A 72,089-nucleotide genomic window follows, 5' to 3' on the forward strand; every position below is an offset into this window, starting at 1 on the left:
TGTTGACAAAAGTCACATGGCTTAGTACACATTAAACTAGCCAAGCACTTCAACAGATACAAACAAAAGGGTACATAATAATCTGCCAGTTTGCAACGTTTTAATTAAAGAGCTATAAGTTTAAAATATCTTTTACACTTATTTAGCACCCACTATATATCCCACTGGACGAGGTGACAGATAACAGGTATTCATAAAGACATAGTCAGTTACCGCGAGGAATTGTACAATGCGATAGGGGAAATGAGACACACAGACAAATGGCAATGGTGTGCACTGGGCACAGTAGGGACTGCAGCAGAACTTAAGGGACTCTGAGTGGAGGGAATAGGTCATTCTCCAAACACTTATCAAAGGCCCACTATGTTCCCGAAACTAGGAATAGTGTTAAAATATAGTTCCTATTTTCCAGAAGCTGAGCGTCTACCAGCAGAGAGCAAGATAAACAGAGAAATACCAAGCGATGTGATACCGGGCACACTAGGGAGATATATGAGATTCAGTGGAACTCAGAGAAGGGGCTCTAGCTGTAGGCACTCCAGAAAGATAACTGACCAACCAGAAGTGACTCCACAAGTAAACCATTGGCTCCACAAAAGGCTATACCCTCTGATTATGAAAGAATCTTGTCCCTAGCCCAGGCTGGATGGCTAGAAAGCTTCCTGGAGGAAGCAATGCCTGATTAGACACTTAAAGAACAAGTAGAAATTGACCAGGCAAGGGCATTTCAGACAGAGATAACAGTATACGCAAATCCTTGGGAGACTGAGCATGGTGCATATCCGGGAGAATCGGGGTGCCCTCTCCAAACACACCCTGTGAGCACCCAGGCCATGTACATCCAGTGGGGCTTATCAGAGCGGGCCCAGAGAGGCAGCCTGCTTGTTGAAACCATCTAGAAGCCGTCAGGGGTGACATTTGACAATAGTCAAGATCGGAAACGACACTACGTGCACGCACACACTCTCACACACACGCACACACACGCGCGCGCACACACACACACATACACCACTGCTGTTAATAACCAGAAGCCCAAAATACACCCTGGATGACTAAGACCAACCTGTGAGCTGAGGATAAAAAGGGAGAAATAAAAGCCTGGTAAATAAACAAAAGCGGACTGCAGGCTACCTTAAGAAAGGCCTGAAAAGATTGCCCAAAGGGGGAAAAAAAAGAGGTAAACATCAAACCATAAAACTGTCCCAATAATAACCTAATGCAGGACTTAAGACTGAATGCAAAAAATGAAAAATAAATGGAAAATGAGTAAATCCAGTGTAACAAGTGGAGTGAGCATCCGTTGTTTCCCTGTCCAGAACCACCCCCATTCTTCTGTAATGAAGCCCCCCCTTCCTGTGAGGGCCTTAGATCACGTGGCTCAGGCGAAGCTGACCCTCCCAGCCCCTCTTCCACCCCAGGTATGGGAAAGTGACCCAGGCCTATCTGAGGTGGTCCATTCGCTCAGGCCCCGGTGATGGCTCACAAGTACACGTGTGATGGAAGCCTGACCAGGCGTCGTTGACAGGGCTTCTCTGGTGGAGTTTAATGAAGGACCTCTTCATCGCTGGGAGCCGGAAGCAGGGGGCATGTGAGCCTTAGGGTGCTGGAGACCATCTTCACCAGCGGTTAGAGACGGGGTCTTGATGATGTCATTTCATCCTCTAGAGCGGATATTCATCCCAATAACAAATTCTTTGGTATTTGAGCTAATTTCTCATTTTCACTTGAGACTAATTTGAGTTGGAGACTGTTACTCATAAACCAAAAGGTCCTGATTAATTCAAGGAGACTTTCAGTCACTAAAATAATGTTTTTAAGCGGCAAGCACTCTGGCCAGTGGCTAAGGACTTTCCTAAATGGCTAGATCGGGCACACACGAAGCTCTCACAAACGGATGCCATGGAAGAGAGAGCTAGATAGGGTTCACAGAAAGCACTTGGTCCTGATTTATTAAAGAATTTCTGATGCAAAAAGTTCATGCCAACAAAAAGCACTGAATAAGGTGTCTCTCAAAAATATTTCGCCTACGTCAGAAACAATGCCTAATTGATACCTTCACTCCATAAACACTTACTGAGCAGGTCCCGGGCCAGGCACTGTACTTGGGGCTAGGGAGAAATGCGAGACAGTGTCCCTGCATAGAGAAACTCACAGTCTGGGAAGATGGACATGGGAACAGGAGCAGAGTAAGACTATAATCCAGGAGAAACAAAGTGCCGAGGGAGCCCAAAGGGGGGAGCAAACAGCTTCCTTGCATCAGAAGGAAAAACAACCCTTCCATTTCAGGGGAGAACAGATCACCACAGCTTACCCATCGCATTCGCTTTAAACACATTCATTCAGGAGAAGAATCCCTGAAGCTTTGAAATGTTTCCACGGTCTGGTGGAAGAAAGGGCACCTAGAGTGGTTTGTTGAGTCCCTGCTCTATGCTGGCACAGGTACTTTGTCTATGTTAACTCAGAGTAGATGGCTCACTGTGACAGAGAAGTGCCTTGACATGTTCTGAGACCATCAAAAAAAACAATTCAACAGCTAACTAATCAGACAGTACTGCTCACTAAAATACTGTTGGCTCAGCCAAAATGTCAGGGGTCGCTGAAGAAGTCAGTAATCCAGATAATTAATATTTTAATGCAAAAAAAATCCAAAATAAACAAAATATCAAAATTTTAAATAAAGATGGGGTTAAACCTTCACTTATGTGACTTGTCCTCACTTTCCTTCACTCCAGTTCCAGTCTTGCTCTGGAGGTGGTGGCTCCATGCACCCTGTAAAGTTTGTCATCTCCTGTCTTCTGGTCCTAAATAGCAGAACAACCCTTAAATTTTTTTTTTAATGTTTTATTTATTCTTCAGAGAGAGAGAGAGAGAGAGAGCATGAGTGAGGGAGGGGCAGAGAGAGAGCAGGACACAGAATCCGAAGCAGGCTCCAGGCTCTGAGCTGTCAGCACAGAGCCCCATGCGGGGCTTGAACCCACAAACGGTGAGATCACGACCTGAGCCAAAGTCAGACGCTCAACTGACTGAGCCACCCAGGCTCCCCGCAAAACAATCCTTAAAATGGATGTGGTTGGTTGCCCATATCTAGGAAACATCAAAATAACGTGAAGCCAGACACCGTACCTAAGAACTGTGCCTCCCTAGAGACAGAAGGAGGCAGAGCGAAGCACTCTATACCCATCTAGGCTTGGTGGGAAGAGGAAAGCCAGGGTGGGTCATGGGGCCCCATCTTCACTACTTGAGATAAGGGCGAGGGGACTATCAGGCACCCTATCAGAAGGTGTTGCTCACCAGGGTTATGAAAACAACATCAGACCCTCTCTAGTTCCCTCACTAGCCAGATGGGCTCAGGAGTTTTGACCACAGTGAGAAATACAATGCAGGCCGTTCTCCCTGTTTCTGCTCTCAGTCCCTAATCCAGCCCCATCTTCCAGGTGACTTTGGGCCCACTATCCCAGCTGTAGAACTGTCCTCATCAAGCTCCATGCAAAGTACAGGGAATGAGGCAGAAGTAAAAGGAAGAACTAACGGGCTACCAACTCAGAATTCGTTCTCTGAAGAGAGATTGGGACCTACGATTGAGCCAAATTCTGCTAGACCATCAATTTCCTTCATCTATAAATGTAAGGGACTATTTCTTGCCTTGCTGTGTGAAGGCATTCCTAAAGAACGATGACTATAAAACAGAAAGGACTTCAGATTTAAGAAATTATTCTCTATGCTTAACTGGAGAAGTTTCCAAAGTCATTCTTTATTTACTTTTTTTTTTTTAATTTGCTTTTAATTTAACAAAAGGTTGGGGGAGTTTTTGGCATTCGCTGTGATTTGCACTGAACGAGGAAGCTCTCGTTGCGTTATCTACGTTAACAAAATCAAAGTAGCTAACATTTACATGTCACACACCATACTACGTTTACATATATTATCGCTTCTAAAGGTAGGGTTTTTCTTTTAATAGCGGAGTTCCAAGAAAATTAAAAGGACTGGGGCACCTGGGTGGCTGCATCAGTTAAGCATCCGACTTCGATGCAGGTCATGATCTCATGATCTCATGGTTCATGAGTTCAAGCCCCATGTTGGGATCTGTTCTGACAGCTTGGAGCCTGGAGCCTGCTTTGGATTCTGCTTCCCTCTCTCTCTGCCCCTCCCCCGCTCATGCTCTGTGTGTGTCTCTCTCAAAAATAAATAAATAAACGTTGAAAAAAATGTTTAAAAAGAAAATTAAAAGGACTTTTGTGTCTTCTGTTTATTAAAAGATTCATTTTCCATTCGTTTATTCCTGTGACACATACTTATGGATGGATAAATGAGCAAACAGGCTTTTTACTCCTTTTTTTAAAATGTGTATTATTTATTTTGAGAGAGATAGAGCACAAGCAGGAGAGGGGCAGAGAGGGAGGGAGAGAGAGGATCCCAAGCCGACTCCGCACTATCAGCACAGAACCCGACATTGGGTTCAAACCCACAAACCGTGAGATGATAACCTGAGCCAAAATCAAAAGCCGGATGCTCAACTGACTGAGCCAGTCAGGCGCCTCACAAACTTTTCACTTCTACATGTTTAAGGCCTCATAGGATTACTTCATGTCATCTTGGGAGACTTTGGATATTTTTTTAAAATTTTTTTAAAAGTAGGCTTCATGCCCAGCACAAAGCCTATCATGGGGCTTGAGCCCACGACCTGAGCTGAGATCAAGAATCAGATGCTTAACTGACTGAACCACCCAGGTACCCCTGGAGTCTTATTGGTAAGAAAGAAAACCAATTTAATCATAATTTTATTATACCAATGCCAAAGTTAACTCAGTGTATGAACTCGTAGTATTTCCTCTATTGATACCTTGACACCGTGAAGTTTTAAAACTATTTTGACTCTTGGTAGCCTCATTTTTCCTGGGAAATCACCAAAACGCCCTGATGCTGTTCCTTCAGTCAAGTAACATTTAGTTAACCCTTACTATGTGCTAAGAACTATATGCTGTTAGTTGCTGAATGTACAGGAATAAATAAGGCACGACTCTCACCCTTCAGGAGATCATTGTTAAATACAGGATGACACAAATAATATAATACATCATGGTTTGTGACACCAGACAGGAACGCACACAATGCTGTGGGCACATGAAGGGAAAAGGCGTAAAACCCATTTCATCATAATGAGCACTGAGGGGTGTTTTCAGCCTCAAGAGAAAGATCTACAACCAAGGAGGAAAAAAACCCAGGGAGAGTGGTGTTTGGAAACCTTATCAGGAAGCATGGATTATCACACTCTTGAGAGCCATCCGTTTTACCCTAGTGTGCTAGTCTTTTGGAGTCAGATGGTGAAATCAATCATTGAGGCATAGGATTTCAGAGCCAGCTGGGAAGAACTGGCGTGATTCCACTTCTACAGAGTGGCCTGAGAGAGGCAGCTCTCTGGATCAGCATCTCACGCTATTTGCTTAAATCCCTTTCAGACTAAGCTATAGGCAGCAGCTGAATGCACTAGGACCCCCATCCCCAGGCCTTTCCCAGGTGTTCTGGTCAAAACCCACCCCTGGAAGTCATTGAGTCTGGGGGATGGACGACAGAGAAACAGAGCACAACAGAAATTCTGAAATGAGTAGGAAAATGAATTCTCTCTCTTGCCAAGTCAAAGAGGATCCATTTAATCTACTGAGGCTGCAATAAGGGGGACAAATTTCTTCCAATTAGCCTTTTATTTTTGGCCGCATCTCCACAAAATAAAAAGAACTGACATCCACGTGGATTCAAGTCACTTGGAAATAGCCCCCTACCATTCTTGCCAGTGCTTGTAACTAGTTTCCTATACATGTTATTTGAAGGCTATTGACTGTTGACACCTTATATAAGGAGTAATTTACTGCACCACAGAAGTCGCTAGCACAGGTAAATATCCAGCGGTGAGAAATCTGAAGCCTGGACAAATGTACTGAATTGTCACATGGGAAGTTAGTGGTAGAATAAAGTGTACAAGACCACACCTGAGCTCTGGACTCTGATCTAAGGGTTTTGGTCAGAAGCTGTCTTGCGTATATTAAGGCCCTCGCCCATATAATAATACTGAAGAAGAATGATAGTGTTTACATTTGTGAAAGATCTTCTACATATTAACAAGCTCTTATGTACTTTCGCTTTTTCTTGGCAAGGCTGGTGTCTCTTCCTAGCTATCGGCTCCGTCCCTTATTGTGCTTCAGATCCTTCGGATCAGGGTGAACAGCCCTAGGGCTCAGCCTGAGAGATCTATTCACATTCCCCAGTCTCCTCACATCTGTTGTGGAAGATCCACCTGGAAGCCTCCCAGGGCAAGTCCCCCTGAGAGAAAGGGAGAGAATACCACCCAAAGAGCTCTGTGAGCTCCCACCACTTCCAATGCGCTTGTGTTCTGGGCTCTGGCAAAGACCATCGCTGGAATTTAGCAAGAAGCCTGCAGAATAATTACTATTGCTGTGCGGCGGACAGCTGTTAAGGACTCATTAGGGAGTGTCAGTTTTCCAAGGCAACTGTATTTCTGAGAAAAGGGCCCGACCTTGGGGCGGGGGAGCCCACAAAACCAGCAGCTATTTCTATTTCAAGAGGACAAGCTGTCGAACCTAAAGTGACAAGAGAGTTCATAAACCCCTTAATCGCCCACTTCTGGCACATTCCATCCACTCTTATGACTAAGATGTGGATCAGGACTATAAAATAAGCACTTGATGAACATTCCTCTTCCCTCCTCCAAACACATGCTAAGAACACAGTAAATTGCCTTAGGAATTCTTCATAATCATGGAAGAAGTTGGGGAGACTTGGTTTTGAAAGATGAGACCAACCAGTTATGGCACATACTTGGATATTCATTAATCACCTCATATTTGGAAATGCCAGTGAGTGGCTGGTACTTTGGAAGAAAAGAAAGAGGCATCAGATAACATCCCTGCCCTGAAGGAGCATACAATCTGGAATGAGAGCTAACCCGTTGGAAACAAAGACCAAAACAAGACTGAGCTCCACACATAATTCAGAGACGGTCTCTTGTGCCACATACAGAGTTTAGGGACCAGAGAGGTCACCGAGGGCTGGAGTGTAGTCCCCAGCCTCCCTTTCCTCAGGCCCTCTGTAGACACTTGCTTCTCAAGAGTCTGTCCCAGTCTTCTCGCTCAGTCTGTCTCTTCAAGTTCAGTGGTTCTCCAGAACCTATTTCAGGGCTCAGTTGCTTTTGGATACGTACACAATTTGAATGAGCATAACTCAGCGGGTCTCCATCTTGGAAGCACATTAGAATCACCTGGGAAGCTTTAAAAATTACCTGGGTGGCTCAGTCGGTTAAGCATCTGACTCTTGATCACGGCTCAGGTGGTGATCTCATGGTTCATGAGATGGAGCTCCACCGAATCAGGGTCTGTGCTAAGGAGCCTGCTTGGGATTCTCTCTCTCTCTCTCTCTCTCTCTCTCTCTCTCTCTCTCCCTCTCAAAATAAATATATAAATAAAACTTCCAAAAAAAAAAAAAAACAACCAACCTATCTGTGCCTAAGTCCTATCCCCTACTGACTGAAACAGAGTCCCCAGGTAAGGTGTTCAAGCATATGATTCTAATGGGCAGCCAGGTTAAGAACGACCAATTGAAGCAGAGGTGGCATTTGCAGACTCGCAGAGGAAAACCACAGGAAGGGCCAGGCGGAGCTGCCCTTAAGGACGGCCAGAACCAGGACGTTGAACACTGTGAAGATCCTCTCTGCCCCCTTCTCCCTTCTCCCACATATATCTGCTGCATCTTCTCAGACCAAGTCCTCTGTGAGATGGGAATCATTTCTACTAGCAGCTCTGACTCACACTTCAGCACCTAAAGAGGACAGAGTTTCCCTCTCTCAATTCCATATTGAGCCCCTCAACTCCCCAAGTTAAAAACACAGAAACTCTGATTGGCCCCACATGGGGCCATGTGCCACCCCTTGACTTGTGTTGAGATATTATCATTGCTCCAGCTTGGCTCATGTTCACATTCCTACCCCTGAGGAGGGGTGCTAGGAGACTAAATAAAGCCTCGCTATTCAAAGGAGGGGCCATGGACTGGCAGTGTAGGCATTACCTAGGTGCTTGTTAGAAATAGAAATCCTCAGACCCATCTCAGATCTGCCGCCTCAGAACCTGCCTTCCAACAAGATCCCCAGGCGATCCGTATGAACACCAAGGCTTAAGAGGGACTGCGCTATGCGCTGTATCATTCTTTCAGGTTGGCAAGAGTACAGGTGTTCCTTTCTCTTGGTTTCGCATCACAGTGTCAGGAATAGGATGCCACCACTCACTCCCCCTTTTCTGCTTCTGACAGCAGCAGCGCCAGCACCCGGTCTGGCCTGATTGGCAAGAAAGCTAATCAAGAGCCGTGCCCTATTTCATTTTCCCCTTCTTAAATCTGGCCCTGCAGGCTTGTGGGATGGGGTCTGTGGTTCGCTGCAGTAGCTGATATGGAAGAGGATGTGATGCTCCGGGCCAAGTAGGGTCCAGCAGCTGGTGCTTATCAGCCACACCCCAATGTACACACAGATGTGTTCATGCTGACCTTCCTGGCTGAGGATGTGTGGGAACTCGGAGCTTCCCATGGGAATGGATGACAGAGCAAGGAAATGAGAAGGTTGATGTAGGTGTGGTGGCACCCTGCCAGTTGCCCCTGAGAATGGAGCCCAACACCTCTGCTAGTTGGCGAGAGGGATTTGCCTCTGAAACCTGGAAGCATGTGGGAGGCACAAACACAGAATCTAAGTGTCTGGTCACTCTCTTTGCTTGGTGATGCTCTCGGTCCTCCCTGGAGGATACCTTTTTCACACTCAGTGTGCTCTCAAAGCCCCAAACCCACCTTCTCTGTCCAGGCAGTCAACAGTTTTTTCTCTTACCTTCTTCTTTCCCTGTCCATTTCCTTTCTGACTCCCAGAGGAAAGGGTGAAAATCAGTGGTCACCCAATAAATATTAGTTGAAGAAATAAATAGATGCATAAATTAATAAATGAACTTTTTCACATTTTTGGAAAAGTTGAGCTCGGCTTTCATCTGCTTTGATGGATAAACAGCTTCAATTCTGGGAAACTATATAGAATGACTACATGAAAATCATCATTTTTGTTTATAGCCATCCTCCACAAACAAGAAGTCCTCTATATATTTGTGCTTGAGAGCCTCAAGTTTTTATTCTTCCTAATATGAGCTATAGGAAAAGCCTAACTTTGGTCTCAGTGGTTTCTTACCAGCAGTGCCTCTAGGGGTGGAGACAATTTCCCTCCAATCATCTGAGTACTTTCATCCCAAGAGAGATATATTTCCATCCCCTTATCCCAGAGCAGAATTAGAACTGAGAGCTGGTTTATCTCCTTCATTTTGTAGACGATCAACAGACCTCTAGGAAGGGACTAGCTCTGTCTAAGGCAACACAACTAGTAAGAGTTTCCTGAGTTTGGTTCTGGTTCTTTCTCCTTTCGCACCACAACGTAGCCTACTGATGGCCGTGCTATCAGCCCTCAACTTAGGGGCAACCTGCTGTCACTATCCTGTGACTAGAAGGCAGCCTACGAAAGGACCCCTAAATATTCAACCTAGTGGCCCCACCTCTAGGGTGTGCTGTGGAAGACAGACCAAATAGGATTCCAGTGGCCAGTTTCACACCATCCCCACAGTTACAGACCTGATTTTCCAAAGGCCCATTTTTTTCTGTCTCCTTAGCCAACCCAAGCAGCAGTGGAGAGGATTTTGCTCAGACTTTCCAAAATAACTTCCCTTTGGGCTGAGACCAAACATATGTAGCTTCAGGCCAAAGGAATATGGAGAAGTTTATGAGCCACTAAAAATAGCCAGTTATGACAGAAACTCCCTCCTCCTTCTGCCATTTTCCCTGTTGGCTACACAAATACGGAGGGAGACTCCAATCAGGAAGGGTGGGAAAAACAGCACATCCTCCAAGCCACAGTGTAATCAGATGGGAAATAAGGAAGAGTCGTGCCATTTCAGGAAGGGGTCTGACCCAAATATCACACCTGGACAGTAGAGAACCCGTTGGCATATCCTCTGGCTCTGAATTCTTCCTCCCACAGCCAGAGAAGGACAGAACTAAACCACAGCCAGTGTGGCAAACCCACCATAGGCCTCTGCTCATTTGCAGACTCTCATGTCTTTGGGGAATGGAAGCCAGATTTAACCATACTGTAGATTCAAGAACATTCCAGAACAATTCCAACAACACATATGGTTTCTCGGAAGTATGTTTGGGCTGGCTGTGCAGACTATCCTTTGCCTTCTGCCTAGACTAGGTCTGTACCTGAGTGCTTTAAAGATTCTGTTTCACTTTATTCACTTTCTAGAACCTGGAAAATAAGCAAGTTAAGTCTCCAGGTCCCAGCACAACTGGTTTCCAGCCTGCCACGAAGCAGAAATCCCTGAAATACACTCCACTGAGGTTAAGGCTGAAACTTAGAGGCTTGAGTTAGTCCAGTGTCCACGAGGCCTGTAAGGCTCTCTATATGGCACGGGGATGAAATCATAGAACGCTATCAAGAATGAGCCTCAACACAAGTGCTTAAGAGGAAGCAGTGGCACATTTGGTGTACCTAAGCAAATGACTTATGACCCTCAGACTATACTAGTTCTGCCATAAAACACCTGAAGTTACACAAAGTCATAAATCAAGAACAACAGAGGTCTACAGAGGAGAAGGTATATCTTTTCCATCCACTTTGTCCAGAAGGTGAATGGGGCCCTGATATAATTCTCCCAATACTGGTTCTTCCCCAAGGGAATAATTTAAGGTTGTGCATGTTCCAAGCATCACCTGGGTATTTCTTGTACTTGAACTCTCTTTATAGAACCCCACATTGAACGGTGACCCACTATTGTAGGATGGCTCTGTTCTTTCTGTTTTTAAAGACTCCCAGAGGAGGAGGAGAACCAGATCCCTCCTGTACTGGCCCTTTTAGTGTTTTAACAGCGCTTTAGAGAAAATAAAATCATTCCTAACCTAAATCCTTCATGCTGCTGTGTAAATCCATTTCTTCTTGTTTGGGTCTTGGTAAAGATAGGAAACACCTGGCGCCCTTCCTGTGTTGCACGTCTCGTCTCGGCTTTCCCGTTTTAGTCTTTTCTTCTTAGCTGTCTCTTCTAAGTCCTCTCTAAATTCTCCATCTCCCCTCCCCGTTATGATCCAGAAGTATTCACAATACTTGAAATTGGACACTGGTGCCCATAATGTGAGATTTATGTAATATAATCTTATATAACTATACACATAATCTTTTTTTTCCTTTTTTTTTTTTGACCCACTTCATGCATGTCTTCCACCCCCCTACACCCTCTCTCTGGCAAACACCGATCTGTTTTCTGTATCTATGAGCTTGGTTGGTTTGTTTGTTGTTGTTTTGTTCGATTCCACATATAAGAGAGATCACACGGTATTTGTCTTTCTCTGTCTGACTTATTTCACTTAGCAAAATGCCCTTCAGGTCCATCCATGCTATTGCAAATGGCAAGATTTTATTCTTTTTTATGGCTGAATAATATTCCATCATATATATATATATATATATATATATATATATATATATATATCAATATATATATATATGATATATATACATATATCCCACATCTTCCTTATCCACGCATCCACAGACAGACACTTAGGTTGTTTTCACGTCTTGCCTATTGCAAATAATGCTGCAGTGAACATGTAGGTACATATATCTTTTCAAGTTAGTGTTTTTGTTTTCTTTGGATAAATACCCAGAAGTGGAATTGCTGGATCATAGGGTAGTTCCATTTTTAATTTTTTGAGGAACCTCCATACTGTTTTCCACAGTGGCTGCACCCAGTTTGCATTCCCACCACCAGGGCACAAGGGTTCCCTTTTCTCTACATTCTTGCCAACACTTTTTATTTCTTGTCTTTTTGATAATAGCCACTGTGACAGGTGTGAGGTGATATCTTACTGTGGTTTTGATTTACACTTCCCTGATTTTGACCATCTTTTCATGTATCTGCTGGCCATCTGCATGTCTTCTTTGGAAAAACGTCTACTCCGCTCTTTGGTCCACTTTTTAATCAGATTGGTTTTTTGCCGCTGAGCTGTATGAGTTCTTTACAAATTTTGGGTACTAGCCCCTCATCAAATATATGATTTGCAAATATTTTCTCCCATTCAATAAGTTGCCTTTCATTCTATTGATGGTTTCCTTTGCTGGGCAGAAGCTCTTTAGTATGATGTCATCCCACTTATTTATTTTTGTTTTTGTTACTTTTGCTTTTGGTGTCAGATTTGAAACATCATCACCAAGGCTGGTGTCAAGGAGCTCCTGCCTGCTTTTTTCTAGGAGTTTATGGTTTCAGGTATTATACTCAAATCTCTAACCTATTTTGAGTTAATTTTTGTGTGTGGTGTAAGAAAGTGATCAAATTTCTTTCTTTTGCATGTGGCTATCTAGTTTTCCCAACACCATTTGTTGAAGAGACCGTCCTTTCCCAATGGGTGTTCTTGCCTCCTTTGTCACAAATTAATTAACTATATATGTGTGCATTTATTTTAGGGCTCTCTATTCTGTTTCATTGATCTATGTATCTGTTTCTATGATACTGCCATAATGTTTTGATTACTATAGCTTTGTAACATAGTTTGAAATCAGGAAGCTTGATGCCTCCAGATTTGTTCTTTTTTCACAAGATTGTTTTGGCTATTCTGAGTCTTTTATGGTTTCATACAAATTTTAGGATTATTTTATTTCTGTGAAAAAAATCTCATTGGTATTTGATAGGGACTGCACTGAATCTGTAGATTGCTTTGGGAAGTATGGTATTTTAACAATATTGATTCTTCTAATCTATAAATATGGAATATCTTTCCCTTCTTGTGTGTCCTCCTCAATTTCTTTCATTACATCTTATAGTTTTCAGAGTACAGGTCTTTCACCTCCTTGGTTAAATTACTTCTAGGTATTTTATTCTTTTTGATACAATAGTAAATGGGATTGTCTTCTTAATTTCCCTCTCTGTTTGTTTTTTGTGTACACAAATGCAACAGATTTTTGTGATTAATTTTATATCCTGCAACTTTACTGAATTTGTTAGTTTCAACAGTGTGTGTGTGTGTGTGTAATATTTATTTATTTAATTTTTTTCTTTTTAAGTAGGCTCCATGTCCAACATGGAGCCCAACTCGGGGCCTGAACTCACGACCCTGAGATTAACACCTGAGCTAAGATCAAAAGTAGGACGCTTCACCGACTGAGCTACCCAGGTGCCCCTATACCATCTTTAAAAAGGGTTTTAATTTGCACTAGCTCAGCTGAGCCTTAAAACCAACATTCTGTGAGACGGGTGAGCAGCTATTATTATTTCTATTTTGTAGATGAGAAAATGTGGGGAGTTGAAGTAAATTTCCCAGGGTCACAAATCTAGTAAGAAGCTGAACAAGGAGCCAAACCCAAGCCTTCTAATCCCTAACACAGGGCCCTTTTCCTGACACCTTCTCATCTGTCATGAGTAAATCCTGCATTGTAGAAGGACTGTGTGGACCAGGCCTCTGTCTGTCTACACCAGGCCCGCTTCCTCCTTAGTTCCTCTGCATTCTTTTCACACTTGTGTCAGAGCACAGCAAACAATCCGTTCCACTTGCGTTTTACTCCTGGAGGGCAAAGACCAGGTTCTACTTATCTCGGAATCCTGAATCCTCTTACCTTAAACAGTGGATTGGCCCCTGTAGATGCTCAACAGGCAATAAGTAGAGTGAATGAATAATGAACACAGAGAGGCATAGAGAAGGGTATTTATGCAATTAATTCTACTACTATGAGACAAATAGACTTAACAGAATAAAAGGTAGAATTATACAACTCTTTTAGAGCATTAAATGAAGCTTCTACATTGATAATGCTTATGAAGTAAGCTTCACTAGTCACAGTGTATTATCCAGCATTAGAACATTCATATTATAAGCAGGTATTTTTGTGGTTATAAAATATTAGAAATGTTTATTAACACTAATGTTAAATATTAAACCAACTGGTTCATGTCACTTCAAGTCAGGAAATTCTTTTCTCATGCTAATGGATAGTCACATTCTCCATAGTAAAGTGGCTTTTTCTTTTTAAAAATTTTTTCCAGAACATTTTTCAAACAGTAAATGTCTAATTTATCACAGAGCACAGGGCAAATATTTATTGCTCACGTTGACGGGGTACATTCTTATTCCTCACTTCCTATAGGATGTTACATAGGATAAGCTTAACATTTAGGAAACATTGCCATCACTTTTTGTCCCATAAAAAATAACAGTATATTAGAAAACTCAACTTCTGTTTAGAGAATGACCTGGGTTTTAACTTCTTTATGGCGTGGGAGAACTTAAAGTTTTGATAGTTAAAACTAAATATTGGAGCTATGGTTCACATCTAAAAGCATAGTTTTAATCTAAGCACTTCATACAGCTGGAAAATTTACGTCCTCAATGACATACTGTAAAAATGGTCTTATTCTTTGCGTGGGGAAAAACAAAAACTTCCATTCAGTTTCATAGTCATGCATGGCTTGCAAATTAGGAGCCAGCAATGCATCAATAACACTGTTTTCTTACAACTAACGAAAGTCCTTAAAAACCAAGTACTTGAAATATTTAAATTTTCTTTTTATTTTTATTCACTGTGAAAACTTAAGGCAAATAATGGTGTCTGATGTTATTGGTGAAGTACCATTAAAGGATTAAGAGAAAAAAAGGCAAAGGCTGAGTAATTGTTTGTGTAATTATTTATGGCTTCTTATCTAAGATCATTTTTTTTTTTTGGTCCTCCAAAGGGAGAAGGGAAGTGGTTGTTTCCTGTACACAAAATTTGCTTTGTCACAATCAACAGCTTGGAGACCATAATAAGCAGTGCAGAACCTGATGGTTTCTCCACCAGCAAGCACAACTCCTTAAAGACCTTCAACTGAGCTCTTCGATTTTGATGAGCCCAAAGTTCTCTTGCTGGCAGCCATCATGGTGCTCAGCAGGAGGAAATTTCTGGCATTTTCAGTTCTCACAACTTGGAGATCCCTTTTCACTAAGAGAAGTCCAATGTGATAAAGAAAGGATGGATCATTTCCCACGAATGAAAATTTTGATCATAAACTAAAGTGTTGTAGCCTGGACTACAATTTAGTACAAAAAATATCTTAGCTGAAGGGAGAACACAATAATTCTTGAATGTTAGTCAGACTGAAACTGTAGGTAACCAAAGACTGGCTTCCAAAAGACACCACACTTGCTTGCTGTAGGGTGTTGAGTGTTTGGGAGGTCACTCTATCGTTTCATTGCAAGTTCTTTTTTCCAAAGATTTGACTAAGGAACCAAATAAGAACCAGAAAGTGAGATCATGGCCACTGGAAGGAAGTTTAGGACCTGGCATAGACAAATCAGACCTTAGGTTTGATGGGGCTTAGGAATCTGGAAAGTTGATGAGTTAGCACAGACTGCAAAAAAGCAAACATTAAAGGTGAGCTGACTGGATTCAATGACTAGTCTCTTAGGTGGGATCATGTGGTCTGAGAACATGGTTGGGGTCAAAGTTCAACAGTGTCAAAAAGATAGGGAGGAACAGATGGTACCCACACGAGGTTTGAAGTTCAAGAGTTTGAGGGCTGCCAGGGTGGTTCAGTCAGTTAAGCGTCCAACTTCGGCTCAGGTCATGATCTCACCATTCATGAGTTTGAGCCCCGCATCGGACTCTGTGCTGACAGCTCGGAGTCTGGAGGTTGTTCAGATTCTATGTCTCCCTCTCTCTCTGCCCCTCCCCTGTTTGCACTCTTTCTCTCAAAAATAAACAAACATTAAAAAAAATTGAAGTTCAAAACTTTGAGAGACATCATTGGTTGAAGGATGTGAAATCAACAAAGTGGAGTAGGCAGGAACATAGGTTTGACTTCTGCTCACCTAGCTCACCTCTCAGTCTCATCTGAAACCAAACACTCCAGCCGTATTGAACACCTTGTAACTGTCCTGAAGAAGCTAAACTTTGTTTGCCTTGCTTCTGGGACATTCCACATACTACTATCTCTGCCTGGGAGGTACATAATCTCCTCACCTCACCCTACACACACATTTAGAATTCACATTTTATGGAAAGCTTTTCCTGATCCATGCCTGAACCCCAAGACTGGAGGAGGTGCTCCTCCCCATGCACCTCCATGGCCCCCATAAAAACACTGCCAGAGTATTGGAATTATATATCTCATAGGGTTTCAACCTTATGCCTAATTAACAGAGTATTTTCTGGAAAAGAAATCTTACTCAGAACTCAATGCAAAAGAGCAGGTCCTCTGAGGATGTGGAAGCAAGAGAAAGGAAGACCCAAGGCCCTGCCTGCTTGGCCCCATTTCTTACCCAAGAAATTTCCAAGGAAAGGTTAAAGAGGCTCAGAAATGCTTTTAAAATCCAAGGCCTGATCTATGTGATTGATTATACATAAAATACAGGCATTCTTCATTTAAAATTGTACCATGAAGTATTTATTTACATTAATGCTATTAATCACTGAAATAGTTCCAACCTGTATGGCATAACACCAACTAATCAGAAAATACACCAGCTATTAACAACCAGTGTAGCTGTCCTGGTGCATACTGGATGAATGTAAGAGCTGAATATCCACTGCCTATCCAAAATTTATCCACCTTAGAAATCTTCTATTGGTGTGTATTTTATCTATGCCACCAGCCCTCAGCCACACACTCTCTTCAATAAATGACCATATTTTTAACCCAATGTGGCCTTTCTCCATGCCCAACATTTTACTTTATGGTGAACACCCATCATGACCAATAAAGTGTGAAATGATGGAGTTGGGCCTCCCCAGAAGCAATGGAAGTGATTTGGAATGCAAATCTTAGGAGACCTCTTGCCACCTCCAAAGAAGTAGCTAAGGAAACAGTTATATATCAAGATCAGCAGGCAATTAGGGACTGGTATGGGAGCCTGGGAGGATGAACCCATAGTTGTACAAATGAGAGCCAAAAAGAATAAAAGTGTGTATGCCAGCATACCAGGGCTGGGGACACTGTTAGGGTGACTCAGTACACTTACCCCTTGTCAGGGACCTCACGTCCAGAAGGCATCTACTGTGTGCCACCCCCCCCCCCAGATTCCTGCATGTGCTTTTGCGCATATCCCTGGAAGCATTTCAGTTAATTGGTTGAAGTCGGTGGGGAGGGGAACTGGGAATCTGCACAATAGGAGTGGGAATTAAATGGTTGACTATAAATCTTCCATACGATGTGAATTTTATATGATCATGTAAAAAATCACAGGCCTTTTTGCCTTGTCCATTAAACTGTCAAGTCCCTTGAGGGGAGAAACCATGGCCTCTTCATCTCAGTATCCCCTGCACCAAATGCAGCACCTCGAATGTAGTAGAAAGGTAACCAATGGATGCATGGATTGATAGGTAGATGAATGGCAGACCAACAGTTTTAGCATCAAAGGGGTATGATGGCAGGGACCAAGGGCCTGGGCAAAGAGCCCAGGGAAGGAAGATCTCCATAGAAACAAACAAGTGAGTCTCGGAATCTAACTGCAGAGTGAGGAAGCAGCAGGTGCAGAAGGGTGTGGCAGCAAGACTGACCCCTGCCCAGAGCTACAGAGCACAGGTGAGGGCTGCCTACGGTCCAGGGTCTTCCCAGAGGCTTGGAGTGAATGAAACTCCATTGTGCACAGATTTGCCAGGAAAGTCAGTAGAGGGACATTTGAAGCCTGATGCTCAGAGCTTGTAAGATACTTATCTGTCTCTTACTTAAGTGGCTTTCTCAGCCCCTAGAAAGAAAATGAGCATTATGAAAGGGGCTTAATTGGCCTGAACAGTGCCAATAGTTACATAAGTTGCCATGGTAGCTAATGCGCACACTTCCTTCCCAATAAATAATGCCTCCTTATCTGCTTTCCAAACAAAGAATGAATGAAGGAAGAAGAAAAGAAGGCAAAACTACACCTCCTGCAAAAGCTATCCGTTTCCTTCTGCGTTCACTTTTCTGGATTCCAGTTGCTGCCTGAGAAGCTGCCCTGTGATTATTTGGATCTCCAAGAGCAAACAACCCTGACTTCTAACCGATATGGTAGAGCGGCGTGAGGGGACTGTTACTGTTTGGTGGCTATGAGGTGGAGGCGGTTTCGAGGCAGCGGAAGGAATTGGGAAAATGAGGCTGAGCCCACTCATGAGGATGTCTGCCCGAATTATAGAAGAAATGGGAACCCGAAAGCCTTTCTGCAATGAATTCTCTCTTTAAAGTGGAAAGGATGATCTTACAATATTTTAGGATGGCAGTATGTGTGGACGCTTTTAAAACTTCTTCGGTGGACACAGTCTGGAATCAGAACCCAGCTAAAGACTAAAGGTTGTGGGGGTTGTGGGGGTGGGAGAGGGTATGAACTTCCGTCTTTGTTTCATGGTTCAGCTCCAGTCTTTCTCCTTCATAGAAACCAGACACAGGAAAGAAACTCTGAGGTCATCTTATGGATGCCCTGCAGGGTCAGCGCCAGTCTATTCTCCTTATGTCTGAGTGAAGTGCTTTATTCAGGCAATTTTGAAAGGATTTAAGTAATGCAGTTCCCACCGCTTCCTTTGGCAAATTTTAGTATTCACAGCCTTGAGCAAAGCTTTGGGGGTTTTGTTGTTGCTGTTTTACAAAATGGCAGGCAGATAATGGCTGGCCCTTGCTTTCAGGCCAGCAACCTGCAGGCTCTGTTGTTGGTAGAAATACGTAATAGGAACCTCGCTAAGAGCAGGCTCCCAAAATGCCTTGTGATCAGTGGTGCTCTCAGCTTGCTGTGGAATTAAAGAAAATTTCATTTGTTCCTTTTTACATTTGGTCTTACATTCTGGAGGGAACCACCACGTGCCATAAGCTCACAGTCTTCCACTAGGGAAAACCCCCAAGCCCACTGCTAGGAGACAGGACTAGGCAGGCAATCCACAGTCTGGTGAGTGGCCCAGAGGATTGCTGGTGGCAAACCCAGACCAGTCACATTCTGTCTCTTGTAGATTCTTGAAGATAAGGTGTAAGAGCACTGTTTGGCAGTGAGCAGTGAGAGTCTACGAGTGAACCAAAGTCTAAAGTAAAGAGAAGTCTGCTCTGTGGGCTAGCAGAAATTGTTAACATAGGAAAAAGATACATAGGATGGACCATGATGCAGGTGTTGATGTTGGGAAAATCCAAGGAAAGACAAGAAGTGCTCTACCCCTGTAATGGTGGAAGTTCAAAATGAACAACAAAAGAGGCCCTAGGCTAATTTTAGATCTTTCTAATTCCTGAACTCTATTTCCTCTTCCATGAGGACCCTCTGTCCCCTAGTCTGGGTTCTCGTGGAATCCTCATCTCCTGCATTGCTGTGTCTGTTCTTACAATATCCCCCCACCACCGTTACCTGACACAGCCTGACAAACCAACCCCTACCCCAGAGCCACAACTACACCTTGGGTATCACATGAATGGGCTTGGGCCGAACAGGGAAGCAATGAGAGTAGAAGTTCTGGTGGAAAATCCATAGGATGTGAAGTACAATTTAAAAGGCCAAGTTCTGAAAACTTGATCATGAGCCTTCTTTTGGTCATTGGTCTCTACTGGGACAATACAATAATTCGCCAGATGTTTAGTATGTGGCAAAACCAGAAGATTCTCTCCCACGTGGGACACACCTTGGCCCTCAGAGATGGGCCCTGGCTCAAGTCTGAACGGCAGCATGCTGGGGCCGAGGGCGGAACGGGGGCAGAGTCATAGGTCTGCCCAATCCTTTAGTGTTTTCCCCTCAGGCACAAGCCTGGGAAGCCACAAACCCCAGACCCAGCCTTACACAATTCCAAGGTGAATGAGAGCCCCGGAGTTAGTACAAAAGTCAGCCCTGCCTGGTAGCCCTTTAGAAGGATCAGTGCAGGAAAGCATGCACCCCCTGTGCCCACCCCTCCCCACCCTATGCCTCCAACCTGTGCCATCTCATTGTGCTTCCAAGAGACAGCCCCAACTTGATCGCTTCCAAACACCAAAGTCATCCTGCTCAGCCTCCCTTTGTGCTTGCCTTACAGCCCCTTTTGCTGTGACAGAAAAGAGAACCCAGATCATTAACATGAGGCAGCCATGACTACCAGCCGCCAACAAATGGCGACTGTTCCTCTTTCTGAGTAAGGAGCAGGTGATGCAGGATTCCCTAGGGAGGGACCAGGGCAGCCATGGGTATTCAGTTTGCTCTTTGATGAAAAGAAGCCTGCAGGGGCTGCTAAGGAGGGAAGAGCAGTACAGAGCAGACACATCTATCATTAAAATTCCTGCACAGCAATTCATTACCAAAATAAATTGTAAAGAGAGAGAAATAGGACAACTTCAAAAGCAAAACTGCAACTTAGTGTGTTTGATTATAAGTGGTCACAGAGTAGGGCAAGGTGATGGGTTTGTTGGGTTCTTCTTTAGGTCCCAAATCCAATGCTTGTCCAATGTATTTGTTCATGTATGAGAAAGTGGCTGGCCAAGATATACACTGGTGGGGAGAGGCTTCAAGGTTTTTTTTTTCCAACTGAGACTTTTAGAATAAGTAATCCCAAAAGTTTTCTAGAATTTGTAGCCAAGAAAAGTAGGTGGGGCAAAAAACAGCCCCCCTCCCCTCTCTCATAGCATTGTTTTTTTATCTGAATGCTGGATTCCTTAAATCTCTATGCACGGTTTTTGGTTCCCAAAATGTAGTTATGAGTTCAAGATGGCTCATTGTTCAGACCCTACATGCTGATGTTCTCTCTTGGCTATGAATTACCCCAGAGTCCTGTGTCCTGACAGGCCAAACCTGACAGGCCACCATGCAAGCCAGCTAGGGGTGCCTGTCAAAAAGGGCACTCACAGGCTGGACAATTCCAAGGAAATAACTGGGATGGATTTAGGTACACCCAGGCCTGCTTCCTCAAGAAATGCATGACCTGGAGGTTGTATTTAATTGACACACCCTGCTTTCACCCTCAAAGCCAGGGTGGGTCCCTCAAAAACTGTGGAAATGTCTGCAAGTTGGAGGAAGTTCCTCTGGGTCTGAAAGATAGGATGGGGGTGGGGGGGGTGGTCATTGTGTCGTAAGAGAGTAAGTAACGGGAACCACTGGTGGAGAGAAAAGGAATTCTTGCCTTCATTCAACATTGAAAAATACTTTGACCTCCTGGTACGGAGTTGGCAGCTGCATGCAGTTATTTGAGTTAAGACCTCTCCTCTCACCAGACCTGAGCTTGTTTGCAGTAAAGCTTTGCAATGTGTGGCTTTCCGTCCTGATGGCTCCATTCCCTTGTTTTTGGCTCTCTGAAATTCTGTTGCAAAACAGTGCCTCAAATCCTCCGCCAGCAGGTCTATCAAGATTCTATATGAGGATTTAGAACAAGCTCGGCGCTCACCAGAATCACCCAGCCGTCTTTTCTCTCCTTCGATGGCTAGATCGCTATGTTAATGAATCTGTCAGATGTTGCTGTGACCCACAAGCTCCTACGCAGCAGGAGCGCCCTGCATCTGAACTCGATCTGTTGCACTCAGAAAGGAAGAGAGGCCCTGACCAGGCCGAGGGGATCAAGGAGTTTAGGAAGCCTTCCAAGACTCAGATCATTGGATGGAGATGTAAAAGATCACAGCTCTCCTGGTTATTACCAGTGATAAACGGCTGGGCGGTTCTGCACAAAAGTTGCTGAAATTGAGGAAACCTCCTGGAATGAACAGCAATCGAGGAGGAAGCGAAAGGCCTGTGGCAGAGTGACCTTAGTGGCAGAAAAGCCGTGTGTCACATTGCTGTAATAATTTACAGCAAATACTTCACTGTCTGGGATTTGCCTTTAAATAGAAATCGCAGATGATGCCAGCTCAGGGGCATCGCCTCCAAGCACAAAGTCCTGCGGTGGGGAAAACTGCAGGGAAAGGTCTCACAGGTGTGGGGGGCTGTGGCATGAAAGAGCCCAGCAGCTGGGGTTTCACCTGCTATTTTTATTTTTTAAAGACACACAGTGGGTCTGTGAGAGTTGTAGCTGGAGACAAGCAGCCTTTACCTCAGAGGCTCCGAACCAACTCAAGGTTCTCAGCTTGCCCCTGCCTGAATTCTCCTAAGCAGCTCAGACTCCGGGCCCATGCCTTAGACGTCCCACCCTGAGGACTTCACGAGAGTCCCAGGCCTCAGGGGAGGAGTAGCTTGGACAAAGGCACCTGTAACCTAGAGACCTTCTTGCACCATGTTGGTCACGCCCATTTCCTACTTTCATCTCTGTTACCTCAGAAACAATGCTAAAAAGTGTGACTGGGTTGGGTTACCTCTTCAACACAGGGAAAGACATGCCCCAGGCCCTAGGAAACTGGGAAGATATCCCAGAAGTAGGACTTCCAGGGTTTCAAAGATGGCGCCATCACAGGGGGCTGGCTGTAGGAAATACTTGATACAGGAGTGGGCAGAAGGTAGCGTCGTAGGCGCCCCGGGTTGGTGAAAGGAACAGTTGCAGCGCTTGGCTCCCACCCATCAAGCCCTGGTCTTGGGCCCAGTTCCTTCAGATTGCAATTCTGTCGGTCGCTCCGCATTTGTCAGTCATGAACTTGTCCCCTCTTCCTCTGGATCTCACAAAAACTTCCTATCCCTACATTTCCTCAGGGAGAATTTTTTCTGAGAGTTTGAGCTGAGGCAAAGGCTTGACTTGGTCATCACAGCTTAAATACCATCTTCTTTCATCCACTCCCCATCCCCCTAGTCAAACAGGGCCACTCTGAGGGTTATCAGGCAGCTTGTGAGGGCAAGGCATTCCATTCTCCAGGGCTTGAAGGGAGTCAATCAGGAAACAGAATCTATTCGATTGTTAAGCACTCACTCTTTATAGGTATTGGGCCCAAGCAAGTTCTGTTACACAGAGTATGCTGATAGACTTTAAAAGAATATTAAGGCCTCAGTGCCAAGGATCAGTGGCTCCAAAGACACATAGAGGTGAAAGACCGCCAGACATAGGCTATAATTTGAAAGTTTACAATAGCGTGTCCTTAAAACAGAGATGCAGAAAAATATCCTAAAATGCAAATCATGGTCAGAAGCAAGCTCTGACCTCAGGGCTTACACGTATTTACACAAAAGTGCAGGTTTGTGTGTGCACACGCACTTGTATGTGTGTGTGTGCGTATGGACACACACGCATGTGTATGTGTAAAGAGAGGGAGGGGGAAGTGAGGAAAGATCTCTTGGCCATCAACCTCTCTTCCACTCCCTAATTCTAAAAAGCAAACAAATGGCCCTCAAGGTTACATTTTTACTTTAGAAGGGACCCCTGGGACATTAGAGACAAGGGCATCAGTGCCCTTGGCAGTTCTTTTTACTTTCACGTGGTCTGTCTTTACACAGGACCCTCGTTACCCAGCCCTATTCTCCTTTCGCTTCACTCACTCACTCCCTTCCTCTGGCCTTTAGATCACTGCCCATAGCAGTTCAGGTCTCTATGCAGGCACAGTACAGACTCTCTTAGGGAACTATCTGCAAGGAATCCTGTCTACCTGTTTTATTGGACAGCAAGGAGATGAATTATTTTCTGGTCAACAGGTAGGAGAGAACAGCGTTGATCTGGGATGCAAGGCTACATCTGCACAGGCAGCGGTTCCCACCACAGCCTTCCCAGGTAAAGTAGCATACAGGAGTGCCTAATGTCACTAATGTCACCAGCACAGAGAATTCCATGTTGAACTGGCACCAAGATCTGGGAGCAGCGGTTCTAAGTAGAATCTGAGACAGTAGGATGTCATGCTTGTGAGCTCCTCACTGGAATTCTACTTCATTGACCCTGAGGATCCATCACCATTTCAGGAGTTAGGCACCCCCTCCTTCTAGAAAAAGATAATCTCAAAGCACAGTCTTTGCCTGTCCTCAGTGCTTCCTTTTAGCAATCAGTTGTAGGAAAATCTTCAGTGTGTCAGAGTTTGCGGGACGTTTGCTATTCCAAGATGTTTGCTGCTTCAGGGCCTCCAACATTATTCCAAAAAGTTCACAGGACAATATGGAAACCAAAAACAAACAAACAAACAAAAACAAACAAAGGAAAACTCCTGGGGCTCTGAGAAGACTAAGATGAGGGAATTCATCTTTCTATCCACTCTCTCTCGGAGTGCCTTTACTATGAATATGCTAAAATTCATACGTACTTTTCAGGCATTTGGCCAAAGTGCCAAGCCATTTTTAACTTCAACCAGGAGAGTTATTCCTTCAAAACCACCACCTTGATAAAGATTCTTATTTTAGCCCCTGGATGGATTCAATTCAGTCATTTGTTTATTGCACTGAGAGATGCAAGCTCAGAGATATTTAATTATGCCTAACCTCTATCCCATTAAGTAGATTAAAAGTCTATAGCATTGGCTGGCCTCCTAAATGGCTGATCTGTTAGATACATATTTTCAACTGCAGCTTGCAAAAAGAGACCAAGAAATTGCATCAACCTTAAAACGGTGTTTATTCAGGATTTGGTTCTATTTTGAACTTACACTTGGCTAATTTCACAAAGCAAGGAAACAATATGACAGTGAAGCCACTGAATTCATAAATATATTTCTGTTAGTGAGAAAGGCCAAAAGAGCCATCCAATGTAAATTTATCCTTGGCTACTGCCAAGGACACCCTCTTTCAAGGACTTGGGAAATTGGCAAGACTGCTGGTTCTGTGCCAACAGTATTCTTATATGCGGTCTTAGAGGAAAAAATGTGATGCCTAAGAAAGGACGTGGAGGAATCTTATTTGGGTGAGGCCTCTTGCAATATGGAATTCTTTAAACAGAGCTGAGGAGAAATCTGAGCGCTGTGGTATCTAATAATGTTTATCTGCTTGCCCCAATAAGCAGGCAGATAAATATCTTGGTATTTATCTTGGTAAATAATCCTAATTGTGAATGATGCATATACTGCAATATTTTGATGCATGACAAGAGTTGTCTTGATATGTTGTGCTGAGATATAAAGGACCAGTGCTAAGAAAAGTATAGAAGAAGTCTACAGCACAAGAGGGTGTGTGTGTGTGTGTGTGTGTGTGTGTGTGTGTGTGTGTGTATGTGTAGTGGTGTGCTGGTAAGTGTTTAACAACCAGCCGTGGGAAATAAAAAGCCCTGGTCTGTAGCATTTTCAGATTTCCACGATGTCAATGTTCCCATCATAGCTGATTTCAAGCCACCAATGGCTGACTTCACCAAACACAGTTGGGAAGAAATATACCATGGTATATTATTATATAGTATTCCCAGCATACAGATATAATAGATGTAAATAATTCAGAAGTGATGGATTTTGAGTTTTTATTATATTTGCTTTTTTTAAATGTCTATTTATTTTTGAGAGAGACAGAGAGAGAGAGAGAGAGAGAGAGAGACAGAGCACGAGCAGGGGAGGGGCAGAGAGAGGAAACACAGAATCTGAATCAGTCTCCAGGCTCTGAACTATCAGCACAGAGCCCGAGGCAGGGCTTGAACTCATGAACCACAAGATCATGACTTGAGTCGAAGTCAGAAACTTAACCAAATGAGCCCCCAGGCGCCCCTATTATCTTTGCTTTTAAATAATTTATGTAATTATGAAATTTGTATCAATTTTAGTAATGGCTGTGTTTAGCCGTTGGCTTTCAGAGTTCTTGAAAATTTAACAATTGTCTCTCAGGAGCTGGCTCCAGCACACCAACATGTGTGCATGTGTGTGTGCATGTGTGTGTGTATGTGTGTATGTGGAATGCAATTGAGGTCAGGAAAAAGTATAAACTTATCTATAGACTAAAGAGTGTGTCAGTACTAGAACCTTTCCCTCTGAGTTTGAAAAGAACTCCAGAGTAAAGCAGAATGCCTAGTAAATAGAACAAAAGTTGGCCATGATCAGGAATTCAGACTGACATCAAAAGCCAGAGGATAAATTCAAGACACCCCAAGAGTGTAGGTGACATGAATGTCAGGTTGCAAATGAAATGGTGCTTCCACCTTAGCTGACCCCACACCATGGCCCAGGATTTTAGTACAATACTTGTAGCTAATTACTCTGAGGACACTGTTTTTATTTATACTACGTGAACTTTTAGCAAAGAAAATTTATTTCTGTAGCCTGAAAATATCCACAATTGTAGATCAGAGAGCATAAGAGAAGGGGCTGCCATAATTCTCATTGACCAGTTTCTTCATGTAGTGGACTGTGGTCATACGTGTGTCTTTTGGTCTAAAAACTTCACGCACACCCATTTTTCTGGTAACCGATTCAGTCCTCCAGACCACAGAGGTGGGTTTATGATTCAGCGCTGCCAAATTAGAGTATTTCACCCCTCTGGGAATAATAATTGGTTCATGGCATCTGTGTTTGACTCCTTGGATCTAGCTGAGACTAGACCCCTGGATATTTCAGTTCCCAATTACATAAGCTAACGAACTTCACACACACACACACACACACACACACACACGCACACACACACTGCCTTCCTCTTTCTCCTCCTCCTTTTCTTCTTCCTCCTCCTAATTCTTCTGTCACTTGCAGCCAAGAGTCCTAACTAATCAAGAGATTGGAACAGGTTAAAAAAACAAAAAACAAAAAACCTCTAGTTAAAATCCCTGGGAAAAGGGAGGGAGGAAGGGAGGAAGGAATAAGAAGAATAAGAGAGGATCAAATTTAACTGATACATCTATGTGTGAGAGGTAGTTGGGAGATATACCTAACAGATTCTTGATTATTTGGGAGTAAATATTTATGAATCATTACCAAAAAAAAAAAAGTGATTACAAATCTTCTGAAACACTCAACCATTTTCAGATATTTTTTCTCAAACTCCTTCTTAACACAAGTTTTGGATATAAGGAACCAGGAGCAGTAGAAGGGGAAGTGATTTTCTCATAGTGTTACTATAAGGAAACTGGACAAGTGTTGCATCTAAATATCTCTTGATTCTACCTTCTTCTCCTTTCCCCTTGTGGTGGCCCTGAGTTGGGTCTTCATTCTCTTGCCTGGACTGTGGCCATATTCTTCTCTCTGTTTTCTTGGTTCCAGTCTCTTCTTTATTCATCCAATTTTTATATTACTGTATGAATTATCTTCCTAAGTGGAAATCTGATAATGCAAATAAAGTCTAAATACTTTGATATGGTCCATGACATCCTTGACCCTGGCTTTCTAGCCTCTTTGCTCACCATGCCCACCTTATACCCTAGCACTCCAGCCAAATTTTCTGTTGTTTCCCAAACACACTGGGCTTCTTCTCACTGTTGTGTTCCTATTTGTGATGTCCTTCTTTCCAGGATAACCTTTCCTCTTTCCTCTTCCTGAAAAAGTCCTAAACTTCCTAAAATACCCAGTTTAAATGTCACTGGGAAGCCTTCATGAAATTCCCTATGGAAAGAACACCGTTTCTGCCCTTTAATAACACTTCAGTTCATACTTTTACAATTGCAATGATCCCAACATAGGAGAAAAATTTATACGATTGTTTCCCTACTAAGCTGTGAGCTCCTTCAGCAAAGGGACAGTTCCTTGTATTACCATTACCTAGCTCATTATTTGGTGCACTTTGGACTTGGCATAGTATTTGAAGGAGTGATTGAAGGAATGATTAAATTAATGGTAGCATAAATTCTTACACACTTATTATGCACTTTACTGGATTATTTTGTTTAATTTATTCCAGAACCCCATGAGGTAGATATTATTATTACAATTTACCCAAGAGGAAACCAAGGCTTAAAGAGTTGAGTCACTCTAAGGTCACACAGGAAATGCTGGTGGAGCCAGCATTTGACCAGGACATCTGACTCCTGCTTTTACTCCTATATAAAACTGCCCCCTAGATTGAAAATCTTTTTTCCCCAGTTATTAAGCTATTTCTTTTTTTGCCATCTAGGATTGGAGATCTACAGAGCCAGCTCTTATTCTGGAAGCCACTGGACATCCCATGAAAATTCAATCCATAATTCTGGTTGCACTCTTACTTGAGCTTGGAAGGAAGATCTCTAAGACACTGGGTGTAGGGCAGAAAAGAATTACTCACCCCTAAGGGCAGAGCCCTTTGGGAGAGCTCTTTTCTGTGCTTCTAGGGTGGGGCTTTAAGATTTAAAGAGCTAATCTTAATTAGAGCATTTCCTGGCTGAGTAAATATTAAACTTAAATTCAGCTACGCCTTTGGTTAGCAAGTCATAGCTTGATGCTTCACCCTCCATGTTTCCTCCTGGGTTCTTCATAGGGAAAGAGGGTGAGAAGGCAAGGGAAGAAGTTAGTCTAGGGAACAGAGGCCCCAAGAGTGCTGACAAGGCAGAGACCAAGTCAACCTGTGCAGCAAATCTGTTACTAAACCCCATATACATTCAATTACCCCTTCCAATTGGTTAAATATTAATCTGTAGCACTGTTCCTGCCTTGGTCCTTAATTAGACTTTGTTTAAATAAGGATTCCAATAGGCACCTGCCAGGAAAGCTATCTTAAGCAAGGCAAGGGTTTCTTCACATTCTAAGGGGCCAGATACTCGACAGTCACAAATAAAGGACTCTATAGTTTTATGGGGGGATGGGAATGTCACTGGACTTAATCCTGATTTTCTCATTTTAACTAAAACACCGACTAGAGGCCCAAAATGAAGAGTGCTGCATCTGGAAACCAACCTAGCCCACACTCCCTACGCTTACAGGAACATGTCAGACTTTCCAATGATCTGTACACACTAAAAACAGGGAACTAAGGGCGGTACGGACTGACCAGGCACTTTATTAGAGCTGCTATTACTGCAGGAGCTATTGTGTGAACTGATTTGTATCTTTCAGGAAGCTGTGGGTTCTAAAATAAGAACGGGTAGAAGCTGTGAAAATTAGAGAATATGGCACTGAACCCAAGGACACACTCCCAGGCATCACTGGTCAAGGAAGTTGGCACCTATAACACTTAGCAGACAGTGGTTCTGCTAAGTTCATCGGTGTCCATCCATTCTTCTGGAAGCAGTACTCTGATTTTATCATAGTGAACTAGCTTCTTTCCTTGGTTGGGACCATCAGTCAAGGCACCTTGCCCACATCCAGCCAAGGAGAGTGTCTCCGACCCAAGCAAGACTCTTGATCTCTCCCAGGAATCTGAATTTTCAATTTTTTTTTTAACGTTTTTAAATTTACTTTTGAGAGGCAGAGAGAGACAGAGCATGAGCAGGGGAGGGGCAGAGAGAGAGCGAGACACAGAATCCAAAGCAGGCTCCAGGCTCTGAGCTGTCAGCACAGAGCCTGACGTGGGGCTCGGACCCACGAACGGTGAGATCATGACCCGAGCTGAAGTCAGACACTTAACCAACTGAGCCACCACCCAGGTGCCCCACCAGGACTCTGAATTTTAAGCAAAGTGATAACATGACTGTTGGAATCTATTTCTCCTAAAAGTATCCACCAATTCTGCTGCTTAGAAAATGCCTTCCGCTTCCACTTATACTTCATAATTCCTGCCTGTCCAAAACCGACTTCTTGAACTTCTTGAACTTCCCTTTTGATTCGGTGACTTATCTACAGCCATTAAGTAAATGCTTTTTCTGTTTGTCAGTCAGAATTTCTTTCTCTTGCTTGGCACCTAAGAATCTAATTGATATACAATATAAATATATATTTACACTATAGTTACTTATATGTCATATTTATGGGTATGTGTTTAAACATTATCCTACTGCACAACTGAATATTTTTCACTTCTGTCTGTTTCAATACCTGCAATCCACCTCATGGACATAATTTGGAGGAGTTTTTTTGTTAGGCAGGCATGGGGAATAGACCAATATAGGGATGGTCAGTCAAACACAAACTAGTGCCAATCAGTTCAATCAGATTGCTTTCCAGCTGCCAAGGGGGAGTGAAAGTTTTGCCTGGGCGAAAAAGAGGAAAGTAATTGAAATGCTTAAGGCCCACAGTGAAATTGAGCAAGTCTGAGGAGGATCCTGATAAAGCAGCTTGAGAGAACTGCTGCCCCGGGGTGGGGGTGGGGGTGGGGGGGGAGGCTCCAGGAAGTAAAAGACATGAATAGAGGAAGGTCTGAGGCAAATGCCTTGTTTCTCTTCCTTCCTCTTCTTTATCCCTGGATCCCAGAAATATCCCAGGATATCCCTGGAAATATCCCTGGATAACCAGAAATCAGGTTAGTGCTATCGGGATAAGAGGGTGGCTTCATTGTCAGCTACACAGGTGTTTGTAGGAAGGCCTGGAACACTAATGGTCTAGTACTGTTTTTATGTCAACAATGGTTTCTAGTATCAAAGAATTGACACGTTTTCTGGACCCACCATTTTCTAAATGTTCCACTGCTCTATGTCTTCCATTGCTTCTGGCATTGCTAATTTACCTGAGAGACTTGGCATTATTACCGGCATTTGTTGTCTTATTAAACATTATTACGAACTCCTTACATACTGATATCCCTAGTATGATTGGATTACCCCTGCCCTGGTCAAACATGATTTTGGATCAAGTTAGGTAAATTCCAAATCTGTAACTAATAGATATTTTAATCTACAGAAATACACTCTGATTACTACACAACGATGTCCAGTAGGTCAAAGAAGTTGTAAGATCAGATGTCACAATTAGGGGGAAAAAACATATAAATTTGGCCATGAAGAGATTTCGAGGCACTTTCACATTGATATTAACATGGAGTCACATTTATATATCACTAGACTCTGTGGCTGCAGCTTTTGTTTAGTCCCGGAACATTGATAATAGTCATAAATCAATTTACAAGCTTTTCAAAGACATTGTTTCTCAGACCAGGCAATACGGATTCCTCTGTCACAGCCCTTACTCATCAGTTGTCCATATGAAGGCGGAAAAAAAAAATGGAGTCAGGATGAGACCTGTCCAGTTAAGTTTCCTGAATGGCCTTATAGGGTGATCCTCCCAGTATAGCTCTAGGGCAATGATCCCTGGGGGCGAGGAGGACAGAAAAGCCATTCTCCACTGAGTCACTCACTGTAGTATCTTGGGTAGCATTCTCAACCACCCAGGGATAAGGTGAAGATGAGGAAATAAGAATACCAAATACATACATAATTTGGAGGAATGGAGGAGAGATCAGTGACAATATCTGCAAAGGACTACAAGAAGCCACAAATAGCCTCTTTTTGGTAAAAATATTCACGACCAGAAAAGTCAATATGCTGTGACATAATGATACATATATACACAGAGTAATATGTGTATGTAACTAATATAAACACACAAGTTATATGTATATTCTTCATTTCTATAAAATCTTCCCTCCGGAGACAATGGAGACTTTCATTATTCAAAAGACAGACAACTGATATTTTAATAACCACATTTCATCTGTTCAAAGACTCTTATTGCTGCATTTTACCATTTCTGAAATCTGGGTGTGTCTTAAAGTTCTTATTTTCACATTGCTGAACTAAGGATGCATCTTACAATTTATGGTATCTTCAATTTAATGACACATGGCACTTCTGTTTTCATTTAGACAAACAGGTTTACATAGACTTACCTCCTTTGACCAATAGGATAGCTGAAAAACTGATACTCTGAAAACTATAACACATTGATGAAAGAAATTGAAGATGACACATACACATGGAAAGACATTCCATGCTTATGGATTGGGAGAACAAATATCGTTAAAATGTCCATATACACAAAGCAATCTATAGATGCAATATAATCCCGATCAAAATACCAACAGCATTTTTCACAGAACTAGAACAAACACCCCCAAAACTTTGTATGGAACCACAAAAGATCCCAAATAGTCAAAGCAATCTTGAAAAAAGAAGAACAAAACTGGAGACAGCACAATCCCAGATTTCAAGATACACTACAAAGCAGTAGTAATCAAAACGGTATGGTACTGGCACAAAAATTGACCCATAGATCAATGGGACAGAGTACAGAGCCCAGAAATAAGCCCACGATTATATGGTCAATTATCTTCAGTAAAGGAGGCAAGAATATGCAGTGGGAAAAAGACAGTCTCTTCCACAAATGGTGTTGGGAAACCTGGACATCTACATGAAACTGGGGCAAAGAACTGGGCAAAAGAATGAAACTGGGCCACTTTCTTACACCACACATAAAAATGAACTCAAACTGGACTGAAGACCTAAATGTGAGACCTGAAACCATATAATTCCCAGAAGAGAGCATAGGCAGTAATCTGTTTGACATCAGCTGTAGAAAAATTTTTCTGGATATGTCTCTTCAGGCAAGGGAAACAAAGGGAAAATTAAATTATTGGGACTAAATCAAAAGAAAAAGCTTTTACACAGTGAAGGAAACCATCAGCAAAACAAAAAGATAGCCCACCGAATGGAAGAATATATTTGCAAATGATATATCCAATAAGGGGTTAATATACAAAATATATAAATAACTTATAAAGAACTCAAAACCAAAAAGAACAGAATTGAAACCATAATCCAATTAAAAAATGGGTGGGAGACACGAACAGATATTTCTCCAAAGAAGACATACAGATGGCCAACAGACACATGGAAAGATGCTCAGCATTCACTCATGATCAGGAAATGCAAATCAAAACTGCAATGAGATATCACCTCATACCTGTCAGAATGGCTAAAATCAAAAACACAAGAAACAGTGTCCAAGAGGATGTGAAGAAAAAGGAACCCTCATGCACTGTGGATGGGAAGGTAAACTGGTACAGCCACCATGGAAAACAGTATGAAGTTTCCTCAAAAAATTAAAAATAGAATTACCACATGTAATTCCACTACTCGGTATTCACCCAAGGAAAACAAAAATACTAATTCAAAAAGGTATCTGCACTCCTATGTTTATTGCAGCATTATTTATAAAAGCCAAGATATGGAAGCAACCCAAGTGTCCATCAACAGATGAATGGATAAAGAAGACATGCCATATACATATATATGTATATATATATATATATATATATATATATATATATATACATACATATGTATATATATATACATATATATGTATATATATATATATACACACACATATATATAATGGAATATTACTCAGCCATATAGAATAATGAAATTTGTCATTTGCAATAACATGGATGGATCTAGAGAGCATAATGCTAAGTGAATTAAGTCAGAGAAAGACAAGTACCTTATGATTTTACTCATATGTGGAATTTAAGACATAAAACCAAGGAACAAAGAAAAAATGATATAAACCAAAAAATAGACTCTTAACTATACGAAACAAACGATGGTTACCAGAGGGAAAATTAGTAGGGAGATGGGTAAAATAGGTGAAGCGAGTGTGCCTGGGTGGTTGAGTTGGTTAAGCGTCTGACTCTCAATTTCGGCTCAGGTCATGATCTCACGGTTTGTGGTCTGAGCCCCGCAGCAGCTCCATGCTGCCAGTGTGGAGCATGCTTGGGATTCTATCTCTCTGCCCCTCCCCCACTCTTGCTCTCTCTCTCTCTCTCTCTCTCTCTCTCTCTCTCTCTCTCCCTCTCTCTCTCAAATAAATAAACTAAAAAAAAAAATAGCTAAAGGGGATTAAGAGTACACTTATCATGATGAGCACTGAGTAATATACAGGATTGTTGAATCACTATATTGTACACCTGAAACTAACCATATGTTAATTATACTTGAAATAAATAAACTTTCTAGAAGTTTCCACAAAGTCTATTTGTGAACGGTCTTCCTGGTTAAGTACCCAAATTGAGAATTAAGCATTTAGAAAATTTTACAACAGTTTAACAAAGTAATTTTATGCCTGCTGATCTAATCATGAAAAACTGGGGAGTGTACTTTATGTGTCTGAATTTAAAATTTTAGTTTCCCTGGTAATTAATTTTATTGCATTTTATTAACACTATTAGGACGGATTGAAAATTTGAAACAAATGCAAAACCCCACCTGGCTCTTCATTACAGATCTTTGGAGAAACACTGAGCTAGGGGCAGTGATGAGGAAAGACTGTAGAAGTCAGCAGTGTGTGTGAGGCCCTGGGCCTGAGAGAGAGCAAAAGAGGAAAAGAGGAGGGTGGGCACAAGTGATGACCATTTTTATAAAATTTCACGTGGGCGTTAGGAGACTGGCAAAATACTGACCAAAACGTGACAAGCTGATTATCTTTGGATGGTGGTATTTCAAGAGATTTTCATGTCCTTAATGTTAAGCCTCTTCACCACAGTGAATCTTGTAGTGAACATCATTTGGTTTTGCCTACTCAGCATCTTTCTCCTCCCAGAGGAAACCCTCCCCAATTTCCTTTTGGGAAATTTCTGCTCCCTAAATGTGTATGGTCTTAGAGGGACCATCCACTGACTACCGAGCTCTCCCAAGTCCAAGAATCGTGTGGAACTCAGGCTGGACCAGTAGGGCTCTCACCTTGGGATGTGCAAGAACAGAAGAGTGCTGGGGCGCCTTCCACCCCCATTTGGTTGATACCAAGAGCTCCAAGCTACCCTGGCTTCTGTGCAGTGCAAACCTGAGTTTCAGTGTTTCCTTACGTTCTCTGAGCTACCTCAATCCCTGCAGACAAATCTCTTTTGGTTCCAGTTGGCAGAATTATTTTCTTTGTTTGCCTCAAAGAATATTGTCTGCTAAAAAAAAAAAAAAAAAAAAAAGAATATTGTCTGCTAAACATGTATGCAGTACCTTCGTAAGAAGAAAAAAATTGACTGACAGCATTTGTTTTGTGGACGGAGCCCTGGACTGGGATACAGTGCAGCTCTGGGCGTCAGATCATCTATCTGTCGATTGTGTCTTGGGCGTCAGATCATCTATCTGTCGATTGGGTCTTGGAAGTTCATTGGTTCCTACTCCAGGATGCCAGCAGTCGTGAAATTCATCCACTCACTCCGTCTCTTCTCTTCAGATCTGTTTTCTTTGCTGGATCCCTACTCTCTGGCTGTGTCTTATATTCAAATCCTGAGAGGAGAAGGCTCAGGTTGGTCCAGTTAGTCTCCATCATGATCCCTATTGGGTAAACGCTGTTACCTGGCCAGCCTATAGAGCAGCAGCCCTGGGATGGGGCCTCTCCTGGTCCAATCAGCTCTCACCTGTGGCAGAGCTGGTCCGGGAAGAGCTGGGGACCACCTTGGGCTGCAAACGCTCATCACCCTGGGGGGCAATCAGGACATTTCCAGGATGCATGCCTAGTCTTCCCACCGCAGCCATATCAGCCCCAGAAGCCCACCGCCTTGGTTCTGGTTCCTCAGGTGCTGCCCAGAATGCCCAAAGGGAACCCTCTGATCATGCCGTCTGGAAGCCGGGTTCCAAGAGTTTCTTCCGAACACTCACAGAATGCACCGAGGGCAGGGATATTTCCCTACCTTCTCTTCCTGCCGTAGCTGCAGGCATAGTATGCCATGGGGGTACTTTTCAAAACATTCACAAGGAGAATGAGCTGTCGTGTAGAAAACACTGGACTTGTAAGGCGTTTTAATTTTCCCCAGTTTACTTCATTTGGCTGGCTTAGTATTCTGAAAGCTGGGCAGTTTTATAAGATCGCCAGGGAGATGAGTATAGGAATTCTGAGTTAGGATCGTATCCGGACTGCGACTGATGGTCGCAGATCTTAAGACATCTGCGATTTATCAGCTCCTAAGTGAAGCAGACACATAGCAGCACCTGCCTGATAGAATTCTTTCAGCATTGGGGCATCTGGAGCCGGATTCTGCTGACACTACATAAATTTCATCTCTCTATAAAGCTCTCCCCCGTGGAGAGCACTTAAAAGGAATAAAGATCAGGAAGCCCTATAAAATGTGGGCTCCAGCTTCTGTTAGCCAGGTCTGGGAGAGGGAGCAAGCAGAAACGGAGCCCCAAACAGAGTGAGCCCATTATAAGGGACTTACCAGAGACAGGACTAATATCTGGATGATGGACTGAAATGTTAGTCCATCCAGCTATTAGAGGCATGATTCCCGTACAACAAATCCCATGTGACAGGCTGCATTTTAACATGTTTGTGCTGCCCAGGAATTAAGGTGTTGAAAATCTCAAGCCCCATTTCTTGGTTTAAGGATACTCTTTCAGCCTCGTTTAGTTTCTGCGTGGAAGTCAGGAGCTACAGGGGTGGAGAGAAAAATCTGGGGAAGGGGAGATGGGAAGTCTAAACTGGGAATGCGGAGGTTTGGAAAAGGTGTGTTGTGGTTCCCTGATAGCCCAGGGTGAGGATCATGTCAAAGCCTCCTGGTGGCACTCATTTGGGAGCAATGTCCAGTCCCCCATTTGCTAGGGCGGGGGGCAGGGGGTGGGGGTGGGATCAGAATGGAAAAAGTGCACACAGCTCTTGTCAGTTGTAAAGATATGCCTCAGGTCTAATTTTCCCTGTAACAATGTCAGAATCACAAAGATCTATTGGGACAGAAAGTCAAATCAAACAAACTATATGCTTTGTTGGCTACTCAAGTGTCAGTCACTCCATGCCTATGCTTACATCCGCCCTCTTCCAGGGGCACTGAGGACATTCCAATCACACCAGTCTCTTTGCTGCCCCATGATCAAGCCAAGGTTTCCCATACATCTTTCCCTTTTGTATGCACTGTTTTTTTCTGCTTGGAATGTTTTTCCTGGTCCTTTTCCACCTGGCAAACTCCTACTCATCCCCTAAAACCTCAGCTCAATATTTTGCCTTCCTAGGGAATCTTTTCTAGTTATTCCTCTCCCTTCTCTAGAGTAAGGCATTTCTCCATTGTCTGCATACAGTAGATACTGCCAGCTGTCCCCTAAACTTCATTCTCCTATTTTTTTTAAATGTATTTATTTAAATTCAAGTTAGTTAACATGCAGTGTGGTATTGGTTTTAGGAGTAGAACCCAGTAATCATCACTTACATATAACACCCAGTTTTCATCCCAACAAGCCCTCCTTAATCCCCATCACCCATCTAGCCCATCGCCCTCCTATCCTGTTCTTTAATACAGACATACGGCCGCCCAGCCAGAGACTAACATTCCCAGCCCGCACCTAGCTTGCAGCTATGTTTGACCAAATAGAGAATCTGAGCTGATGTGATTTGTGCCATTTCTTGGCCTTAATGCATTGTTCCTCTATGCTCTATCCCCTTCACATGAGCTGGAACATGAACGCAGAATGACTCAGCTTTGACCATTGTATCAGTGAGTTATCTCTGTAACAAATCACCCCAAAGCTCAGGCTTAAAACAATAATCATTTGATCTCTCAGAGGGTTGGCTACATGATCCTACTTCAAGCTGTTGGTCTGGCAGGACCTGACTCCTTGCTGGGGTTGAGATACAATCTGCTCCACAGGGTTCACTCTGGGGTCCAGGCTGGAAGGGCGGCAAGTACCTAGGGGAAACTCTCATCATTGTGACACAGGTGCACGAGAGCAAGCCTACCCATGCAAAAGCATTTCAGAGTTCTGCTTGAGCCACACCTACTAACATTCCAACCTTAGCCAAAGTGAGTCACTCAATGGAGTCTGAATTCAAGAAGAGCAGAATGTACCTTCCACAGAGATTTGGAAAGACATAATCTAATCTACCTCAAGCACACAGATAAGAATAAAGTCCTAGGATGGAGGGGAAGCAATATGAAAGGAAACTGGATTTGTCAATGAGTCTATAGAGCAGAGCATCTTGCCTACCCACCCTCGCTGTGATGTGAGATGATAAGATAACTTCAGTTTTTCTTTAAGCCACAGAATTGTTGAATCTGTTTATTATAGCTGCTTAGCCTTTTACCATGACCAATATAGCACACTCTCCACTATAACACTTATATGTGTTGCTTTTTCCCTTTTGTTCACTTGTTCTTCTTTCCCCGTTAGAAGGTTTTTGAAATCAACAATTATGTCTTAATTTTGGAATTTCTAGCACCTAGAACAGGATTTATCATAAAATGAGTGCTCAGTGAAGCATTGCTAAATGATTGAAAGAATTTCCTATATTTCTGTTATTTTCATCCAGAAAATAAATATCTTTAAAAAGCATTACTTGGGTGGTTATAGAAATCACAAAAGCACATTAGAGGTCCTAGATGATAATCTCCTTAAAATGTGCTAATGATATGAAAAAATGCCATTCTTCCCCCTGGAAAGTGGCTCTAGGAGGACCTTCAGTCATTTATCCAGTCATTGTACAAATACTTCTTTAGTGGCCTACTATATTTCAGATACAAATTAGGTAATGAGGATACAACAGTGAACAAAAAAGGCAAAACTCCCTGCCCTCACAGAGACAAAGAAAGAGACAAGAGACAAATTAGTAAGTAAAAGATAAAACAGAGCAACTTGAGATGCCAGGAGTTGGGAGAGATGGAACTCTTTATGAGGGTGATGTTTGAACAAAGATCTAACTAAGGAGGTAATGGAGCAAATATATAGCTATGTGGGAGGGAGTCTCTGGATAGAAGCTTCCTGGATAGAAGAAAGGTCAAGTATAAAGGTCCTGGGGTAGAAGCCTCCCTGGTATGTTCAAGGAACAGCAGGGATGCCAGTGTGGCTGGTGCAGGCCACCCAAGGGGAGAGTGGTAGAAGATGTCCTCTGATGTTGGATTTACCCAAGAAGAAAGCAAACATTCAAATAGGTTTGACGATGTGGGAGTTGTTAAAGCCTGTTTAGTCAATAAACAGGTTTAGTCAAACAACAGGTTTCAATGGCTGCCCAAGGCTACAAAATCCATACTGTTGATATGGCACATGGTGCCTTTGCCTGGGTATCTTTGTGACTGATGAGTGCCGTGTGCAGCAGCCAGGTACTAAAGTTCAAACCCACTTCTATGCTTGGGTTCATTTCTCTATGCTCCTTCTCTGAAGAGTGATGCTGGAAAATCAACATCAGTACTCAATCAGCATCAAGTCCAAGATAGCCCTTTGGGTATGGTTCTCAGGCATTCATATCTCTTCTCCCATGCTCAGAGGTAGGTGGCACTGATAGGGAGAGACTGGATTGTGTCAGGCAGATCCTACTCAGCCTCTCTCTCCATCCTTATCAGTGACACATATCTCCACTTAAGTTCCAAGCCCACATGCTGCTCTCTGCCCACCATTGCTCCCACTTTATTCCTCTTTATTAAAGAAAAGCCATAGCCATGTTTTAATTAGTGTGTGTGTGTGTGTGTGTGTGTGTGTGTGTATTAGTGGAAAGGTGATGTTGTGGATAAGAGAAAACAGATGTTAAGCAGAATGAACAAAACGGAGAGCTTCTGAACATACTGTCTTAAAGCAACCTCTTGGGACCTGTTAACTGCCTAGAAAGGGAGAAAAGTAGAGTTGGGAAGGTGGGGTTGAATGCAGCTTCCCCTGCTTTCTTATACATTCTAGATGGAATAATTTGGATAGTAAAAGTTGAATGCTTTAAGGTGATTGCCCTCCGAAACAATCCTATAAAAATGCTGTCAGAACTGGTGTGTTCCAGATGTGGTAAATACTGGGGCAGAGGAAGAATTTGGGAAAGGGCGTGCTCTGTTTTCTAGATTCTGACCTGTTTGTAATCTGTTGTTATGGGTTCTTCAAAATTTGAATGAGTCTCTAGGCTCAGCACTCTGAATCACAGGCTCCCCAAAGGAAAACAGCCTGTTTCTTGTAATATATTTGCCTAGTAAATTATAATTTTATTTGTTCTATTAAGCAGCTGAAGTTCAGCACATTTTCATTTTGTACAATAGGCAATAAATGATTCTGAATGCCAGGCACCTAATCAGATTAAGAAAACCTTCATGTTAGCCAAAGGTTTGTCTTTTGTGCTACAGTGAACTTCCTCATGATCTAATCTTAATTGAAAAGTCAGTTCTTTCTTCTCTAACCCATCTCAGGGAAGGAAGTCAAGCAACCCATTGCTTTCAGAGAAGATCCTTCCTCATGCAAAAGAACATATCAGATGTCTCCCACCACCACCTTGGTCATTTATATGGAGGCTGAGGGTGGGGAGAATGGGCCCAATTACACAGATTAAAAGAAGATTCAATTTAGAGATCAGCTGACTTATTTGATGGTCTGTTTTCTTTGTCTGGTTAGCAGTCAAATTATGTCCTGATGTGCCAAAACTGGACTTTGCTCTCAAGCAAGCTGAATGCACGTTGTGGCAAAATCAGCATCTGTGCCCACCCTACTGAGAAGCTAAGGCTTTAGTCACCTTCTAGAAAAAGGTCAGATGACTTGGGACTGGCATTACTAACTTCAGTTCTTGCCCTGACCATACTTCAAGGTTGTACTTAGCAATCTGTCATATGGGAAAAAATAATAAATCTCAGTCACAAAACATTAGTGATGTCAATTTCAATGAAGATTTCACAGAAAGGCCAAAGGATTTTACACCTTACACCACACACTGGAACCTCCATAGAAGTCTTTTTCAAACATTTATAATTTCTCTCAACATTTTTCCCTGTGGGTCCCCATTTCATTTTCCTTCCTCTCTCTTTTTCCTCACACAGGTTCTAAAACTCCAGGGGAAGTCAGTTCTGGTGCTCAGTCTGCATATCTCACTTAGCTAAATAAAATCATGGTGGCATATCCATGCAATGAAATATTACTCAGCCTTAAAAAAGAATGAAATGCAGATACATGCTACAACATGGTTGAATCTTGAAAACATTATGCTAAGTGAAAGAAACCAGACACAAAGGTCACATATGGTATGGTCCCATTTACACGAAATATTCTGAGCAGGAAGATCCATACAGACAGAAAGAAGATTGTTATCTAACAGAGGCTGGTGACGGGTAGGGGGGGTGTCGGGGGGAGGAGACAATGGAAGTGACTGCCTAATAGTACAGGGTTTCCTTTTAAGGTGCTGAAAATGCTTTGAATAAGACAGAGGGGGTAGCTGTACAACATTGGGAATATACAAGTGCCACTGAATTTTTCAGTTTAAAACATTCATTTCACGTTATATGAATTTCATCTCAGTAAAAATAAATCCTCGAAAGCATGACAATCAGTTCCCCTCAGTACTTTTATTAGAAAATAGTCCAACCCTCATCTATTAATACTCAACGATGGCTCTCATCTCCCCACCCCAGGGAGCATATGTAGGTACACTCTCAACAAAACTGGTGAAGTAAAACTTACAAGTAGCTAAGAAATTATTATTTATTTTCCCCGTTCACTCAAGAAAATATCCTAGGTTGAAACTCCCTTGGGCTAGACCACGAGGCTTCTGATGCAGAGAAGGAAGTGAAAAATGAGCCAAGCTGGGGCACCAATCCACACTAAGGTGACTCCCTTCAGTGGGGAGGTCATGAATGACAGCATGGGACTGGATAACTGGGCTTATCTTGGGCCATCAGCATTGCCAAGGACTTCTGATGTGGTAGGTGGGGTGATGAGGCCAGTAAGACAGAGGTAGAGGGAAAGGGCTGGCACGTGGGACTTTATAAGCCGCATCCCTGCCAAGCCAGTCCAGGGTTACCCTTGTTATATTAAATTCATCATAGGTGTTCTATACACTGATCTGTTTCTATGATTTTGTGTCTTGTTGTGTTTTATTTTGTTCCTTGGTAAAGTTCCTTTTGAAAATTTCCAGTTTTGTCTCAGATTTGTGTCATATTACCTATCCTGGGTTATTTTACTTTTGGTGACAGAGTCCAGGGACCAGCTGGCATTGTTCCACTCCTTGATCAGGGTATATGGAGGGCAGAGGTAGTGGAGGGAATAATAATAACACCAGCTCATACTGTATAACGTTCCATTTTTTTTATCACATTTAACCTTTATAATAGTTTGAAATAAATATTATTGTTCCCACGTTAGAAAGGAGGAAACCAAACTTAGATTTAGAGAAATACAATGACCCATAGATGTCAAGTAAAATCCAGAGATACGGGGCCTGATAATAAAGTGAAACTAAAAAGGTCATCTATTATGGGTTCAATTTTGAATTTTTAAATTTTTTTAATATTTATTTTTGAGAGAGAGAGAGAGACAGAGCATGAGTGGGAGAGGGGCAGAGAGAGAGAGGAGACACAGAATCTGAAGCAGGCTCCAGGCTCTGAGCTGTCAGCACAGGGCCCAACGCAGGGCTCAGACTCACAGACCGCGAGATCATGACCTGAGCCAAAGTCCAATGCTTAACCAACTAAGCCACCTAGGCTCCCCAGTAGGCCGAATTTTGACACCCCACCCAAAAGATATGTTGGAGTCCTCACTCCGCAAAGCTCAGAATATGAACTTATTTGGAGATAGAGTCTTTGCAGAGGTCATCAAGTTAAAGTGAGGTCATATGCAGGGCCCTAATCCAACATGAGAGCTGTCCTTATAGAAAGGAGAAATTTGGACACACGGACAACCACACCCAAAGGGAAGGCGATGTGAAGAGACATGGGGAGAAGACAGCCGTCTACAAGCCCAGGAGCAGAGCCCTCCATCACAGCCATCAGGAGGAACCAGTGCTGCCAAACCTTGATTTCAGAACTCCAGCCTCTGGAACCGAGAGACAATTACTTTCTGATGTTTAAGCCACTCAGTTTGTGGTACTCTGTTACGGAAGCCCTAGCAATCAATACAAGAGGGAAAGAACTATGGAGAAGCATGGACATGGATTCCTTACTGATGGGAGGGAGCAGCATATGAACATCACCAGAGAAACTCCACAGTATACCAGTCATTCTGCTCGGCTTTGGGCACCAGCACCCTGGGAGAGACCGCACAGGTAGTCTGGAGTTTCCAGGTGGATAAAAGTATCACTGTCTTAGAAGGGAACCCCAGCATAAGTGGGAGCCCTGGGAGTCAACTTATACCCAGAAGGTGCTGAAGCATTGTGGGCACAGGAAATACAAATGTGACATGTCAAAGGAAGGGTGGGTATAGTGGTGATCAGCTTGAGAATGCATCACGACCCTCTTTCCTGTTCCTCTACCCCTGCCCTCGCTCCAACTATCTGGGATGACTTTCCAAATAAACCAGCATGAACTTTGGCTATTCTGAACTGAGTTGTGTTGGAAATACAAAACATGCACCACCTTTCAAAGAATGAAAAGAGAACATAAAGCGCCTCCTTATATTAGTTTCCTAGTAACCTTTCTGGAGGCTTGAAGACTGAAATCAGGTGTGAGCAAAGCCAGTCACTTAGAAGGATGGCCACATGGTTGGCTTCTGGCTTCAACCCTCTGATCTCTGCCTCTGTGGTCATGCAGGTTTCTTCTTTGCGTCTGTGTCTCTTCTCCTGTCTCTCATAAGGACACTTGTCATGGGATTTAGGGCCCAGTCAGATAATCTGACAATTTCTCTCAAAATCCCTAAGTCTATTACATCTGCAAACACCTTTTTTCCAAATAAGGTCACATTCACAGGTTCCAGGTGTTAGGATGCAGACATAACTTTTGGGGGACCACCTTTCAACCCACTATAATTCTTAGTTTTGTTTCACGTTGATGACATGGTATATTAATTTGCTAGGGCTGCAGCAACAAAACACAGACTTGGTGGCTTAAACAACAGAAATCTATTTTCTCATAGTCTCCCAGAGGCAGTAAGTCCAAGGCCAAGATGCCAGCCAAGTTTGTTTCCTCCGGGATAGCTTTCCTTGGCTAGCAGATAGCAGCCCTCTTGCCGCGTCTTCACACGGTCTTTTCTTTATGCCCACACATCCTGGATGTCACTGTGTGTCCAAATCCCCTCTTCCTATAAAAAACACCAGTTAAATTGAGTGAGGGCCCACCCTAGGAGCCTCTTTTAACTTAATATCACCTCTTCAAAGGCCCCATCCTCAAACGTAGTCACATTCTGAGGTATAAGGGTTAGGGCTTCAGCATGAATTTGGGGGGAACTCAATTCAATCTAATTCATAATAAACAGTGAAATAATATTTTGGTTATTTGGGGGTTGAATAGACTCTATTATTAAAATATAAACTGGGGCACCTGGGTGGCTCAGTTGGTTAAGCGGCCGACTTCGGCTCAGGTCATGATCTCACAGTCCGTGAGTTCAAGCCCCGCGTCGGGCTCTGTGCTGACAGCTCAGAGCCTGGAGCCTGCTTCAGATTCTGTGTCTCCCTCTCTCTGACCCTCCCCCGTTCATGCTCTGTCTCTCCCTGTCTCAAAAATAAATAAACGTTAAAAAAAATTAAAAAAAAATAAAAATAAACTAAAAAGGAAGGGTGGGGGCATCTCTCTTTTTTTAATACATTGTCAACTTGGCTAACATACAGTGTGTAAGGTGTGCTCTTGGTTTTGGGGGTAGATTCCCGTGGTTCATCGCTTACACACAACACCCAGTACTCATCCCAACAAGTGCCCTCCCCAATGCCTATCATCCATTTTCCCCTCCCCCCCACCCCCATCCACCCTCAGTTTGTTCTCTGTATTTAAGGGTCTCTTATGGTTTGCCTCCCTCCCTCTCTGTTTATAACTATTTTTTTCCCCTTCCCTTCTCCCATGGTCTTCTGTTAAGTTTCTCAAGATCCACATATGAGTGAAAACATGATATCTGTCCTTCTCTCACTGACTTATTTTACTCAGCATAATACCTTCCAGTTCCATCAACATTGCTGCAAGTGGCAAGATTTCATTCTTTCTCATTGCCAAATAGTATTCCATTGTATATATAAACCACATCTTCTTTATCCATTCATCAGTTGATGGACATTTAGGCTCTTTCCATAATTTAGATATTGTTGAAAGTGCTGCTATAAACATTGGGATACATGTGCCCCTATGCATCAGCACTCCTGTATCCTTTAGATAAATTCTTAGTAGTGCTATTGCTGGGTCATAGGGTAGTTCTATTTTCAATTTTTTGAGGAACCTCCATAATGTTTTCCAGAGCAGCTGCACTGGTTTGCATTCAGGTGGGGACATCTTAAATGCACTTTGACTCCTCACAAATTTGCCCAGGACCTGCCTTAGGTCTCCCCATCCCCTACTCCCCTCCACAACAAGGGCTGTTCATGGGAGACCCTAAGGCCTTGCTCTCTGGGTAGTTTTGAGGAGTACATGGGGAAAGGAGGCCAGGAAGAAAGTCCCCGTGGTAGTGTTACTGAGGGACTTTCAAGGACAGAATGAGGAGACCTATTAAATCTATTTGAGTACCTGTTCTGCAACCGTGACCCACCCCTACACACATACCATCTCTGCATGTCTTGAGCAGAATCTGCCACACCTCTAAATGTCGATTTCTTTAAAACAGCCCAGGGGAAGGGCCTGGTCCGCACGAACCTAAGAGGAGAGACCTGCCACAGAAGTGGGATGTTTATGAGCCAGAGGATAGCGGGAGGAGGAATGTGGAACCACAAGTGACCACGAAAGCCCTGGGAGTTTCCAAAAGATCTTTGGGAGGGCATCTGACTTCCCACAGGATGTGTGATAGGGGGCTTGAGCTAATTTTATTTAGATCTCAGAGCACAGGGTGACGTCAACTGACATCTGGGTTACACTTGTTATCAAGGAGTTGAAATGAAGACACAGGAGGCATGCTTATCAAATTTGTAGAGGACAGGAAGCTGAAAGGAACAGCAAATGCATAATTAGAATCCACAAAATTCTCAGCAAGCTAGAATGCCAGCCTGAATTTAATAAGAGGAAAGTTAATAAGGACAAAGGGAATGTCCTGCACTTGAGATAAAAAATAATAATCAAACAAACTATCTGTACAAGGCACATGGAAGTGGGTCAGGGGTTTGACTCAGATGGAGGCACCCCAAAAGCAGATGGGAACTGAGGCTATTATAGCAGAAAAATGGGACATGAAGTGGGGGAAGTAGACAAGGAGGTTCATTCTTCCTGGTTAGACCCCTGTGATATCAACTTCAGGCCTATCCACTATACACTGAGCAGGAGGCAAAGGGGACAGAATGAATGACCCAGTGTGATCAGGGAACTCCAATCCATATAAGGCAGGAATAAGGCCGTTTTCCTGGAGAAAAGAAGCATCGGGAGAGAAGTAAGAATTTTTTTTTTTTTTTTTTTTTTTTGAGCAGCAGACAAAAGTTTATTAGAGTATAAGATTAGAAGGGAAGAATAGTAGGAAAGCTCTCTTTACAGAGAGGAGACATTTGAAAGTCAAAGCCTGAGAAGTAAGAATTCTTTACAAGTATCTAAAATTCCACCACAGGAATGGGAGGTTGGGTTTGTAATGTATAGCCCTGAGGATGAAATCAAGATGGTAAGTGGCTGCTTCAGGGAGACACTGGACTAATGTATAATAAAGAAAGCAAATGTATCCATTAGGATTTATTTAATAGGAAGTAATAGAAAACCTAATTAATAATAGCTTAAACAAACAAAAAAAAATTTTCCCATCACTCAATTAAAGGTATCCCACAGTTAAGGTCTCAGGCTTTTTCCAACCTTCTTCTTCACCAACCTCAGAGTGTTCATTTCACCCTCCTATCCGTGGCCTTGTGGTCACAAGATGGCTGCTGAAGCTTTAGCAACACAAATCCGCATTCAAAGCAAGGGGGCAGGGTGATGGTGAAGGGGCAGCCAATGTAACAAAGACCTTTTCCTTATTGGTGCTGTTCTTTTACCAGAAAAGTAAATAATATCTCAGATGTCCTCAAAAATCTCATTGGCCATACTGGATTATATGGCCAATTCTACCCACAAAAGAGACTGGGAAAGGAACATCTAGTCTTTCTAGCCTATAAACTGTGAGGCTGGAAAAGGAGAAGAAAATGGCATTTTAGTAGCTCTCAGGAGTTTCTGCCGCAAAAAAAATCACTGTGAATCAACCACCAATAGTTTGTCTTAGTCTTTTTAATGCAAATATATGTGGGCTCATATAAACACATATGATCACATATAAAATTTCACAGATGTATATTGTAAGTAGTTTTATTTTTTTTTTCCAATATATGAAATTTATTGTCAAATTGGTTTCCATACAACACCCAGTGCTCATCCCAAAAGGTGCCCTCCTCAATACCCATCACCCACCCTCCCCTACCTCCCACCCCCCATCAACCCTCAGTTTGTTCTCAGTTTTTAACAGTCTCTTATGTTTTGGCTCTCTCCCACTCTAACGTCTTTTTTTTTTCCCTTCCCCTCCCCCATGGGTTTCTGTTAAGTTTCTCAGGATCCACATAAGAGTGAAACCATATGGTATCTGTCTTTCTCTGTATGGCTTATTTCACTTAGCATCACACTCTCCAGTTCCATCCACGTTGCTACAAAAGGCCACATTTCATTCTTTCTCATTGCCACGTAGTACTCCATTGTGTATATAAACCACAATTTCTTTATCCGTTCATCAGTTGATGGACATTTAGGCTCTTTCCATAATTTGGCTATTGTTGAGAGTGCTGCTATATGTAGTTTTATTTCTTGTTTTTGTACTTAATATTTTCAGTATCTTTCCATAACATCTTGAAATTCTTGGAAAATATAATTTTCGACAGCCGCGTAATATCCCGTATGCTGTTCCACATTCAACCATTCCTCTACTCTTGGACATAGACGTCATTTCCAGCTTTATAGAACTTTATAGCCATCTTCTCCAGATACATAATGGTATGGTTTGGAAGCTCCACCCTTGAAAATATTCCATTACAGGTATGAAATAGATAAGACACAGCTGGGGAGTGGGTGGAGTACTGGACTCTATTACATTTCAGGCCCTTCCCCACCTCCTCAAGATGCAGAGGATACACAGATGCATATGGAGACTAGTCAGGGAAGATCACTGGAGCCTCTCTGTTTCATCTTTCATTCTGCTGCCTGAGCCCACCGGCTGTGTGACATTCCTACTCTGGATACCCCCAAGGTCAGCACCCCACACACTTGCCTCACCAGCTCTCTCACTATCTCCTGTCAACAAGAACAGTCTGAATCGCTCTTAACGTACTCTAAAATTGCCTGAATGAAGACAGCATCTGGCTTTTATCAATGGGGTCAAACATGAGACTTGCTGTGAAGGACCCAAGCCTGGACCAGAGGGGCCAAGGATAGAGAGAACCTAAGACACCAAGATCTGATGACAACATTCCGGTGATGCTCCTTTGCTGCCTCTTGCTACTTTGAAGCCTATTTGTGGCTTTCCAGTGTGCCATGGGGACAGACAAGGGCAGGAATCTTCATTACGATTGCTCAGCAACCACCACGTGGGCCACATAGATGAGCTGGGTAATGGAAGGAGCGAGAAGTATCATTTTCCAAGGTTGGTGTCCTCAGGGGTCACAGATGCTGGAGTGGTGTTAAGGGACAGAACAGATACCCGCCTTATCAGTGAAGGGTTTGATGTCAGCCTTCGCTATATATAGTTATGTTTCAAGGGATGTGATCTGACCTGAGTCTAAATGAATTTAAATTTGCCTTCCATGGAATAAATATTCATTCCCTTCAATAGGGTTGATATGCCAAACCTACCATTCAAACTCTAGAATTCAAAAGCATGTTTTTTTAAGACACAAGAAACTTGCAAGATGAGCAATCAATGACAGAAAAATGGCCATTAGCAAATTTGCCAGTTTGTTTTCAGATAAGTGGAGTTTAGCTCATTCCTCCACTATCTTGCTCTGTTAAGCGGTTTTAGGGAAAAAATATTTAAAGTTCAAATCATTTTGGTAAATTTTAGTGATATAATATTGCTAACACCATGCACAAAACAACTCAGTAAGTGAAGCTGTAATGATTTGGTTTCTTTTTTAAAAATGGAGCTCCAGAGGCATCTGGATAGATGAGTCGGTTGAACATCCAACTGTTGGTTTCTGCTTGGGTCATGATGCCAGAGTCATGGGATTGAGCCCTGTGTCAGGCTCTGCGCTGAGCATGGATCCTGTTTGAGATTCTCTCTCTGTCCCTCTCCCCAACTGGCATGCTCTCTCTCTCTCTCTCTCAAATAAAAAAAAAAATTTTAATTAAAAATAAAAATAGAACTCCAATTGTTTCCTGGTTGTATGGAATTGGAAAAGTCATATGCTTTGCAATGGTCAGCAACCCCAAAAGTTGTTTTCTTGCCTATGAGGGCATTGTGTCTACCCGGAACATCACACAGCACAAACACACATCTATACTACCAGCCATTAGGGACAGACCAAAGGCTGGAGCAGGGGATTTGAGAAGAGGAACTCACCTGTGTCTCAGTTCTTCCCACAACTGCTCCAAAAGTATGTCTCTTAATTTCTCCATGACTTAATTTCTCTATGTATAAATTCTTATGTGAGATCCATGAATCTGGCCACCGGAAGGAATCTTGAAAAGTCCTTTCTACTAAGAGCTTCTCCCTTTTTCTTAAGTTAATATCAAAGAAACTCTCTTTAATTTGATTAAATCAGTAAATAGATTCTCTTAGTATTATTTTACCTTTGGAATAGGGACAACTCTCATTCTGTTGATCACAAGTCTCTGAAAATTCTATTGATTCTAAGTCTTAGAACAGAGTGTGTCTAATCTTGGTGAAACACAAGTTTGAAATGTTAAGTATTCTACTTATGTTTTCTACTGAAACCCTCATAAGGTACAGGACATGGTATGAGGCAACCTGTTGGTTTATAGAACTGGGTGGACCATGTCCCTGGTCTCCAGGAACTTTCAACATGGAGGAGAACTCAGTTGCACAAATAATTAACATAGATATTAACAGAGAAAGGAAAAGGGATGCATAGGTTACACAGAAAATAAGAGCAGCTATAGAAAACATATCTGGGATATCTGTTCAGCCCACAATAACCTGCTTTCTCTGAGAACTGCCTCCTCCCTTAGATACTGCACCCGCAGCCATGTTTAAACACCACCGCTTACCCTCTACCTCAGCCATGGCTATTCAGACCAGGAGAGGATACCTGACCAAGTTGAGCCAAATTCTCTCTCCTGGGAGTTTGGAATTGTGACCCAGAGTACCTCTAAGTTCAATGTAGGTAGCTATTCCTCTCAAGAAGGAGGACAAATAGAACAAAAAGGAGCAGCCCCCAGACCCTGTGCCCCCATCCCCAGAGGCTGAGAAGATGGCTGCTCTGATTGCTAACAGCTTTGCCCTTTCCGGTTCCAGGCTCCCACGGGGTCCCAGTGACATTCTAATCTTCCTGATACATCCTTGTTTCCCATGAGAAATTTCCTATTTCCCCCTGAGCTGGCTCTGATTGCCATTACTTGCGTGCACATCAGCTATGACGAGGACTTGAGCACTAATATGGCCCTCCTTATATAAAAAACAGATACAGATAATCCAAAATAGCTAACAATTCAAAAGCCATTTTTGGCTCTGAGAGACACTGTGAAACATATATATTTAAACTGCTAGAATTCATAACACCCTGAATGAAAGTACAAGCCCACAACAACAGAAACTTGATTGGAAAAGGCTGGCAAAGACTGTCCGTTTCCATTGTCCTGACAGAGGCTCTGTTCTTCTCTGCCTTCTGGTCTCTACAGGGCATGTAAACATAGCCCTCCACCCTGACCTCATCTCCCCAGCTTGCCCACAGCCACCTCCCTTATGTCCAGCTTAGAGTGTCACATCTTTTTCTAGAGGTAATTTTTTTAAAGTTATTTATTTATCTTGAGATAGACAGAGCACATGAGTGGGAGAGGGGAAGAGAGAGGGGGAGAAACAGAATCTGAAGCAGGCTCCAGGCTCTGAGCTGTTGAACCCACGAACAGCGAGATAATGACCAGAGCCAAAGTTGGATGCTTAATCAAGGCATCCCCACAGGTAATTTTTTTTAAGTGTATTTATTTATTTTAAGAAAGAGAGAGTGTGTGAGCAGGGGAGGGGAAGGGTGGGGGAGAGAATCCCAAGCAGGCTCCTGCTGTCAGTGCAGAGACTGACATGGGGCCTGATCCTCCATGAACCCGTGAAATCATGACCTGAGCTGAAATCAAATGTCAGACACTTAACTGACTGAGCCACGCAGGCACCCGCCCCCTGCCCCCACAAGTAATTTTTTGAAAGGCTTTTCCTGACACAGCAACAAGCAAAAGAGATGTCAGTCTGGGAAAATAGTTGATAGAGGGAGCAAGAGGATCAGCGGATTCTTTTTAGAAAGAGTTTACCACTGCACCTCTGATGATTTATAAAACAAATAATGCCTGAAAGAGAAGTCAGAGAAGGCCCTTTGAGTGACTGGCTTCCCAGCCAATGAGGGTTTCCAGAGTGGCTCAGAAGTTTCCATGGAAGAGCCATGTAGAAAGCAAACTGAGGATCCACAGGAATAAAAACTACTGAGGGGACAAGGGTGAAGAGGATCATGTCAGAGCTGTCTGAATGTCTGTCCCAGAGAAGCGTGTAATGGATGGAGGTGGGGTGGGTATGGTGGGAACAATGGAGCAGCAGTTACAGGGCTGGGTAGGGCCCGTGTTCCTGGAAACAGAATTCACCAACTGCATTAGAAGAAATATCTTTGTATGACCCAAGCTGTTCTCATGGCAAAATAATGCTTTCCTGTTCCTCTTGGCAGCTCCCCCATGAGTAAAATTAGGTTAGAAACACACACACTCACACCGTCTCACACACACTCACTCACAGACACACGTGCACACGCCCCCCCGTGTTCTGCACATTCCCAGCGCTCCCCTCATCACTACCCAACCCCAACATTGTAGGTAGTTTGTGGACCTGCTAAATACTACAGCAATGAAGGATCACGTCTGGTACCTTACAGATAGGCTCATGGGAAACAGCTTCCAGTTTCTAAGGGCTTTGTAGGTCACTTCATTCACTCACCAAACAGGGAGGCTTGCAGGAACCCTTGGAACCCCCTTCTGATAAAACCCCCTCAAATTTCTAGATGAAACCAAGGCTTGGTGTGGTTACAAAAAAAGGATCCTAGTCCAAAGACCTCCAACCTTAGATTATTCTTTGTTTTCCCATCTAATAGGACAGGCTATGATGGCCTGGCTTCCAGCCCTGGCATGTGAGGTTTTGCCAACAGCCCTCACAAATGTCCAGCAGAAAGGTTGCCAAGTTCAGGCCCCACCCCGGCTGGTTATCTGCAGGCAGGGTTCTCCCATGACACTCTGGCTGGCCCTGCTGCCCCCTCTCTTTGTGGAACAGCTGTACCAGCTTGGCTGCTGGTGTGTTCAGTCACAGGTCCTGCCTTCGTTTGGTTGATAAGCATGGTCAAATTCCAAATCCGACTGCTACGACGCAGGCATTCCTGCCTTCGACTCTCTGCGAAGCCTGTGCTACCGTGACACTCTGTCACTCGGGCCTAGGGCAACTGAGGCCCGAGGCTGGGACCCAGAGAAGAGAAGGCTAAGGTCTCCAGTAGCCATGGCACCAGGACTCTTCAAGAATCAGCCTCCTGCATTTCCTGCCAGTTGGCTCTCTTTAATTATTCTTTTGTGTCTCAATTATTGGAGTTCTCCCATGTCCTGAAAAGCCTTCTTTTCTGGGAAACACTTGAACCATCCAGTAAAAAATCACCAAGTAGCTTAAAATATCTAGGTCAATGTTTCCAAACTGAGGTCCACACCAGAAATATAGGGTACTTGGGGCGCCTGGGTGGCTCAGTTGGTTAAGCTTCTGACTTTGGCTCAGGTCATGATCTCGTGGTTCATGAGTTTGAGCCCTAAGTTGGGCTCTGTGCTGACAGCTCAGAGCCGGGAGCCTGTTTCAGATTCTGTGTCTCCCTCTCTCTCTACCTCTACCCTACCCTACTCTCTCCTCTCTTTCTTTCTCTCTCTCTCTCCCTCTCTCAAAAATAATCATTTTTTAAAAATAAAAGGAAATATGGGGTGCTTGTTAAAAGCAAACATGGAGGGCTCCATCCCAGGCTTTCTGAATTAGAATCTGTTAGAATAGAGCCTGGAAATCTGATTTGTTAACAAGCCCCCCAGGTGAATGTGAGGTACACTAAAGTTGCAAGACCCGATGGAAGTCTAACCCAATTACATCTGGCAGTAGGGTATAGTTTTGTTTCCTAGGACCTCTAGATCTTTTCTTCTGGGACTTCTGTAAAAAAAAAAAAAAAAAAAAAAAAAGAAAGAAATATATGTATATATATATATATATATATATATATATATATATACACACACACACACATACACACACACAATGAACTTTGAACATGTCAACTTAATGATTAAGACTATTAATTTTTGGAGACAGGAATCCATTTCTTTCTCCCTGACTTCACCTTATCAAGTCCCAGTAGTAGTCAGGATAATTGCCCAAGGAGGATACCTGGAAACCAGGGGCTCATGGACCACCTTCCCTCCCCATCTCTATACAGAATTTTTAGCCCCCCACTTGCAATCCCATGAGATCCATTTCACAGTTTAGTGACCTTTTGGGGGGCACAAATCTATGGATTTCTTTTTGTGTAGTAAGGTCTCTGTAGCCATTGATCTCTATTTTACTTATTTAGAAAACAAGATAATGTGAAGATTTTGAGAACTAATTTCAACTTTATTTTTAGAAAGAGGTCCACAGGAATGCAGAAGTCACCACTCCCTTCAGAAACCAAATGCTGGCCAAAATACCAAGATAACTAAATGAGATCTTATTCCTGTGCCTGAGATGACTCTTCACCTCTGTTGACAGAGGGGTAAAAATTGATTTTAGGTCCGCAGCCTGTACCAACCATGAGCAAAGTTGACAATGCATCCTACACATATTCAGTGTCTGCGTCTTGCCTCTGAACAATTCAAAGGACTTCCACCTATTTCCGAATGTCCTCTGTTACATAGGAAGGCAGTTATCTACCCTATTTCATAAGTAACCTTTCTGTGGCCAGAAGAGTATGTTATTTGTCCAAGGCAGAGCACTAAGTGACAGCAGGATTCTAGAAATTAATTAAATGCCTTGATCCTTGGGCCAGAGAACTGAGCCACTCTTTCTACATGAAGTTGTCTCTTCAGGTATTAAGAACATTTTAATCTTATTGGCATTCAGTCTGCAAATAAAACTGACTTAGGTCACTGCATTTCTGCGTCCTTTTCCCCATCTTTTATGCCTTACTTATTAACACTAAGGTTCTCATAATTATAAAGAGAAAAATAATGAATTCGTAAGAGGAAACAATAATTAACATCAAGGTGTTAAGGACTTAACATATTATTTCCCCTAGGAGTATCTGGGTTATGGAAAAGAAATTTAGAAGAGGATTGAATTACCCAAAGAAACAACTGGCTAATGGTGAAAGTTTAGGCATCAGTGAGGTAGGGAACTTTCTGGTATTCCTTTAAAAATGTATGTATTCTGCCCAACCAGAATGCCAAGACCCATCTATAAGATAGAACATACTAGAATGAAGAAACTATCAAGCATAACATGAATTTAAGCAACCAAACTCTGTTCCAAATCACCCCAAGAAGATGATGCTGGAGATCTGGATTCATGATGTTCACTAAACCTGTAAAAATTATCAAGACTGGAGACTTCCACTGTGGCCCAAGCTGGAGGAACAAAAACTGGATTTATTCTCCTATCTGAAACAACTGAAAAACCAGACAAAATATATGAAACAGTAGTTCTCAAGACACTGGACATCAGGCAGTGAAGGGCAATGATCCCTGAAATATGAGAAACAGATTAAATGAGCCCTAAGATTGTGCCAGCTTACTGCACTAAGAGAATTTTCAGGCCACTGCACAAGGAGGGGGATCCCAAATGGAGTCTGGCTGTCTCCTTGAGTAGAGAAGACTGGAGAGGCCAATGTGGCTGGAAGCCACGGGGGATGTGTGGGGGATGGTGGGGGTGGCGGTAGAGAGCTGCACAGAGAGAGGACTCTGGAATTCTGCACTGGGTCCTTCTTAAGTATTCAGTTGATTATTGTTCAGTGTCTGCCTGAGAGTAAACTGCCCAAGACCAGGGAACAGGGTAGACGGCTCAGAATGGTCCTAACTCAGTAGTGGGGGAAATTAACCCTACACTAAACACTGCCTTAGTCCTACCTAAGTTTACCTAAGAAGGAACAGATAATCTGAGTAGCCCTATTAAAGAAATTAGATTTGTGGGGCACCTGGGGTCTCAGTCAGTTAAGCCTCCTACTCTTGATTTTGGCTCAGGTCTTGATCTCCCAAGAATTCAAGCCCTGTGTCAGGCTCTGCACTGACAGTGTGGAGGCTGCTTGGAATTCTCTCTCTCTGTCCCTCTCCCACTCGCTCATGCTCACAAGCGTGTTCTCTTTCTCTCTCACACAATAAACTTAAAAAAGAAGAAATGAGATTTGTGGTTTAAACCCTTCCTAAAAAGATAGCTCTTGACACAAATACCTTCCCTTGGTAATTTTACCAAATGTTTAGAGAAGAAATAATATCAATTCTACACAAGATCTCTCAGAAAATTCAAGAAAAGGACATACTTTTCAATATTCTATGAAGCCAGCATTTAGTCTGACACCAAATTCTTGACAAAGATATTACAAGAAATGAAAACTATAGACCTCTACTCTTCATAGAGAAATGCAAGAATTCTTAACAAAATTTTAGCAAATTGAATCTGGCAATGTAGAAGAAGAGTAATACATTAGGACCAAACAGGGTTTATCCTAGGGATGCATGCCTGGTTCAGCATTTATGTGTTCAGCATTATTGGCTCTATTTCTGTGGAGAACCCTGACTAACACAATACATATGAGAAAACCTAACAAATTGTACTTTAAATATGGGCAGTTTATTATAAGTCAATCATCCCTCAATAAAGCTGTTTGTTTGAAAAGAAAACAAATAAAACACACACATTATCCAGCCTGTGAAAGGAACACATGATAAGAGTGCTACCATTCTCCCAGCCCATGGCAGACATTGCCAATCAATCACATGGTGATCCAGGCAGCCTTACCAATCAGCATCAGATCTTCAGATCCAACCTACTTTGCACCTGACCCAAGTCAAACACCTGGTTTTAAAAAACTGAGGCTCCAGAGCAGAGCAGTTTGTTGCTAAACTGAAACTGATATGGAAATCTCCTGGTTGCTAGTCCAATGCGCTTTCCACAACACAAGTTTAAGAAAATGGGATTTAAATGAGATGTCAGATGTGAACTTTTGAAGAATGCCAACAATGTGCTGTGGTGTTTCTTCTAAATACATCTATTTTTCATAGGACCAGTGATAGTTTTCATGCAAAGGAAGGAATTATCTACAGGAAAATTGATGGAATTCTTATTTTTTGTATTTTTAATAATGAAGATGTTAAAATTACTGAAACTGGTTTTGACCTAACATGAAAGTGATTCTTCAGGCCAGAAAATTGCCATATTTGCAAACAAGGCCAAGAAGCAAAATGATGTCAGATTACACAAAATATATGCCAATGAAATCATATCTAGATACACAGAAATAATATTAATCTTGACGAGAAAAATACATCATTGGTTTGAAACACAAATATTGTTCTTAAAAAGCAATGACTTCTTCAATAGCTCTCTGAAAACCATATGTTCATTAATAATAATCACATGTGCCTGTCACCATGAAGAGAGTCATCGACTGATGGCAAACACTGAGCAAATCCACAGCCCATGCTTCTGTCTTTCTAGTGTGATGACTTGTGTGAATTTCCGAAAGCAGGAGCCAGGTTTTCTCATCTTCGTACTGTTAGAGCTGGCAGAACCCCTAGCATATGATAAGCCCTTTCTTCTTGCTCCCAGCCTCTTTGCATGTGAGGAAGTAAATGTCCCTGCTGTTTGAGCCAGTCAAGGTGAAGTGTTCTCTTTAGAACTCTTTGCACAGTGACTGTCTTAGAAAGTACTAAGTCAAAGAAAGAAAGAAAGAAAGAAAGAAAGAAAGAACTAAGTCAACGTGAGTTTTCTTCGTTTTCCTCACTTAAGAAAATTTCCAGTTAAATATTAGGGAGACAACGTTCAACACACATGAGGCTTATAGAACTGTCCATCCACTATGTCACCTACTAATCTTGATGCCACCAATTTTGAAAGAATTCACTATTACAATTAACTATGATTTTCTAATTTTTGTTACTGTTAAACTCACTAAAGGATTTATTCCAGAAAACGATTCAAAGAGGGGTCTGTGAATGAAAACCTAAATTTGCACTAGGCAAGCAACCACAAAAACAGCTGAGAAGACTCTTCTTTCCCCCCAGAATTAGCTGTTATGCTGGTATCCCAGCAATTCGGGTTCATGTTCATCCCATTGTGATTTTTAAAAACTTAGGAAAGTTGTGAGCACAAAGAATAGCAACATTAACAACATTCACATATCCTTTACCCAGATGTATCTGTTATCAACATTTTGCCCATTTGCTCTACCATTCTCCTTCTCCCCATATTTATATATATATATTTTTCTGAATCACTTGAGAGTAAGTGGGTAGTGATGCCCATTATAATAAATTTAATTTTAAGTTTCATTTTAGGACTTAACACTTAAAATAGTATATACTTGTACATGACTTGTACATGGTTCAAACCTAAAGTATACAGAAGGGTAGAGAATTAAAAAGTAATCTCCCTTCCATTCCTATGCCCTAGACCCTTCATAGTCAACATGAGAATTTAAAATTCAGAAAAAAATGTATCTTGAGATTGTGTGAATCCATTTTCTTTCCCCATTGTATAAAAACTCCACACATCCAAAGAAATTGAGAAAATTATGTTTACCCCCAAAGAGTCTAAGAGACCTGATACCTACAAGAACCCCTCAGGAGCTACTGCTTTTTCTGGTGTTGCAAAGACTTGGGACTTTGGCTTCATTTAGTCATTTATTTGTTCATACAGCTCTTCATTCATCTACTAATCTTCTGTCTCATCGAATCCTAGGCCCTGTGCCAGTGTGACAGGTGCATTTTCCAACATTTCTCACCCCACAAGCTCTTCTTTCGGTGTGATTCTGGCACTCCTTCCATGGAGCGGTGGGATCAGTGTTCCCTCCCCAACTTTTGACCAGAGCGGACAGTATTTGACCTCCAAGCTCCAAAGCCAGGTCATAAAAGTCAATATAGTTTCTTCCACCTGGTTCCCCTGGGATGTATTTGGGGAACCCAGACACTGTGGTGTGAGGAAGCCCAGGCTTCCCTGTGAAGAAGCATGTGGAGAGGAACTGAGAGTTTGCACCAATTGCCAGCCACATGAGTGAGCTGTATTAGAAATGTCAGCTGGAACCACCCTAGCTGATAATGCATGGAAGAGAGACAAGCTGTCCCTGTCCACCTCACATGAGCAAATTAAATAATTTTTGTCTTAGGCCACTATGTTTGGGGATATTTTTTTTCCACAATAGTGAACCAGAACAGCAAGGTACAGGGGATGCAAACAGACACAGTTAGGGTGCCTGCCTCAAAGAGCTCATAGGTTAGTGGAGGAGGTAGGCAAGCAACAAAGATTAATTAAACAGAATGGAAGGATTGTTTACCACAATATTTGTGGTAAACGCTACAAAAACACCAGCATCTTCTAGACTTTTCTAGACAGTAATACAAGAGATGAGGGTGATTGATTTCATCGACAGGTGCAGACACAGAGCCATGAGAGGAATCTTCTGGAAGAGAAAATTGGGGCCTGGACAAGCTTCTTGAAACAGACAAGTAGAAGCAGAGCAGAGGCCCAGGTTTGCTTTTCAAATGTTAATGAGCATTCTTCATCAGAGAAATGTGGCTTTCACCACGACCTCTGCTCCCACACACCCTCCTTTGAGGCCGACCTAGACTGGCGTGCACTTGATTAAGCTCAGCGAGGACCTCATCGGAGGGCAGAAGGATCTCATGTGGTGCTTTTCTCTTTTAAGTCACCAGGAGGATTGTAAATAAGACAAATTTGGGGAATATAAATTCCTCATCTCCCCCAGTCCCAACAAACTCACAGGGGCACCCACATATCGATTTTGCCCCCCAAGAATTCAGCACTTAGCTGAAAAATGTATCAGATTGTATAAGAAAAGGAAAAAATGCTCAAAAACAGTCAACATCAGGGAAATACAAATCAAAACCACCCTGAGATACCACCTCACACCAGGTAGAGTGGCTAAAATGAACAGGAAACAACAGATGCTGGTGAGAATGTGGAGAAATGGGGGCCCTCTTGCCCTATTGGTGGGAATGCAAACTGGTGCAGCCACTCTGGAAAACAGTGTGGAGGTTCCTCAAAAAATTAAAAACAGATCTACCCTACAACCCAGCAATAGCCCTACTAGGAATTTATCCAAAGGATACAGGAGGGCTGATGCATAGGGGCACATACCCCAATGTTTACAGCAGCACTCTCAACAATAGCCAAATTATGGAAAGAACCTAAATGTCCATCAACTGACGAATGGATAAAGAAAGATGTTGTTTATATGTACAATGGAATACTACTTGGCAGTGAGAAAGAATGAAATCCTGCCATTTGCAGCAACATGAATGGAACTGGAGGGTACAATGTTAAGTGAAATAAGTCAGTCAGAGAAAGACAGATATCATGTTTTCACTCATATGTGGAACTTGAGAAACTTAACAGAAGGCATGGGGGAAAGGAAGGGGAAAAAATAGTTACAAACAGAGAGGGAGGGAGGCAAACCACAAGAGACTCTTAAATACAGAGAACAAACTGAGGGTTGATCGAGAGGGGCAGGGGAGAGGGAGAAATGGGTGATGGGCATTGAGGAGGGCACTTGTTGGGATGAGCACTGGGTGTTGTGTGTAAGCGATGAATCACGGGAACCTACCCCCCAAACCAAGAGCACACTGTGCACACTGCATGGGAGCCAACTTGACAATAAATTAGACTTCCAAAAAGAAAGAAAGAAAAGAAGAAAAGAAAAGGAGGGCAGGAGAAGAGAGAGGAGAGGGAGAGGGGTTGGGAATGGAGCAGGAAGCACGGAGTGGGCAGTGCAGCCTGGACATTCTCTTGTGCGGGCTCCCTGGCCTGGAAAGGTGAAAACAGACCTCAAGCCCTGAAGGGAGAAGAAGGAAGCACCACAGGAAAGGAAGCACCGTGTCCTGGCCCAGGGCCCCTCCCACCCTTGCAGGGAGGTCTGAAGCTTCACTACTGGCTCCTGAGGGACACCCATCTTTGGCAGCCGCTCCTGGCAGCATCCTCTTCTCCTCCCTCAGGGGCCTTGCACTGCTGGCTTCATCCTCTCCCTCAAATAAAAGGTCCAGGGAAGCAGCCCCTTCGGTAAGGCACTCCAGGAATTTGTGATTCATAGGAGAGAGACCCCCTAGATGAGAACGCAAACACCAAAGAGATAAGGCTCTACAGCATCTATTTTAATTCTTTCTTTTCCCTGAGCTATAGCACTTCAAAGGGGTCTGCCCATTAAAATCTAAACTGGGGGGGCTCCGTAGGCTGTTGCCTAATCTAGATTTCTCCTCTCACTCCAACTTTTTCAAGGATTTGTTTTCAGTGCATGTAACTTCTAAGCTTTGGTTCTTCATGACATGATTGTCCTGCGTTGGTTTTTGCAGACCCAAATTCATATTAGTATCAAAGCAAAAAAATTCTTACAACTCACAGGACATCAAAGGCAAGGCTGGTTTTACCCCACTGGACGGCACGAAGTTGCTGCTGGCTTTCAGGCTCAGGGCGGGGTCACCAGGAGGGGGAACAATGGGACTCAGCCGTTACTCACCACCTGAGTCCATCCCGTCCTTACAACTCTGGCCAAAAGATAAACACCAAGAGGGAAAATAACTTTGCATAAATATCACCATGAAAACAAAGAACAATATCCACGTATTTTTTCTGCCTATGTGAGCTCAGGCACAAAGCCATATTGGAGACTTCTTTCTCTTCCACATGATGTAACAACACTGTGCCACAAGGCAAGCCCCCAAAACTCAAGCAAGGGGAACCTAGATCACCACACATCGAAGAGGTTATGAGACAGCCAAGATCAGGCCACCTCCTCTGAGAAAGCAAAGCGACCAAGATCAGAGAATGGGAAGAAGGAGCTTTTTTCAAGGTTCTCCCATGGATTTTATCATCTGTACATGCAAGTAGATGAGAAAGTCCAGTAACACAAGTCCTATTAAAAAAAAAAAAAAAAAGCCTCCTGCTCTCCTTGGTATGTCCCCTTTTACTTATTTCTTATATTTCCCCCTAGATTTCTAGATAATAAGCTTATACAGCTATTGGTTGATCCATTTGGGACATCATTTATTGGCTTCCTGTTAGGTCAGAAGACTGTGACATCCTCTTCCCTACTTTGCCTCCCCCTATTCTCTCAGTATAGCTGAGTTATAATTTTTGGTAGAGTCAACAATCCATGTTTGCGTTGTTACATATTGTTCACTGCTGAGGACAGAAACCAACTATAATTTGATTTCCTTTGTTTTCTGGCATCCAGTGTTGCGATGGAGAAGTCCTGCGCCATTCCCATTCCTGTTGTTTTGAGCAGAAGCAGTTTTACCCACCTAGGGACATGTTGAGGATCTTCTCTTTATTCACAGTTGCTGAAATCTGAAAGTGGCGTGACCTGCTGTGGATCTTTTGAAATCCACAAGGAAAATTTCTGGTATTATTTCCCAAGTCATTCACCTTCATTTTCTTCATTCTCTCTGGACTTCCTATTAGCTGAATGGTGGCCTTATTGGACCAGTCCTTTAATATTTTTATCATTTCTTTCCTAGTGGTCATCTCTGGTTTTTTGCTCATCTTTCTGAGAGATTTTCCCACTTTATCATCTGTCATATCTTCTTTTTTTAGCTCTTCTATTTTTAATTTCGAAGAACCTCTCTGCCTTGTTCTTTTATCATTCCTGAATTAAAGCATCCTGCTTCTGATTAATGGGTGCAGCACTGCCTCTTATCCCCCTAAGACTATTCAGTGTACGTTTTGTGTGTGTTGAGAAGTTTCACTCTGTTCCCTCTGCTTTGTTTCTCTTTCCTCCTAAACATTTTCCTGCTTGAATGATTTTGGTCTGCTTCATATTGAAGGCTTTCCTCCAGAATCAGACAACCTCTGGATGTTCATTCACACTGAAGACTCAAATCACACAATCTGATGTGTGGGTTTGCTTTGAGGCGTGTGGGCAGGGCTTATCAGCTGGTGAATTTCATTGACAGAGACCAGGCAGTGAGCCAGCCTTTCCAGGGTGGGACCCCAAATGACATTCTCTGCAGGACGTTTCTCTGTAGCTACTCAGTTCCCCTAGGGCAGAACCCTGGCCTCCTGCTAGAAAAGAGGATGCTGGCTGCCAGAAGAAGCAGGGTCTGCATAGCAGAATTACCACGGTGCAGGGGTGACTTCAGTACTGAGTTTCTGCTTTCCCTGGTATCAGCCCCAAACCTCCTTCCTTTCCTGTGTTATATATAATGTGGCTATGTTCAGAGCCCTTTTTGTTCCACGCTTCCAGAAAAGAACTTTCAGGATATGCAAGCAGGTGGTGGAGCAATGGGAGGGGGAGGCATTGCCTGGTTGCATGGGTCGGGAGGACACTTGGGGATCGAGACCCAAACTTCCCAGAAATCCTCTGTACTCAGTGCTCCAACTCCTCCCTGCTTCCCACATACCTGGTGCCACAGAACCTCAGCCTCTCTGGGGTTCCTGCAGGGTTTCTTGGAATGCCTCCCTGCAGCCTACACCAGCCACCACCTCTCCATCTGCTTTCCATCTGCCCAAACTATGTGGCCATTTCAGAAATCCATATAATTCCTCTTCCAGGGCATCCATTTTTGTGCATTTATACCTTTTTTTATTTTTCTACTGGAATTTTTAATTGGGATTTTGGAAGAGAAAGTCTTCAATCAGCCACGTTTAACCAAAAGTCCTTTACCACTACTTAGATTTCACACTTGTTCTGCAGAAATCTGCTTACCTATAGTCCACAGAATACAGCGGAGTTCCCTGGGCTTCTGAATAGAAGATTCTAACCTTGGATCTACCAGGTACTGGATGTGGACCTTTGGGTTACCTGATTCACCTCCTTGAACCTCATTTCCTCCTGTAAAAATTAGGGATAGGGGAGGGCTTCTGTGTATTAAATTATTTTTGGTAAACTGTTAAATTATCATTAATATATAATTAAATTAACTTGCCTATTATGTTAAAGATGATATTCATAATAACAGCCAAGTTGGATAGGTACACAGCACCCGCGTTTTTCAGATAAGTTCTACAGAAAAGTGGCCTTGACCCTGGTGGAGGGAGGAGAATACTTGCCTGGTGCCCTGTGACCTAATTCTTCCCTTGTTATGTTTCCTCTTCCAGGTGAAATCCAGATTTTTCATTAAAAGGGCAATTCTTTAGTTTGAAAAGTTAAATATGGTGACTTGGGGGGAGAAAAAAGCCCTACATGACTATCTTTAGGAATACAGAAGGAAGGAAAACTAAGACTCCTGACTGTGAGGCAGTTGGGCTGTATCATAAAGTACCATGGAGTAGGTGGCTCATAAACAACAGAAATTTATTTCTGACAGTTCTGGAGGCAAGAAGTCTGTGACTGGGGTGCCAGCATGGTGGGGTTCTATGGGGGCTCCCTCAGGTTGCACACTTCTTGTTGCTGCCTCACAAGGTAAAGAAGGGCAAGAGAGCTCTCTGGGGCCTCTTGTATAAGGGCACCAATCCAGTTGATGAGGTCCCCACCCTCATGAACTAAGGTCCCATTTCCATATGCCATCACGTCATGGGTTAGGATTTCAACATATGACGTTGGGAGCGGGGGAGACACAAACATTCATTCAGTCCGTTGCAGGAGGAGATATTCTAGTTCTCTTTGTGTCTTTATCTTACCTTTATGTTAGATGATCTTTCTTTCCTTAGAAGATAAATGTTTCCATTTTTTAACTTAAAATGGTCTCATACTTCATGATACATTTTTAAGTTAGTAATAATTAAACAGAAATGTTTTCTTGTAGCATTTTGCCTCTTTATAAACTTAAGTAAGATTTGGTGCATATTTCACCTGCTGAATATTGACCTGCATAAGGGCTTGGGATTGGCTTCATTCTTCTGTTGGACACAGAATACAGCACAATGGCCAACACATCCCCCCATCACAGCCCTTAAGAGCTGTACAAGATCTTAACATTTATCCGGTTTAATCCCCTTCTTTTACAGATGGTCTAGGCAAGCCCAAACAGATGAAATTATTTACCCAAAACCCCAAGCAAGAGGCCAAGCCAAAACTTGACCTGGACCTCCTAAATCAGAACTAGTGCCTTCCACACTACCACGGTGCCTGGAACCAATCAGTGTTCGGTAAATATCTCATGTCCACATCACAATCTGATCTTCCACGTTTGCCCCATTGTAGTCCAACTTTCTCTTTTCTTTTTAAATGACGCTCTTTTAATAGCAGTAATGCTTTACACAAACCTAATAACTAATTACATCAAGAGGAAAGCCACAGCCTTAAATATTAAATGATTACATGTGTATGCTAATATAATATGCAATCCAAACTACTCCCCATCAGTATTTCTATCCATCCATATCCTCATGAAGCATGTCACAGACAGGCAGATTTTCTGCCCATGGATGCCAACTGTTTTGTGTACCTGCAGACACTTTACTTCATTCAAATTGATAAAACTAGCTCCAACTAATCTCTGTGCTTTCTAATCTTAGCACTGCCTTTGTTAGGGTCACCCGAGTGAGTTCAGATCCAAACACCTGACTGCAAATAGATTCCAGTTGTTTGCCTTTGTGTCTCACCCAAACGGACTTGCCCCCACATCACCACCCATATACTCAGTAAATGTTCATTGCAGGTCTACTGTGTGCCAGGGATTATTCTAGGCCTTTGGGATACAGCATGAGCAAAACAAAGACCCCTACCCTTGGAGCTTACATTCTAGCTGTCAATAAGCATTAAAAAAGAAGTATATTTTACAGCATGTGAGAAGGTAGGAAATGCTATGGAGAAAGAAAAATTTAGGATATGGGAGGGGGATCAGGAGTACTGAGGCAGGTGATCAGGAGAAGGTAATGTCTGCATGAAGACTTGAAGGGGGTGATGGAATGAGCCAGAGAGATACCTGGGTAAGAGCTCTCCTAGCAGAGGGAACAGCCAAGATGAAGTTCCCAGGTGAGTGTATCTGGTCTGGTCAAGGTAACACCACTTCTTGATGGGTGACATATTGGGGAAAGAATTCTAAGTAAGGGAGAGTGACCATTCCCCAATTCCAGACAGACCAAAAAAATTAAGCTTCAAGAAATAAAGAATGAAAAAGTGAGGACCTGGGGGTACAGTAGGACAATGTGGGAATGGCAAGAGAAAATTGGAAAACCAGGGAATATAATTGAGGAATGAAAGTAGCACTGTAGATTCAAGAAATCGCCCCAGATATGATTCACACTGGGACTGAATCTCACTCACCTTTGGATTCACAGCAACTGGAGCAGAGCAGAGCACATGGTAGGCTCAAGAAATGCCCAGGCAGTGAAGGAATGACCAATGAATGGAACCGTTCTTCACGTGTGAACTCCTTTTCTTGTGCTTTGTGTGGTAAAGAACAGGAATCAGCCCAAGAGCTGTGCTGTGAGGTATGCTGTAAACTCATCCCACCCAGAACTGAATTTACTGATAAGAAGGAGGATTCACCTCAAAGAAAAGTTTTGCAATATTTTTCTGTTCATTGATCTATTCGGGTCTGCTTAAAACCTAGTCAAGTGTATTATGGAGTCTGAGAAATAAATGTTCTGCTAAGATATCTAGGCATGTGGGGAGTTTCAATCCGGTAATTGAACGGAGCATATGAGTGCAGAGAGAGTGAGTGTGTGTGTTCAAGATGTATGTTAATGGAGTTGGGAGGAATGGATATTAATAGAGTCTACAGAGATACAAACCTTTTAAGAATGTATTTATATACATTCCAGCATGATATTGAATTGCATCAAGGTTCTTTTGGTTAAAGTAACAGAAAGCACTTCAAACTCACTTAAGCAAAACTAAGGACTCATCTACTATAAAGATACAGACAACTTCAGGGCAAGATCAGTCAGACGTTCCCCAGGAACTGAGATCCAGAACTAGCAAGCCAGTGGGAACCAAGGAAGCATCCTGCAGTCTTGCCCTCTCCCCTCTTCACTCTTCAGAGCCACATGACCTCCTATCCCTGTCTCCATGCATGTGTGGCCCCCTCCTTTTCTCTTGGCAAACCTCCTTCCTTCCCTGTCCATGGATAAGGCCTCCCCACCACGTCTGGGCTTACATTACCTCAGTTTTAGCAATAGGTATCGCCTGACAGCAGCATTTTTCGGTCTTGATTCCAAAGTTGCAAGAGAAAGGACCCGACTGGCACCGCATGGGCCCATGTCTCCCCCCGTTCCAAGTAACCACAACAAGTGGGACCATCACCTGTTCAAAGATGGCTGCCAGGTTTGAACAGGCTGCCAAATTTGCCCATTCACATTCATCAGGTTCTTTTGCTGGTAGATAATGGTGATCCCCACTGGTCTGCGGTATGTAAGAGCTTTCGTTCCCCTCAACTACTTCCCTGTGAGGTGTATCAAAATGAGGACAGGTCTCATTCAGAATTCTGCCACACATACAAACATTTACAAATAAGCAGCCACAGAAACCTCATACCACTTGTTCATATAAGCTCAGAGCAGCAGCGACTGACACCCTGCATGGAGAGTTCACTCGAGGAAGGAAGAAGGGACAGCATGTCAATAGCAGAATTAGTGTAGCTTCTAGTTGCATTAGTGGCTGAATCCTCTAGTACGCGTCAGGGAACAAAATTTAAAAAGCCCCGGTCCTAGCACAAGTCCAAGAGGGGCTGAACTAGCAGGCTGACGCTAATATCACACTATGTAAGGGAATAGGTGCCTTTACAATGTTTCTAGCTGGTCCATATTTCATCCAGAAAAATCCTCATGCTAATTAACAGGCCCTCTAGTCAAGATGCAAGTGGTTGTCTTTTGCCCTCTTTGGAGAGTGGACTCCTGTCCAGGACCCTCCAAAGGTACCCACCATGCCCTGGAGTGTGGATTCCTGATTAGGGACTTTGAGTGTTAACAAACGAGCCCTGAGTTTAGATGAAACCAAACACACACACACACACACACACACACACACACACACACACACACCCTGGGTTGGCAGTGGGTTTGTTGACAGATGAATTGGCCTTCTTCAAAGGGTTGTCTTAGAAGCTCCCCCATCTCCATTGCTGCTTATACATCACTGGCCAGCCCTGTTAGCAAAAGAGTCTGGGAATGTTCTTTTTTAGCTGGACATATCACAATCGGAACATTATATGGGTCTTGTTGGCAAGGTAAAGGAGAGAATATAAATCAGGTGGGCAGCCGGCCATCTCTGCTACTCTCGCTGATCTAAAGTAAATCTCTTACCCTTGTCTCAGTTTCCTTATCTACAAAATGAGATTATCAACACCTACCCTGCCATTGTCCCAGGGTTTATGGGAGAATGAAATGAAAATGCTGTACTTTGAAAGCTGAGAAGCCTTGTTCAAATAGAAGATATCGTTTGACAGTTTATATAAGAAACCACAGTGCTGTATAACCATCAAGAGGGTTATTCTTTCAAATCAAAATGTAACCATACATAAGCATTTGTTCTTGATCCCCAAAGCTTACTCACATCCCCCAGACCAGCAGGAAAGTGTCATTTTTTATCGCGCGGATCCTACATGACACATCCTAGTTTATGAGAGGCTGACTGGACACATGCAGAGGCTGTATAAGGTTATGTAACACTTATTGGAGTTTGGTCTGTGCCGGGCACTGTGTTTCACACAGATATTCTCACCTAATCCCTCACACAGGCTCCCGGGGTGGGCACTGCTTTATCCTTTCATCCTGCTGACAAGCAAACAGAGACAGTGCAGCCAGCCCTTAACACAGTCAGAGGGGAAAGCTAGGGTTGGATCTCAGTCATGTCTGGAATGCTTGAGCGTCGTTCTTCAATTCTAAAATGCCGTGGCTCCTAGTTACCATGCACACTTGGTAGAACTGTGTCCACCAAAAAGATAAGTTGAAGCATCCAAACACCCCGTGTCTGTAAATGTGACCTTATTTAGAAATCGGATCCTTGCAGATGTAATCAAGTGAAGATACGTTCATACTGGATTAGGGTGGGCCCTAATCCAATGACTGCTGTCCTTTTAAGAAGAGGGTAATTTGGACAGGCATACAGAGAAGGCCATGTGAAGGCAGAGGCAGAGAGCGGAGTGATGTACCTACAAGCCAAGGAACACCAAGGATGGTGGGCAAACACCAGAAGCTATGAGATGGAACTGAGGTGGGTTCTCCCTTAGAACTCCCAGAAGAGGGACGCCTGGGTGGTGCAGCTGGTTGAACGTTGGACTCTTGATTTCACTTCAGGACACGATCTCATGATTCATGGTTTCCAGCTCTATGTCAGGCTCCATGCTCTCTTTCTCTCTCTCTCTCTCCCTACTTTCCTTCCCACTCATACTCTCTCTCTAAAATAAAAATTAAAAATAAAGGAAAATAAAGAACTCCCAGGGGCACCTGGGTGGCTCAGTCGGCTGAGCATCGGACTTTGGCTCAGGTCATGATCTCGCATTTCCTGAGTTGTAGCCCCACATCACACTCTGCTGTCAGCGTGGAGCCTGCTTTGGATCCCCCGTCCCCTCTCTCTCTCTGTCCCTCCCCCACTTGCACTCTCTCTCACACTCTCTCTTGTGCTCGCTCACTCTCTCTCTCTCAAAAATAAACATTAAAAAAAAAAAAAAGAACTCCCAGAAGAAACTAACCCTGCCAACACCTGGATTTTGGACTTCTGGCTTCCAGAACTGCGAGAATAAATAGCTGTTGTTTTTAAGCCATCCTGTTTGCGGTAATTTGTTAGAGCAGTCCTAGGGGACCAATACAGCATGTGAACATTAGATGGTCCTACGAGAGCCCCGTGCAGCCTACTGCTGGCTCCACCCCCAGCACATTTGAGGTCAGGCTTGGTTCACTGCAGGAGTCACCAGCAGAGGGGCACAGTCTTGACTTCCCAAGGAGGCACTGTCTTCACAGATCAAGCAAGCCCTTCCCAAGGCATACTCCTGGGTCTGAGGAGGGAACCCTGACGGTGCCCTGAGCAGAGGGTGGTGGGTCTCTAAACGTTCCTGTAAGATGCTGCGTTCAGCTAGAGTGGCTCAGCCACAACCATGAGAATGGACCCTTGTGTTCCCGTAAGGCTGGGCAAAGAGATAAGCCTCTGACTTTTCTTTCTATTCCCCTTGTATTTGGATTGCACTAAAATCTTTCTGGGCAACTGGATCTATTTGCTGAGTGAGGAATTATTTGTATTTTCAAAGACCAAACTTTCCTATACTTTTTGGTCATTCCACCTTCAAAAATATTTGCTAAATCTATACATCGCTTACGCTTTTTAAAAAGCAGTTTTGGGGTGCCTGGGTGGCTTAGTCGGTTAAGTATCCGACTTCGGCTCAGGTCATGATCTCGTGGTTGGCAAGTTCAAGCCCCGTGTCAGGCTCTGTGCTGACAGCTCAGAGGCTCCAGGCTCTGGATTCTGTGTCTCCCTCTCTCTCTGCCCCTCCCCCATTCACACCTGTCTCTCAAAAATGAAAACTAAATAATTAAAAAGCAGTTTTATAATACTCCCCAAAATGGAAAGCCAGATCACCAACCACGAGTAAAGAGTAAACAAAATAAGATAAACAATATTTACCTGTTTACTATCTATAAACCAGGGGCTACCCTAGCCAGGAAAAAGATAGTTCATAAACTGGGACAGAATCAACTACCCTGATAGGCCAGAGAGTTTTTATGAATAGAACTCCTTTGAATACTACTGGAAAACATTAAGTAACAACATGAAAGAAATTTATTATTGTAAACTTTATTCCTGAAGTGCTGTGAGGATTCTCAAACCACCACAAATCCCCCAGTTTGGCATAACATCCTATGGAGAGAAAGTTCCAGAAAGAGATAAATCGATCCAGCTTTTAAACACATAATGGCCACTCACAGTTAAAAGAACAGATGCTGGTATTTCAAGTCTGAGAAAATTAACAGTATGGACATCTGCCATCTGTATGACCTTGCTTAAGTGTCACTTTATCACCCCCGATAATAACCGGTGATGTGTCTTGTCTTAACTGGAGAAAATAAATACGACTACTAGGGTGAAGAAGAGATCTTTTCATTGTGCTGGTGAGAGGAGAAATCTGGAAACCTCGCCAAAGAATACAGGCTAAGCTTTGTTCAGAGGCTCATAAGACGACGAGAGGAAAAGGCTGTTCGGGATAAAGAGATATTTGTGTTTCCAGCCTGCAGGAGCAGACGGGATGTGGCACTCCACAACGCACAACAAGCCCTTCTGCTACACTAAGGCTTGAAACAAACGAGTGTGTCTGTTCCGGTCTAACATTGCTTTTCCTGGAGTTTAAGGTGAAGACCCCTACATGGATGTGATCCCGATACGGAAATGCAAGCATGAGGGCCTAGAATGCCGAGCCAGTCATCCAGACAGTAGGCACTAATACTCAAGAGCTCACCTGCGTGTAAAACAACAAGGAAGTGGTGCGTGTGTTTCCTGATACTACCTTCTCCTCTGGCATCCTGACTCACAGACATGGCAGGCTAAGAAAATGCACACTGCCCTCTCCAATAATGCCCTGGAGTTTCCCATAAACAATGATTCCAACATGAAACAACTCAGAAGAGCATATAAGGATCAGGAAAATACCATTTCTCAACAGAGAAGGCAAAGGAGAAAGGGGGAGCCACACCTGGTGCACGATAGCGAATCTATAGTGATAGTCCTGGCCGGAGAGAGACAGCACTCTCAACTGGGAGTTCTGAAGAGACTGTTTAATGGAGGGACCGTTATTTGGAGGTATAGGTGGAGTTAAGGAACCAGCAACAGCAGAAAGATGTTACCACCCTGTATTCATTTGCTAGGGCTGCCGTAACAAGTTACCTCAAACTGAGTGGTTTCAACAATGGCAATTTGTTGTCTCAAGCTTCTGGAGTTTGGAAGACTGAAAGGTGTTAGCAAGGCCATGCTCCTTTTGAAGGCTCTAGTGAGAAATTTGTTTGAGGCTTCTCTCCTAGGTTCTGGCAATTCCTTGGTTTGTGGCAGCATAAATGCAATCTTCAAATGGTGTTCTCCCTGTGTGCCCGTGCCCAAATTTCCCCTTTTCAGATGGACACCAGCCGTATTGGATTAGGGCCTTGCTGTGTTCCACTATGACCCCATCTTAATTTAACAACTTGTATCTGCAATTATATCTTACTATTCCAAATAAGGTTACGTGCTGAGGGACTGGAGATGAGGACTTCAACAGAGGAATTTTGGAGCGTCACAATGCAACCCATACCACATTCTCAGGCCTTGAGAGGCAAAGAAAGCAGAAGGAGGTGTTGGACAGCCTGGTGGGGAGCTGAAGCCCAGGCATGGCTATTGTCATGGAGGGGCTCTGCAGTGCCAGATCCCACAAAACAGGAGGAGGGCTGCAGAGAAATATTCCTGCCTCTCTCCCCTCCTATGCTCCAGGCACCAAACCCAACCAGAAGGCAGAGGAAAGGGGAGTCAGGTGGTGCAATTTGGGGAAGTCCAGCTTTCCCCAGGACGGGACAGAGAAGAGAGGAGAATCGTTGGGGGGAGGGCAGTAGTGTAAGGAAAACCAGTCAAATGAGCACCCCTTTACGTGACAGAACCAAGGGATCCAAATGGGTTAGGGAGAGAGGTCGTTATATAAGATTTTTCCAAACTATATCTCGGGAATCAGAGTATTTAGAAAATGTGGACAGAAAAATCAGGGTATGCGTTTTCTCCCAAGAAAGCTATCTGTTTGAAAGCTCAGGTCAGCGTCAAAGGTCCACATTTCCAAGTGACTCAGTGAGGGCCTCCCGAGAAAATAGCACCCTTGGGTATACACTCAGAAGGACTCCTCCCTCAAAGCCTCTCCAGACACATCCTTCTGTCCTCCCACAACCCGAGTCACCCCAGATGTCCCTTCATTTCATTTGCAGTTCACAGCCATGCCTCATCTCCATTCTCCCTGCCACGGTTCAAGACCTCCTCACTTCTTCTCTGGGGCCCGTACTCCAGCCTCGGTCGCCCACGATCCATCCCTCACAGCATGGGCTGCAGAGTAAAATTCTGATTCCCCAGCATGATGGTTGAGGCTCTACACGTGGTCCCTGCCTACACCTCAGGCCCCATCTCCCTCTCTCCCATCCATTTCCCACACTCCCCTCTGGTTCTTCAATAAAACTAACCCACTCTCGGGAAAAACTGTGAACATTTTCAAAACAAAAAAAAGATTCGGGGCACCTGGGTGGCTCAGTCGGTTGAGTGTCCGACTTCAGCTCAGGTCACGATCTCGTGATCTCGCGGTCCGTGAGTTCGAGCCCCGCGTCGGGCTCTGGGCTGATGGCTCAGAGCCTGGAGCCTGCTTCCGATTCTGTGTCTCCCTCTCTCTCTGCTCCTCCCCCGTTCATGCTCTGTCTCTCTATCTCAAAA

This window comes from Panthera pardus, unplaced genomic scaffold (assembly GCF_024362965.1).
Source record: "Panthera pardus isolate Hobbes unplaced genomic scaffold, ASM2436296v1 HiC_scaffold_10, whole genome shotgun sequence".
NCBI lineage: Eukaryota > Metazoa > Chordata > Mammalia > Carnivora > Felidae > Panthera > Panthera pardus.